The sequence below is a fragment of the Neophocaena asiaeorientalis genome, unplaced genomic scaffold (assembly GCF_003031525.2).
Source record: "Neophocaena asiaeorientalis asiaeorientalis breed wild unplaced genomic scaffold, Neophocaena_asiaeorientalis_V1.1 scaffold225, whole genome shotgun sequence".
NCBI lineage: Eukaryota > Metazoa > Chordata > Mammalia > Artiodactyla > Phocoenidae > Neophocaena > Neophocaena asiaeorientalis.
In genome coordinates, this window is record NW_020172364.1 from 3,114,958 (window position 1) to 3,187,046 (window position 72,089).

Sequence of the window (72,089 nt, forward strand, 5' to 3'; positions counted from 1 at the left end):
CTGGGCCATCTTGCATTTGATGGCCTGTTTCTGCCAACAGCTCCTCACCGCCCACTCACCTGCACTGCTACCCTTTGGTTCTTGCACACATTTTTGTTCACTTTCTTTTTCTCTAAACCATTATAAGCAGTACTTCTCCACATTCTCTACATATTTTTTTGGTTCCATATTAACACAGCATTAAAGTGTATTATCTCATTATTGTCTTTGCCTCTCTCTCCTCTTCCTGAAGACCCATTCTAGGATATGAAGTCACGGAATTCATTTCAAGCCTATCCTTTTCCTCCTCTCCAGTTTATGATTCTCCCTTTGATAAACTCTCTTATTTAATCATCGGCTGGCACTGGTCCTTCTATATAGCAGGGAAAAAACTAGCATAGTATAGAGACTTTGGGATCTGGCAGCCCTAATTTGATTCCATTACTTGTACAAGTGACTTAACCTTACAAGTTTAAATGTCTTCATTTATGAAATGGAGCCAATAACACAGATTAAATTGTTTTTTTATTATTTATTTATTTATTTATTTTTAGCTGCGTTGGGTCTTCGTTGCTGCACGCAGGCTTTCTCTAGTTGCGGCAAGTGGGGGCTACTCTTTGTTGCGGTGTGCAGGCTTCTCATTGCAGTGGCTTCTCTTGTTTTGGAGCACGGACTCTGGGCATGCGGGCTTCAGTAGTTGTGGCACATGAGCTCAGTAGTTGTGGCTCGCAGGCTCTAGAGTGCAGGCTCAATACTTGTGGCGCACAGGCTTAGTTGCTCCGTGGCATGTGAAATCTTCCTGGACCAGGGCTCGAACCCGTGTCCCCTGCATTAGCAGGTGGGTTCTTAACCACTGCACCACCAGGGAAGTCCCAGATTAAATTATTTTTAAAACATGAATTTAAAAAACCCTTTATAGGCTTATAGAAACTAGAAAGCCCAATGTGATACTATAGAGAGCATCTTTTCATCATGCAGACTGACACCTAGAGTGCAAAATTGACATCTAGGTGGGAGGCACTAGACATAAAGAATTACAGACTTTCTAGCACAACCCCCTCATTTTTTAGATGAGAAGAATGAAGTGGAGAAAAGTGAAGTGATAGGTATGAGGTTGTCACACTTCAAGAGAATTCAAGCCCATTAAAGTGGCAGCCACAGCTGAGTGATTGTCTTAGTCTCTCTTCCCAGGTGCCGCTGAGGAGTCCCAGGACCCTCCCTCTTTCTGTTCCAGGCACCATAGCCAACCTGACTTCAGCTAGTGACTCACCCTGCAGTTTGGATGTTTTGGCTGCCTCCATGCTCCTGGATCCTTAGCCCTGGCCAATGCCCTCTGTATGTGATTGCCATTCATCAGGGCTGCAAGAGAACGGCCTTCACTTACCCTCCCTCCTCTACCAGCTAATTCTGCCCTTGCCAGGTTACAGCTATATTCCCAAATCTGATCCCTCATGATTCCAGACGAATGGGGCCACCAGAGGGCCATGTAGTGTGATCTCCTTTGGAATATAAGCTAAGGTGAAAGGTGCTGGTATCTGACTTGCAAAACTACAGCTCCTGTCCCTACTGTTTACCTTTGGAGCCAAACGTTGTCTAGGCCAAAGGATTTCATTTGTGGAAACCTAGGGGCCTAATAATCTAGTCCACAAGACTCCCCAGCTACAGAGTAATGAAAAGAGCAAGGAAAGAACAATGGAACTAGACTGGCCTGGGTTTGAATCTAGATTCTACCAATATCCACCTGGATGGGCACTGAGCAAGATTTAGATTTTTTTCACCTCTCTATACCTCAGTTTTCTAATCTGTAAAATTGGGAGTAATAGTGCTGACCTCTCAAAGCAGTTGTGAGGATATGAACACTGTACGTAAAGTACATAACACAGTATAGAGCACATGGCACAAACTCAATAAATGGTAGCAAAGCAATCTACAGGTTCAATGCAATCCCTATCAAATTACCAATGACATTTTTCACAGAACTAGAACAAGAATTTTACAATTTGTATGGAAACACAAAAGACCCCGAATAGCCAAAGCAATCTTGAGGAAGAAAAACGGAGCTGGAGGAATCAGGTTCCCTGACTTCAGACTGTACTACAAAGCTACAGTAATCAAAACAGTATGGTAATGGCACAAAAAAATTTTAGATCAATGGAACAGGATAGAAAGCCCAGAGATAAACCCATGCACATAAGGTCACCTTATCTTTGACAAAGGAGGCAAGAATATACAATGGAGAAAAGACAGCCTATTCAATAAGTGGTGCTGAGAAAACTGGACAGCTACATGTAAAAGAATGAAGTTAGAATAGTCCCTAACACCATAAACAAAAATAAACTCAAAATGGATTAAAGACCTAAATGTAAGGCCAGACACTATAAAACTCTTAGAAGAAAACATAGGAAGAACAGTCTGACATAAATCACAGCAAGATCTTTTTTGACCCACCTCCTAGAGTAATGGAAATAAAAACAAAAATAAACAGATGGGACCTAATGAAACTTAAAAGCTTTTGCAAAGCAAAGGAAACTACAAACAAGATGAAAAGACAACCCTCAGAATGGGAGAAAATATTTGCAAATGAATCAACAGAAAAAGGATTAATATCCAAAATATATAAACAGCTCATGCAGCTCAATATTAAAAAAAAAAAAAACCCAATCCAAAAATGGGCAAAAGACCTAAATAGACATTTCTCCAAAGAAGACATACAGATGGCCAAGAGCACATGAAAAGCTGCTCAACATCACTAATTATTAAAGAAATGCAAATCAAAACTACAATGAGGTATCACCTCACACGAGGTGGAATGGGTATCATCAGAAAATCTACAAACAACAAATGCTGGAGAGGGTGTGGAGAAAAGGGAACCCTCTTGCACTGTTGGTGGGAATGTAAATTGATACAGCCACTATGGAGAACAGTATGGAGGTTCCTTAAAAAACTAAAAATAGAACTACCATATGACCCAGCAATCCTACTTCTGCCCATATGCCCTGAGAAAACCATAATTCAAAAAGAGACATGTACCCCAATGTTCACTGCAGCACTATTTACAATAGCCAGGACATGGAAGCAACCTAAATGTCCATCAACCGATGAATGGATAAAGAAGGTGTGTCACATATATACAGTGGAATATTAGCCATAAAAAGGAACAAAATTAAGTTTTTTGTAGTGAGGTGGATGCACCCAGAGTCTGTCATACAGAGTGAAGAAGTAAGTCAGAAAGAGTAAAACAAATACCGTATGCTAACACGTATATACGGAATCTAAAAAGCAGTACTGATGAACCCAGTGGCAGGGCAGGAATAAAGATGCAGACGTAGAGAACACATTTGAGGTCACGGGGAGTGGGGGGGAAGGGGAAGCTGGGATGAAGTGAGAGAGTAGCATTGACATATATACACTACCAAATGTAAAATGGATAGCTAGTGGGAAGCAGCTGCTCAGCACAGGGAAATCATCTTGGTGCTTTGTGACCACCTAGAGGGGTGGGATAGGGAGGGTGGGAGGGAGGCTCAAGAGGGAGGGGATATGCGGATATATGTATACATATAGCTGATTCACTTTGTTATACAGCAGAAACTAACACAACATTGTAAAGCAATTATACTCCAATAAAGATGTGAAAAAAATAATGAATAAAAGCAATAAGCAAAAATAAATAAATAAATGGTAGCTCCAGTTAGGCCATTCTGAGCATGGTCTTCACTGGATACTTAGAGGGGACAGTCAGAAATAAAAGGCTGGGCCCTGGCTCCAGCTCTCTGGAGGCTGCTGTGCCTCTGCCAAACCCCAGCTCCACCAAACTGCACCCAAGGCGGAGGCCCACACCTCAGCCACACCAGAGGAACAGCAGGTAACTTCTCTGATGTGGCCTCAGGACTCCCATGAGGATCCCAATCACCTTTCTTACATCTGCAAAGGTGCCTTCATCTCTCTCCCCATCCATGGTAAACTGACAGGCCAGATATTTAACTAAAATTTATTGAGCATCTTTTCATGCCTGCTGGGCATCTGTATATCTTCTCTGGAACAATGTCTATTCAGATCTTCCGTCCATTTTTAATTGGGTTGTCTGGGTTTTTTGATATTGAGTTGTATGTGTTGTTTATATATTTTGGATATTAAACCCTTATCGCTAATCATCAGAGAAATGCAGATCAAAACCACAATGAAATATCACCTCCCACTGTCAGAAGGGCTATCATCAAAAAGTCTACAAATAACAGATGTTGGTGAGGATATAGAGAAAAGGGAATCCTAGTACACCATTGGTAGGAATGTAAATTGGTGCAGCCACTATGGAAAACAGTATGGAGATTCCTCAAAAAATTAAGAATAGAACTACCGTATGATCCAGAAATTCTACTCCTGGGTATACATCAGAAGAAAATGAAAACATTAATTTGAAATGATTCATGAACCCAATGTTCACTGCAGCATTACTTACAACAGCCAAGACATGGAAGCAACCTAAGTGTCTATCAGCAGAGGAATGGATAAAGAAGATGGGAGATAGATATAAAGATATAGATATAGAGGTATGATGGAATATGACTATAATACTATATATAATATATATGTAATGGAATACTACTCAGCCACAAAAAAGAATGAAATTCTGCCATTTGCAACAACATGGATGGACCTAGAGGGTATTATATTTAGTGAAATAAGTCAGACAAAGACAAATATTGTATGTTATCATTTACATGTGAAATCTAAAAAAACAAACAAATGAATGTAACAAAACAGAAACAGACTCACAGATATAGAGAACAAACTAGTGGTTACCAGTGGGGAGAGGGAAGTGGGGAGGGGTAAGATAGGGATAGGGGATTAAGAGGTATAAACTATTATGTATAAAATAAATAAGCTACAAGGATGTATTGGAAATATAGCCAATAATTTATAGTGTTTTAAATGGAGTATAATCTATCAAAATATTTAATTACTATGTTGTACACCTGAAACTAATATTGTAATATTGTAAATCAACTACATTTCAATTGAAAAGCATTTATTGACTACTTACTGCTGTATGCCACACACTGGGGGACCAAAAAAAAAAAAATGTTTCCGTCTCTCCCTGAAATTACAGAGCAGGAGGACAGACACACATGTAAAGAGATGTTTCCAGTGTAAGGGTCACAACAGCATTCAGCAGCACAAGCATGCACACGCAAGTGTGCATGTGTGTGTGTGTGTTTGTATAAGAGACAGAAAGAGAGGAGAGAGAGAGAGATTGAGGAAGGCTTCACAGAAGACTAGATGCTTGAGTTGAGCTGAATCTTTAAGAATTTATTAGTGGGACAAGAGATCAATGGTAGAATGTGTATTTTAGGTCGAGGGAATATGGAGAAATAAAATCACATACTGGATGTTGAGGTGCTACTTAGTATGTAGTGTTTCTCCCTGTGTAGTCCAGGATCCACGTGCATTAGAATCAGCTGTGGATCTAGTTGAAAATGTAAATTCCTGAGCACTGTTGCCTGCAATTCTGATTTGGGGCTAAGATTCAGATTTAGGGCCAGAGTGGTGAGGGTAAGGCACATTAGGTAATTCTGATACATACTAAAGATAAGAACAACTCTTTTATAATGTAAAATCAAAAGTGGGACTTCCCTGGTGGTCCAGTGTTTAAGACTCTGTGCTCCCCATGCAGGGGGCCCAGATTGGATCCCTGGTCAGGGAACTAGATCCCGCATGTTGCAACTAAAAAAGATCCCGCATGCCGCAACTAAAGATCCCAAATGCTGCAACTAAGACCCGGAGCAACCAGATAAATAAATAAATATTAAAAAATAAAATAAAATCCAAAGCAAAATTATGGAGAGATAGGTGGGACTTAAGTCAGAGAGTACTTTACATCATGCTAAGGAGTGAGATTTCATCCTATAAACCAGCGGTTCTCTAAGTGTGGTCCCAGGATGAGTAGCTGCAGCAGCACCTGCAAAACTTGTTGAAAATACAAATTCTCCGATTCAGCAATCTTAACGTAACTGCTATAAACGACGGGAGCCAGTGAAAGATTTCAGGTATAAGAAGGACATGGTCAGCTCTGCATTTCAAATTACACAGCCTACACAGTGGAGGATAAGTTAGAAAAAGCCAGACTAGGAGTGAGACCATTAAGGAGGTGACCGGATGTGAACCCCGGGGACTTCGATGGTACTATACAGTCTCCAGAGAGATTCTTTACCGTCTAGTGTCTGCATAGGGCTTAAGAATCAGGATGAAGGTGACACCTGCCCTCATCTTGGGGGAGAGCAGGCTCTCAAGGCTATTCACACAGACCCTGCTGACTGGCCTGGGTGCTGGAGCCTCTGAGCCTCAGACACTGTTTCTCACCTGGGCTCCTAAATCCAGTGTCTGTGCCTCTGGCCTTGATATCCAAAGCAATAGGCCCAACCTGCCTACTCCTGATTCCCCAGAGTACAGCCATGGAGACACCAGACACCAATACTAAGAAGCCCGAAAAGGATGTGCAAGTGTCGGCTCACTGTACATGCTGGGAGTTCCATGAAGAGAGGCCAGAAATCGCCCAGCCAGTCAGGACAAGGCATGAGAGGAGAGGACACAGTGACCATCCTATAATCATTTGGGATTTTTTTTTTTTTTAAGTGTTGGGAATTCCCTTGCAGTCCAGTGGTTAGGACTCGGTGCTTTCACTGCCAGAGCCCAGGTTTGATTCCTGGTCAGGGAACTAAAAAAAAAGAAAAAGAAAAGTTAAATCTCTAGGAATCCAAGTTGCCAGTGCTCAGGCTGTGGGATATTTTACCCCCAAATGGACCTTTGGCAATGTCTGCAGACGTTATTAAGGTTATGACTGGGGTGGGGAATCGAACTGGCATCTAGTGGGCCAGAGATGATGCTAAATATCTTACAGTGCACAGGACAGTCCTCCAAACAAAGGATTATCCAGCACCCAATGCCAACAGTACTGAGGTTGAGAAACTCTGCTCTAGGCAATCCCAGGTTCACAGGAGTCCTAACTGGCCCCATATTTGACTAAGGAGGCAGCTAAAGCCCAAGTTCAGAGCTGCTGTTTTTTAGGTGCCATGACTGAGTGCCCAAGAATCCTAAAGATATATGAACCCAAGATGGAGGCTCCAAAGATGCCCAGAGAAAGCTGAGAGTGGAGGAAGTCCCTGACCCTTCCACGATGACCCCTGAATCAGCTAAGAGTTTCTGAACCATCTCCTAGTTCTGAGTCACCATGAAAGCCCACAGCTTGGCTTAGGAGAGACATGCATCTGGAGCTAAAATGGGAGTCTTAGAGACTCCCCAGGATAGTCCAGAGAATGTTGAGGACAACTATTCCTAATGGGCTCAGAAAATGATAATCCAGCTACTGCAGCTCTGTCTAAATATAGTTAACTTCCCCTATCTGAGAGCCTAGTGGAGAAGAGAAGGAGGAGGCAGGCATACCCAGGAGGGATGCCCAAACCACATTTGTAACAAGGAACTCTGTCCTGGCATTAACTCTAAGCGAGAGCTAGCCTAAGCTAGTATGCCTCCTAAACAAGCATTCCAGGCGCTTACTAATTTGTCTGAGATGCAGGACTGGCCAATGTGAAAAGTACCCTGTACATGTAAAGAATTCTGAAGGTAGAAAGAGTCCCAATATTCATGCTGAAAAACTATGTGATTCTTATATGGCTTGTTAAAAAGCCACAAGCATTGGAAAACCTGCAACCCTGGTTATTTTAAGTACTATCATTTTTATTGTTTTACTTGAAAATGGTCCCTAATTCATCATTTTAGGTATTTTTATATAAGATGATCAATAGGGGGGACCTTCAAGATAGCGGAGGAGTAAGACATGGAAATCACCTTCCTCCCCACAGATACATCAGAAACACATCTACATGTGGAACAACTCCTACAGAACACCTACTGAATGCTGGCAGAAGACCTCAGACTTCCCAGAAGGCAAGAAACTCCCCACGTACCTGGGTAGGGCAAAAGAAAAAAGAAAAAACAGAGACAAAAGAATAGGGACGGCACCTGTACCTCTAGGAGGAAGCTGTGAAGGAGGAAAGGTTTCCACACACTAGGAAGCCCCTTCACTGGCGGATGGCAGGTGGGGGTGGGGGAAGCTTCAGAGCCACGGAGGAGAGCACAGCAACAGGGGTGCAGACAGCAAAGCAGAGAGGTTCCCGCACAGAGGATCAGTGCCAACCGGCACTCACTAGCCTGAGAGGCTTGTCTGCTCACCCACCGGGGTGGGCAGGGGCTGGGAGCTGAGGCTCGGGCTTCAGAGGTCAGATCCCAGGGAGAGGACTGGGGTTGGCTGTGTGATCACAGCTTGAGGGGGCTAGTGCGCCACGGCTAGCCAGGAGGGAGTCTGGGAAAAAGTCTGGAGCTGCCGAAGAGGCAAGAGACCATTGTTTCGGGTTATGCAAGGAGAGGGGATTCCTTCCCCATGTGCCCACAGAAGGCAGAGCACCACCTAAGCACACTCCAGAGACAGGCGCGAGCTGTGGCCACCAGCTTGCACCCCAGAGACAGGCAAGAAACGCTAAGTCTGCTGCCGCTGCCACCAAGAAGCCTGTGTGCAAGCACAGGTCACTATCCACACCCCACCCCCGGCAGCCTGTGCAGCCCACCACTGCCAGGGTCCCAAGATCCAGGGACAACTTCCCCGGGAGAACACACGGTGCGCCGCGGGCTGTTGCAACTTCATGCCGGCCTCTGCCACTGCAGGCTCACCCCGCATTCCAATTATGACTACTGTATCCCTCCCTCTCCCCAGCCTGAGAGAGCAAGAGAGACCTACTCATCCGCTGCTTTAACCCCCTCCCGTCTGGGCAGGAAACAGATGCCTGAGGGCGACCTACACGCAGAGGCAGGGCCAAAACCAAAGTTGACGCCAGGAGTTGTGCAAACAAAGAAGAGAAAGGGAAATTTCTCCCAGCAGCCTCAGGAGCAACGGATTAAATCCCCACAATCAACCTGATGAACCCTGCATCTGTGGAACACCTGAATAGACAATGAATGTTCCCAAAATGGAGGGAGTGGACTTTGGGAGCAACTGTAGACTTGGGGTTTGCTGTCTGCAATTGATTTGTTTCTGATTTGTATGTTTATCTTAGTTTAGCTTTTAGTGCTTATTATCATTGGTAGATTTGTTTATTGGTTTGGTTGCTCTCTTTTTTTTAAATTTTATTAATTTTATATTTTATTATTATTATTATTTTAATCTGATTTGATTTGATTTTTTTCTTCCTTTTCTTCTGAGCTGTGTGGCTGACAGGGTCTTGGTGCTCCGGCCTGGTGTCAAGCCTGAGCCTCCAAGGTGGGAGAGCTGAGTCCAGGATATTGGACCCACGTAATATCAATCAGCGAGAGCTCTCCCAGAGATCTCCGTCTCAACACTAAGACCCAGCTCCACCCAACAGCCAACAAGCTCCAGTGCTGGACACCCTATGCCAAACAACTACCAAGACAGGAACACAACTCCACCCATTAGCAGAGAGGTGGCCTAAAATCATACTAAGTTCACAGACACCCCAAAACACACCACAAGACGTGGCCCTGCCCACCGGAAAGAAAAGATCCAGTCCCAGCCACCAGAACACAGGCACCAGTCTCCTCCACCAGAAAGCCTACACAAGCCACTGAACCAACCTCACCCACTGGGGGCAGACATCAAAAACAATGGGAACTACAAACCTGCAGCCTGCAAAAAGGAGACCCCAAACACAGTAGTTAAACAAAATGAGAAGACAAAGAAATATGCAGCAGATGAAGGAGCAAGGTAAAAACCCACCAGACCAAACAAATGAAGAGGAAATAGGCAGTCTACCTGAAAAAGTATTCAGAATAATGATAGTAAAGATTATCCAAAATCTTAGAAATAGAATGGAGAAAATATAAGAAATGTTTAACAAGGGCCTAGAAGAACTAAAGAGCAAACAAACAATGATGAACAACACAATAAATGAAATTAAAAATTCTCTAGAAGAAATCAATAGCAGAATAACTGAGGCAGAAAAACGGATAAGAGACCTGGAAGATAAAATAGTGGAAATAACTACTGCAGAGCAAAATAAAGAAAAAATTGGAAAGAATTGAGGACAGTCTCAGAGACTTCTGGGACAACATTAAATGCACCAACATTCGAATTATAGGGGTCCCAGAAGAAGAAGAGAAAAAGAAAGGGACTGAGAAAATATTTGAAAAGATTATAGTTGAAAACTTCCCTAGTATAGGAAAGGAAATAGTCAATCAAGTCCAGGAAACACAGAGAGTCCCATACAGGATAAATCCAAGGAGAAACACGCCAAGACACATATTAATCAATCTATCAAAAATTAAATACAAAGCAAAAATATTAAAAGCAGCAAGGGAAAAGCAACAAATAACATACAAGGGAATCCCCATAAGGTTAACAGTTGATCTTTCAGCAGAAACTCTGCAAGCCAGAAGGGAATGGCAGGACATATTTAAAGTGATGAAAAAAAACAATAGAATACACTTTCTTCTCAAGTGCTCATGGAACATTCTCCAGGATAGATCATATCTTGGGTCACAAATCAAGCCTCGGAAAATTTAAGAAAATTAAAATCGTATCAAGTATCTTTTCCAACCACAATGCTATGAGACTAGATATCAATTACAGGGAAAAAACTAAAAAATGCAAACACATGGAGGCTAAACAATACACTACTAAATAAGAGATCACTGAAGAAATCAAAAAGTACCTAGAAACAAATGACAATGAAAACATGATGACCCAAAATGTATGGGATGCAGCAAAAGCAGTTCTAAGAGGGAATTTTATAGCAATACAATCCTACCTCAAGGAACAAGAAAAATCTCAAATATACAACCTAACCTTACACCTAAAGCAATTAGAGACAGAAGAACAACAACAACAAAAAAACCAAACCCAAGTTAGCAGAAGGAAAAAAATCATAAAGATCAGATCAGAAATAAATGAAAAAGAAATGAAGGAAACAATGGCAAAGATCAATAAAACTAAAAGCTGGTTCCTTGAGAAGATAAACGAAATTGATAAACCATTAGCTAGACTCATCAAGAATAAAAGGGAGAAGACTCAAATCAACAGAATTAGAAATGAAAGAGGAGAAGTAACAACTGACACTGCAGAAATACAAAGGATCATGAGAGACTACTACAAGCAACCATATGCCAATAAAATGGAAAACCTGGAAGAAATGGACAAATTCTTAGAATACCACACCCTTCCAAGACTGAACAAGGAAGAAATAGAAAATATGAACAGACCAATCACAAGCACTGAAACTGGGATTAAAAATGTTCCAACAGGGACTTCCCTGGTGGTGCAGTGGTTAGGTCTCTGCCCTCCCAATGCAGAGGGCCCGGGGTTCATTCCCTGGTCAGGGAGCTGGATCCCACATGCATGCCACAACTAGGAGTTCGCATGCCACAACTAAGAAGCCTGGAAGCTGCAACTAAGGAGACCACCTGCCTCAACTAAGACCCAGCACAACCAAATACATATTTTAAAAATAAATAAATATTTTTTGTAAAAGGATAAAAAAAAAATCTTCCAGCAAACAAAAGCCCAACACCAGATGGCTTCACAGGTGAATTCCATCAAACAGTTAGAGAAGAGCTAACACCTATCCTTCTCAAACTCTTCCCAAATATAGCAGAGGGAGGAACACTCCCAAACGCATTCTACGAGGCCACCATCACCCTGATACCAAAACCAGACAAAGATGTCACAAAGAAAGAAAACTACAGGCCAATATCACTGATGAACATAGACGTGAAAATCCTCAACAAAATACTAGCAACCAGATTCCAGCAGCACATTAAAAGGATTATATACCATGATCAACGGCGGTTTATCCCAGGAATGCAAGGATTCTTCAATATACACAAATCAGTCAATGTGATACACCATATTAACAAACTGAAGGATAAAAACCATATGATAATCTCAATAGATGCAGAAAGATGAAATTAGAACACTTCCTTACTCCATACAAAAAAATAAACTCAAGATGGATTAAAGACCTAAATGTAAGGCCAGACACCATAAAACTCTTAGAGGAAAACATAGGCAGAAGACTCTATGACATAAATCACAGCAAGATCCTTTCTGACCCACCTCTAGAGAAATGGAAACAAAAATAAACAAATGGGACCTAATGAAACTTAAAAGCTTTTTCATAGCAAAGGAAAACATAACAAGACGAAAAGACAACCCTCAGAATAGGAGAAAATATTTGCAAATGAAGCAACTGACAAAGGATTAATCTCCAAAATATACAAACAGCTCATGCAGCTCAATATCAAAAAAACGAACAACCCAATCCAAGAATGGGCAGAAGACCTAAATAGATATTTCTCCAAAGAAGATATACAGGTTGCCAGCAAACACACGAAAGGATGCTCATCACTAATCATTAGAGAAATGCAAATCAAAACCACAATGAGGTATCACCTCACACTGGCCAGAATGGTCATCATCAAAAAATCTACAAACAATAAATGCTCGAGAGGGTGTTGAGAAAAGGGAACCTTCTTGCACTGTTGGTGGGAATGTAAATTAATACAGCCACTATGGAGAACAGTATGGTGGTTCCTTAAAAAACTGAAAAGAGAACTACCATATGACCCAGCAATCCCACTACTGGGCATATACCCTGGGAAAACCATAATTCAAAGAGACATGTACCCCAATGTTCATTGCAGCACTATTTACAATAGCCAGGACATGGAAACAACCTAAGTGTCTATCGACAGATGAATGGATAAAGAAGATGTGGCACATATATACAATGGAATATTACTCAGCTCTAAAAAGAAACAAAATTGAGTTATTTGTAGTGAGGTGGATGGACCTAGTGTCTGTCATACAGAGTGAAGTAAGTCAGAAAGAGAAAAAGAAATACCATATGCTAACACATATATATGGGATCTAAAAAAAAACAGAAATGGTTCTGATGAACCTAGGGGCAGGACAGGAATAAGACGCACATGTAGAGAATGGACTTGAGGACACAGGGAGGGGGAAGGGTAAGCTGGGACGAAGTGAGAGAGTAGCACTGACATATATACTCTACCAGATGTAAAATAGACAGCTAGTGGGAAGCAGCTGTATAGCACAGGGAGATCAGCTTGGTGCTTTGTGACCACCTAGAGGGGTGGGATAGGGTGGGTGGGAGGGAGGTGCAAGAGGGAGGGGCTATGGGGATATATGTATACATATAGCTGATTCACTTCGTTATACAGCAGAAACTAATACAACATTGTAAAGCAATTATACTCCAATAAAGATGTTTTAAAAAAAAAAGATGATCAATAGATTGTGGGTGTTTGTGATTCTTGCAGTTAATGACAAAATTTATTTTGCCTTAAATTTATTATGTTCTAAATTATGATCAGAAAATACAAGGTCCAATTGCCATCTCTCTATTTACTTGGCTCTATTTCTTTTTTCTACATACTCCTATCCAATACCTGCATTGTAGGACTGTTGGGGAACTACATAAAATGAAGTATACAACGCCTGGCATACAGTAAAGTACTCAATATGTTAGTTACCACCTGCAGCAGCAGCAGCAGGAGCAATAGCTTCTGAGATTTCCAGATCCCAGAGTTGAAGCTCTGACTCCCCAGGTCGGAAGAAACCTGTGCCTTACTGCTTTATTTCTCCTGCCTCTATCACCTCCACTTCCTCGCAGCTATATCTACTTCTAAGTCCAATTGGGACTTAGGTCCCGTTTTTCAGCCAACTTTGATAAAAACAAGATATATGTCAACTGTCTTCAGCCACTTTCAGCAGGGTTTGAAGTTAACCCTCCTTTCCTAGATCCAAGGTCTGGGAGCCTAGCCTACCCGTGGAACTCAAGTGTCCCTTGAAAGCCCTTCACTCTTGGCCAGTCCAAGAGTCCGGTGCCCCATGAGTGTGTCCATGTGGACACAGTAGTACTTTGGTCCTACATGACATTATGGCCCAATCCTTTGGTCAAGTTTCCAAAGAAGGGAAGAAATGACTTACAGAGCTGGTGGGGCTGAAGGACTGCAGACATTTCAAACTTTAAACAAAAGATATTTCAGCCTTCTGTCCTATACTTTCCCACTTTGGGCCCCTAAGTCATTCCTGCCTACCTTAGCAGTTTCTATTTTGGGCTGTCATGATCGTCCATTCTAAACAAAGTTTCTTTTGTACTCTAGGTCTTACTCTTCACCCTTTCTGCAAGGAAAAAATTTCTAACTTTCTGGAAATGTAGCTAAGATACTTGATATAACAATGCCCCAATTCACTCATTTGGTCCGATTGTGTTTTTCTACAGAGATGTGACATAAGACATAACATTGACACAGGCCATTAATATTTATGCTAGCTGAGATGACTAGTTTATGATAATGTATAACACTATTGACAACACAAAGATGTTAAAAACAGATCTGCTGTCTGTTTTGTGACATCTAATTATCATGTAATCAATGCATAGAGTAAAAAATTGTATGGAGAACATTAGTCTGGGGGAGAATGAATTAGGGAGGCAGAAAGACTGGAGAGAGGAAATCTAGCTGTGGAATGTTGGAAAAATATGAACAGTAGATAATGAAGCTATGAATCAAGATTTATAATTTGGTATTTGCAATTATTCTGAATGAATACATAACCAAATCACTACATATTGTCACCTTTCCAAATCTGAAGATTCCTTGGCCTTAGAAAAATAATAATTCATATTTCCCCAGCCCATGCTCTATTATTAGAGCGAGTTATTTTGTTATTGATCTCAGCACAGAGCTGCCAAACAGGATGCTTCTCCCTTAATCTTGGCCCAACTTTCTCCCTTCCTGGAGCCCAGAAAGCATACCTGGACAGGGGCAAAGCAGGACACTCTGCTGTGACCTCTCTGGCCACAGCCTCTCACCAGGGTGTGGTCACTTGTCATGAGCAGTATTCAAAACCAGGAACCAAGGGGTGGTTCGAGCTCCTTTAAGCCCCAGGGTTTAGGGGCTCCTGGTGAGTCCCCAGAGAAGAGTCCAGAAGAGGAGGATGGAAGGGGGGTGGCCTGCTAGGAGGGGAATCGTCTTGTGCTTCACTATCAGCCTCCTGCTTCAAGGTAAGATGGGGCAAGAACCGGGAAGACCAGAGTGTGGTTCTGAAGGATATCTAGGAACTTCCTTCTGGCACTTGAAGGACATTAGAATTAACATGTTAAATAGTTCTTCCATAATGTCAGTGTTTTGATTTCCTTTTGGTGACAAACAGAAAGACATTCCACTGCTCAGGACACACAGACCTCCTCTCTCCCTGAATGCATAGAGATCTACCAAACTGTCCCATTACACCACCTCTCCAATTCTACGTTTTCACTGTCCTCCAGTGCCTCCTCTACCACACCCTCAACCTACCCTCCCTGTCTTTTTCCTTTGATATGGCGTCTATGAAAAGAGTAGCCCTGAAGGAGTAGGTAAAATACTAACAGAGGGTGGCAATCCATCTGAGGGATTGCCTCCATGAGGGAATATTTGTTCCCAGGCTGGGTACATACCTTAAATGTTATGGAAAGAGATGAAGATCACACAAAAGATCACATAAAAATGATACACACTGTATCAGCTGAGAACCTGTGGCTCCCAGACATCATCATCATGGAATCGTGCGTATCTGGGTGGGGGAAAGCCAGCATGAAGCCCATCTGCAAAGAACAGCTGAGGGTCAGTGCACGGCATGGGGACACCAACAGATTCAGACTGGGGCACAGTCTCTGTTAGGTGGCTCCCACAAAACACTATGAGCAGAAGAGATGAGAGAGTGACCTTAGAGAAAGAGCCCAAAAGGAGCACAGTAGGGGAAGACCTGGGATGGAAGGGAGTCAAAAGCTGATGAAGGCACCCACAGCACCCACCTCTCCCTGACTCTCACAAGCAGCGTGGATGTGGATCAGGGACCTCCAGATCTCACCGCCTATGTCAGCAGCGAAGGTCAAATACAGTACGACAGGCCAATGAAGGTAACCAGCACCTGTAATCTGGACATCTTCCACTTTCCTTTTGACCAATAGAACTTCACGTTCACCTTCAGTTCCCTCCTCTACACAGGTGAGCGAGACACATTTTGGTAACCATTTAAGGTTCAAGGGGAAGATATTTAAATGATGTAGGTGTTACTTAGGAAGGTTTTACATTAGTGTTTCTCGACTCTGGCTACCCACTGAAGCTTTTTAAAAATACCAATAACTATGCATTACCTCAGAAATTCCAATTTAATTGTTCCAGGTGGGGCTCAGTTACTGTGATTTTTTATATCTCCCCAGGTGGTGCTAATGTGCAGAGAGGGTTAAGAACTACTGCTTTAATTCCTCAATAAAGTAAATAAATAAAATAAATAAATAAATAAATACTACTACTTTAGATCTTAGATGGCCCTTGCACCAAAGAGGCCCACCTGACCCTGAGTTGCTGCACATCTATAATTTTTAGTTCAAACCTTTTAACATTAATAGCTAACACACTTAAACTGGTAATTAACGTAACTGAATGCCACCAGGTATCCTGTGGCAGAATTGGATAAATTAATCATTATAATAGGCCTGTGTGTAATTATAAAAATATTGAGCTGTTCAAGACTGAGTCCACTAAAACAACATCATAGAATTGGGAAATTGAGAAGAAAAACAGGAAAGTTCTTGACTCATGTTTGAGTCATATCTAATCTTCCCATAACTTTGACTTCAACAACAACAAAGAAACTCCCAATGCTGCAGCCCACACATATGTGAATTGCTGGTCCTGTGACCCATCTGAGACACCCTGGATGCCCTGCTTTAAAGGACAGAGAAGAGAATTTGTTGAAGAAGCTCAGTGAAGGAGGAATTGAATCTTGTGTACAGGAGACTTGAGGAGACTTCTGGACTGAGCGGCCCCAGCCTCCCTTGCAGTGGACAGCATGCTCCTGGGCATGGATAAGGAATTGTGGGTGATAACAGACACGTCTCATAACATCATTCTGACCTGGGGGAGTGGTAGCTCCTGAATATCGACAAGGCCACCCCAGAGACGTTGGTGGACAGCAACCTATATGACCAGATCATGTTCTTTGTAAGTCCAGGGGCCCCTGTTTGACTTCGGAGCCCAGTTGCTCTGTGATTTTCCTCTTGATCTAAGGCCCTTTGGGATGTAAAAATAGTTCCAGGGGGTTAAGCTGGTAGTATGGAACTACCCCCTACCATAACTGCCCTCAAGAAGGATCCCCAAGGCCTCTGCCCTGCAGAGAGGAAGAGCAGCTGGGCTGTTGTAAGAATGGGCGGTCCTGTCCAATGCTCCAAAGTGCCCCACTTGCCCCTAAAATTCTACAGTTGTGTTCCCAGCAGGTGGAACATAAGGGAAAATTAGACAACAAAATTGGGGGCACTTTAGAAGAGGTCACAATTAAATGCATCTGTTACCCAACGAGGTCATCCCATGGCCAGCCTAACTGGACATCAGCAAGGATTGGATAATCAAATATAGAGTTGAGGGACTTTCCTGGTGGTGCAGGGGTTAAGAATCCACCCACCAATGCAGGGGACACGGGTTCAAGCCCTAATCCGGGAAGATCCCACATGCCGTGGAGCAACTAAGCCAGGGCGCCACAACTCCTGAGCCTGCGTTCCACAACTACTGAAGCCCGCACGCCTAGAGCCCGTGGTCCACAACAAGAGAAGCCACTGAAATGAGAAGCCCGTACACCACAACGAAGACCCAACACAGCCAAAAATAAATAAATAAAATAAATTTAAAATATATATATACAGAGAGAGAGAGAGAGAGAGAGAGAGAGAAAGAGTTGAGCCCTCTGGCATCGGTTATTTGCCACATCCTCCACACTCCTCCCCACCAGGTGGCCGTCAGGCGCAGGCCCAGTCTCTATGTCATAAGCCCCCTGGTGCCCAGGAGCTTTCTGATAGCCACCGACGCCCTCAGCTTCTTCCTGCCAGCAGAAAGTGAGAACCCCGCCCCATTCAAGATGACACTCCTGCTGGGCTACAACGTCTTCCTGCTCATGACGTTGAATGACTTACTCCCTGCCAGTGGCGCCCCCTCTCATCAGTATGGTCCCTCCCACTTTCCGGGGAAGCAAAGGCAGCAGGGGACATGGTGGGAGGCAGGTAGCAGGAGAACCGCTGCCTCTCCACTTAAGGAGGGAATGGATTCTGAGGAAAGATTGGATTTGGGGGAAAAAAAATTGTAGTGAGGAATCTGCCCAGATTTATTTATAGTTTGCTTTGCCTTCAGGTGTCTATTTTGCCCAGTGTCTGTCACTGATGGTGATCCGCCTGCTGGAGACCATCTTCATCACCTACCTGCTGCATCTGGCCACCACCCAGCCCCCACCCAGGCCTCGCTGGCCCCATTCCCTGCTTCTACACTGTACCAGCCCAAGGAAACGCTGCCCCGCTGCGCCCCAGAAGGGAACACAGGCCTGGGTCTCAGCCCTGCCCACCTGCCTGGTGAGCGAAATCAGCACGGCCCACGCGTCCTCTCATCACCTTCCCTTCTCTGCTCCTGCCTCCTTCCTGCCCCCACAACCCCCCAGCTGACCTTGGCAGCCCACAGCTGAGTCTCTGTCTCTCCGTAGGTGTGAAGGAGCCCGTGGAGTTGGTGGGGAAGGCGCCAGGTCCCAGGGAGGCAGAGCTAAATGGGTGCCCTGGGTCAGCGAGGGCCCAGCAGGAGGACGAGGCTCAGAAGCAGCACTCGGTCAGCCTGTGGATGCGGTTCAGCCACATGATGGATACCCTGCTCTTCAGCCTCTACCTGCTCTTCCTGGCCCCCTCCATCGTCACAGTCATCATCCTCTGGAACACCTAGGCAGACATCCACACCCACCTCTCCCTGCAAACCACAGCTTGAAGTTTCTCTTGGTCTTAGCGCCAGCCAGACACAGGCCCTTTCCTAATCTTAAACACCCCCAGTGACTACCATGTCCCCTCTATATTCCAAAAACTCCAACAGGGCCCTACCGAGCAGGTTTAGAACAGCCCTAGACAATCTCCTGACTTCTCATATGCACAGTCCTCAATCCTGCACACTTTCGGTGTTCCTTAGCCACACCTAACCTCTGACTCCCTTACCACTGAAGATCGGGGTCAGTGGAGTCTCTCCCTGATTGACTGTCCCAATAAACGACTTTCCAGGGCTTCCCTGGTGGCACAGTGGTTAAGAATCCACCTGCCAACGCAGGAGACACGGGTTCAAGCCCTGGTCCGGGAAGATCCCACATGCCGTGGAGCAAATAAGCCCATGCACCACAACTATGAGCCTGTGCTCTACAGCCCGCAAGCCACAACTACTGAGCCTGCGTTCCACAACTACTGAAGCCCGCATGCCTAGAGCCCGTGCTCCACAACAAGAGAAGCCACCGCAATGAGAAGCCCGCACACAGCAACAAAGAGTAGCCTCCGCTTGCTTCAACTAGAGAAAGCCCAGGCACAGCAACGAAGACCAAATACAGCCAAAAATAAATTAATTAATTAAATAAGTTAAAGAAGACAAAAACAAAAATGACTTTCCAGGAAGCACTGGCTCCTCAGTACATTTATTATAGCTCCACAAACACTGAGGTAAAGAGTTCTCTTGCAGAAGCTTTGATACTTCACCCTAAACAGGTGTAATCTAATTTGATTTTAAGTCTCTCAGGCACTTTCAGAGATTCAAAGGAATGAAAAGGTCAATCTCATTTGCAAGAAATTACTATAAAATACTTATAATTGCAAAATGTCCCTTTCATCAACCATTTCCATTTCATTTTCTTTTGTGTCATTTTTTACTCTGACAGTTCTTCTGATTTCACAAAATCAAATAGAGAGGGCCTTCTGAATATACATGCCTGGAGGAGGGCCAGGAAGACTAGTTAAGGGCCTCAATTAAAGGGTTCAGGTTACATAGTTGTACAGCCACACAATGGAATGCTTTGTAGCCACTTAAAGTGAGAATACAGATCTCTGTTAAAACCATGGAAACAGGTCCATGATATATAAAGTGGAGAAAACAAGTTACAAAACACTATGTATACATAATTTCTCTTTTAAAAAATAGAGTGCTAGATAGAAATGCAGAGAAAAAGGTATGGGTGGCTAGACACCAAAAAAAAAAATAGAGCAAATTTTGTCCTGCATAATAGGATTATCAGTGATTGCTATCTTCTTTTATATCCTTGTCTGTGTTTTCAATGAGCATGTATTATTTTTACAAAAAAAACCCAAAAAACCAACAACAACCTATTTTTTAAAAAAGAGTTCCGTATTAACAGTACTTCACACCGCCACCAGCAGATATCCTACGGAGGACTCTTAACAGCTAGCTGGGAGCAAGGGCCTGAGGAGAGAGAGAAATTGAAAGGGAAATGAAAGAATATGAAGGATGAATATCTGGATTATGTTTTAATTATATTCAGTTAGATGAATAGATTTCAGGGATTTATTTATATTTCTGCCTCCACTTGGAGAGTGTGCCTTCCTAAAGGTCAGGTACAATGTCTCATCCATTTTTACAGTTCAGTATATGGTACCATGATCATGATGCCTGACACATCATAAGTGCTTAATAGACTTGTTGAACTATTAAATGCATGAATGAACACCAGCCAGCCAAGAATCAGTGTCTATTAGCTCTAGGTGTAGTCCCTTTATCCCATCTTGGCATTCCATCTTTCATGTATTATTTAAGCCAGTCTGAGACATTTAGTCACCCAAAGTAGTTTCTTATTTCAGTATTCAATAATTCTTAAGCAATATCTTGAATCTTTAACTCAGCCTTTTAACATATTAAGTGCAACACACAGCTGGCATGCCGAAACCTTACATAATAAAGAAGGTTTTTCTTCCTTCACATAACTTTTTAAATTAAACTTTGTATTGCGATACAACATACATACAGAAAAGTGTATGCATCTATGTGTACCACTCAATGAATTTTTAAAATTGATCACACCTGCATAACCACCACCCCAGTGAAGAAATAGAACAACTTTAGGAAAAACACTCCTTGGGGCCCCTCCCAATCATTACTCCCATTTATTCTCTCTGAAGATAATCACTAACCAGACTTCTAGACTCGTTTAGCGTGTTTTAGGATTTTAGATTAATGGAATTACAGTATGTATTCTTTTATGTCTGGCTTTTTTTCCTCAATATTATGTTTGTGAGATTTAGCTATGTTGTGTGAATAGCGATAGTTTGTTCATATTCATTGCTGTATAGGTTTTCATTTAACTACTTTTAGGTTAGTAATTGTAGTCTTATTTAGGAGTTAACAGACTCAAACTTACATTAGTTAAAATCACTGCTCACTTACTGATATTAAAAGAACATTGGGGGACCTCCCTGGCAGTCCAGTGGTTAAGACTCCATGCTTCCAATGCAGGGGTGTGGGTTCTATCCCTGGTCAGGGAACTAAGATCTCACATGCTGCAGGGCACAGCCAAAAAAAAGTTTAAAAAATAATAAAATAAAAATAAAAGAACATCAGCAGATTGCCTTCAATCATGCATTAAACTAGATAATTTAACAGTACTTGCTTATCTCCCTTTATACCCTCAGTTAAAGGGTATAATATTTTAAATCCTTCTTGTAACAAGGAAGGGGATGAAAAAAAGTTGGGATGCTAGATGCATGGTCCAAAGCCTTCTCTCTTCAGGAGAGGGTTCACTCAAGAGTTGAGGGTTCCCTCTTGACCATATGATATTGTGCTGGGAGGAGGAACTGGTTTACAGTGAGAGTATGTCTCCATCTTTCCTACCCATTTCCATGTGGGTATTTTCTCATTTGCCTGATATGTAAGAGTCACTCAGCTAGCATAAATATAAAATTATAACTATAAAACTTCTGGAAGAAACTAGAGCGAAACATACTGCAACACTGTGATAAGCAAAGATTTTGTACACTGAACAAGGGACTATAAAAATAACCAGGTGTATTAGAAGAAGCAAATATAATTTCTAAAAACAAAAAATATAATTATTGAAAACTTCAGTGGATAAGTTAAAGCAAATTAGAGACAGATAAAAAGGAATTGGTGACTTAGAAGACAAGGCTGAAAATATTTCTCTGCCAGAAAGTGGCAGAGAGAGACAAAGGAATGGAGAAGGAAAAATGAAATGGGGAAAGAAAATTCTAAATGAAACCAAAAGTCAAAAAGGAGGAAAAAAGAAACAAAGTGTGAAATAAGATGGAAGAAATAAATCCAAATATTTTAGTAATAAAAATAAATCTAAATGTACTAAACTCAACAATGTAGTTAGTATTTGTTTAGTTGGATTTTTAAAAGACACACCTAAAATCTAAGGACACAGAAAAGCTAAAGGTAAAAGATAGGAAAAGTTATGTAAAGCAAATACTAATTAAAAGCAAGCTGGGAGGTGGAGTCAAGATGGCGGTGTGGGAAGACACGGACTTACCGTCTCCCCACAACTAGGACGCCTGCCAGCCGCTGGTGGGGGACTCTGTTGCCCAAGGAGATGGGAGGAACCCCAAAGTGAACTGGTAGGAAGCAGAGGGACTGAGGGGGAGGAGAAGTGGAGGCCAGACAGGATCAGCGCCCCTGAGGCCAGGGAGATCAGGACCGGCAGGTGGGAGGGACTCTCCAGGAAGAGCGGGAGAGGAGCAGAGGGCGATCGCCTGGCCCACTGGGGCTGGGGAGCCTGCTGAGCTCCCAAGCTGGTACCCCAACTCCAAGGCCCCCTCCAGGCCATGTGGGTCCCTGGGGGCATAGGAGGGAGGCCTGGTGAGATCAGGACAGGCAGGCAGGAGGAGCCATCTGGGAGGAACGAGAGAGGAGCAGAGGGCAATTGCCCTGCCCACTTGAGCCCAGGAAGCCTGCTGGGCTCCCAGGCGAGGTCCCCTGCCCTCTGAGACCAGGGGTGGGGGGCACACCTGGGCCTCTTCTGTTCCTTGAGCCTAAGCCTCAACCCCTATAGCCCCCAGGGCCTCTTCCAGCCCTGTGGGTCCTAAGCACAGGCCCAACCCACCACCCAAACCTCACCCTTGCTTAGGCCCCGCCCTCCACAGCCAAGGCCTTCCCCCTCCCCCCTTATTTTTTTCTTTACCCTCCTCTTTTTTAATACTGTGGTTCTGATGTACCTTCTGGTTGTTGATTTATCTATATTTTTATTTTTATATTTTTCCTAACATATCTGTTAGTTTCCTAGCCTAATTTATTTTTTACTTTGTTATTGTTTTGTTTTGTTTTGTTTTGCCACCACACGTGGCTTGTGGGATCTTGGCTTATGAGCCAGGGGTCGGGCTGAAGCTCCTGTGGTGGGAGCTCTGAATCCAAACCACTGGACTGACAGAGAACCTCAGACCCCAGGGAATATTCATCAGAGTGAGGTCTCACGGAGTTCGTCATATCAGCACCAAGATCCAGCTCTACCCAATAGCCTACAAACTCCAGTGTTGGAAGCCTCAGGCCAAACAACAAGTAAGACAGGAACACAATCCCACTCATAAAAGAAAAAAACTGAGATGGCAAAAAAATATGTCACAGATGAAGCAGCAAGGTAAAAACCTACAAGACCGAATAAGTGAAGAGGAAATAGGCAATCTACCTGAAAAAGAATTCAGAGTAATGATAGTAAAGATGATCCAGAATCTCAGAAATAGAATGGAGGCAGACTGAGAAAATACAAGAAATGTTCAACAGAGATCTAGAAGAACTAAAGAACAAACAGACAGAGATGAACAACACAATATTGAAATGAAAAATACACTCGAAGGAATCAATAACAGAATAACTGAGGCAGAAGAACGAATAAGTGAGCTGAAAGACAAAATGGTGGAAATACCTGCCAAGAAGCAGAATAAAGAAAAAAGAATGACAAGAATTGAAGACAATATCAGAGACCTCTGGGACAACACTAAATGCACCAACATTCAAATTATAGGGGTCCCAGAAGAAGAGAAAAAGAAAGGGTCTGAGAAAATATTTGAAGAGATTATAGTTGAAAACCTCCATAACATGGGAAAGGAAATAGTCAATAGTCAATCTACCCAGAAAGGATCTCATTCAGATTCAATGGAGAAGTCAAAAGCTTTTCAGACAAGCAAAAGCTAAGAGAATTCAGCACCACCAAACCAGGGTTACAACAAATGCTAAAGAAACTTCTCTAGGTGGGAAACACAAGAGAAGAAAAAGACCCACAAAGACAAACCCAAAACAATTAAGAAAATGGTAATAGAAACATACATATCAATAATAACTTTGAAGTAAATGGATTAAATGCCTCAACCAAAAGACACAGACTGGCTGAATGGATACAAAAACAAGACCCATATATATGCTATCTACAAGAGACACACTCCAGGTCTAGGGACACATACAGACGGAAAGTGAAGGGATGGAAAAAGGTATTCCATGCAAATGGAAATCAAAAGAAAGCTGGAGTAGCAATACTTGTATCAGATAAAATAGACTTTAAAATAAAGACTGTTACAAGAGATGAGGAGGGACACTACAAAATGATCAAAGAATCAATCCAAGAAGAAGATATAATAATTATGTTTATACACCCAACATAGGAGCACGTCAATACATAAGGCAAATGCTAACAACCATGAAAGAAGAAATTGACAGTAACACAATAATAGTAGGAAACTTTAACACCCCACTTACACCAATGGACAGATCATCCAAACAGGAAATAAATAAGGAAACACAAGCTTTAAATGACATAAGAGACCAGATAGATCTAATTGATATTTATAGAACATTCCACCCCAAAGTGGCAGAATACACTTTCTTCTCAAGTGCACATGGAACATTCTACAGGATAGATCACATCTTGGGTCACAAATCAAGCCTTGGAAAATTTAAGAAATTGAAATCAGGGGCTCCTCTGGTGGCACAGTGGTTGGGAGTCCGCCTGCCGACGCAGGGGACGCGGGTTCGTGCCCCGGTCCGGGAGGATCCCACGTGCCGCGGAGCGGCTGGGCCCGTGAGCCACGGCCGCTGGGCCTGCGCATCCGGAGCCTGCGCTCCGCAACGGGAGAGGCCACGGCAGTGAGAGGCCCGCGTACCAAAAACAAAACAAAAAAAAAAAAAAAAGAAATTGAAATCATATCCAGCATCTTTTCTGACCACAACGCTCTGAGATTGAAAGTCAATTACAGGAAAAAAACTGTAAAACACACAAATATGTGGAGGCTAAACAGTGCGCTACTAAATAACCAAGAGATCACCAAAGAAATCAAAGAAGAAATAAAAAATACATAGAAACAAATGACAATGAAAACATGAGAACCCAACCTATGGGATGCAGCAAAAGAAGTTCTAAGAGGGAAGTTTATAGCAACTCAATCTCACCTCAAGAAACAAGAAAAATATCAAATAAACAATCTAACCCTAAACATAAAACAGCTAGAGAAAGAAGAACAAAGAAAACGCAAAGTCAGTAGAAGAAAAGAAATCATAAAGATCAGAGCAGAAATAAGTGAAATAGAAACGAAGAAAACAATAGCAAAGATCAATAAAACTAAAAGCTGGTTATTTGGGAAGATAAACAAAATGGATAAACCCTTAGCCAGACTCATCAAGAAAAAAAGGGAGAGGACTCAAATCAAAAAAATTAGAAATGGAAAAGAAGAAATCACAACTGACACTGCAGAAATACAAAGGATTATAAGAGACTACTACAAATAACTATATGCCAATAAAATGGACAACCATGAAGAAATGGACAAATTCTTGGAAAGGTACAATTTTCCAAGACTGAAACAGCAAGAATTAGAAAATACAAATAGACCTATCACAAGTAATGAAATTGAAACCATAATTAAAAATCTTCCAACAAACAAAAGTCGAGGACCAGATGGCTTCACAGGCGAAATTCTATCAAACATTTAGAGAAGAGCTAATACCTATCCAGCTCAAACTCTTCCAAAATATTACAGAGGGAGAAACACTCCCAAATTCATTCTATGAAGCCACCATCACCCTGATACCAAAACCAGAAAAAGATATCACAAAAAAAGAAAATTATAGACCAACATCACTGACGAACATAGATGCAAAAATCCTCAGCAAAATACTAGCAAACAGAATCTAACAGCACATTAAAAGGATCATACACCATGAACAAGTGGGGATTTATCCCAGGGATGCAAGAATTCTTCAATATATGCAAAACAATCAATGTGATACACCACATCAACAAATTAAGAAATAAAAACCATATGATCATCTCAGTATATGCAGAAAAAGCTTTTGACAAAATTCAACACTAATTTATTATAAAAACTCTCCAGAAAAATGGGCATAGAGGGAACCTACCTCAACATAATAAAGGCCATATATGACAAACCCACAGCAAGCATCATACTCAATGGTGAAAAACTGAAAGCTTTTCCACTAAGATCAGGAACAAGACAAGGATGTCCACTCTCACCACTCTTATTCAACATAGTTTTGAAGTCCTAGCCACAGCAATTAGAGAAGAAAAAGAAATAAAAGGAATAAAAATTGGAAAAGAAGAAGTAAAACTGTCACTTTTTGCTGATGACATGATACTATACATAGAAAATCCTAAACATGCCACCAGAAAACTACTAGAACTAAAAAAATGGTACTGATGAACCTAGTTGCAGGGCAGGAATAAAGAAGTAGACATAGAGAATGGACTTGAATACTTGGGGTGGGAGGGGGATGCTGGGGCGAAGTGAGAGTAGCATCAACGTATATATACTACCGAATGTAAAATAGTTGGCTGGTGGGAAGAAGCAGCATAGCACAGGGAGATCGGGCTCGGTGCTTTGCGATGACTTAGAGGGGTGGGATAGGGAGAATGGGAGGGAGGCTCATGAGGGAGGGGATATGGGGACATGTGTATGCATATGGCTGATTTGCTTTGTTGTGCAACAGAAACTAACACAGTACTGTGAAGCAATTATACTCCAATAAAGATCTATTAAAAAAAAAAAAGCAAGCTGGAATGGTTCTATCAACATCAGACAAAATTGTCATTAAGACAAAAATAATTATTCAGAATAAAGAGAATCTCAACATAACGATAAAATGTTTAATCACTTGGAGAATATAAACATTATAAAGTTGAATGCATCTAATAAAATAGTCTCAAATATATATAAAGCAAAAATAGAAAGAATTAAAAAGATAAAGTGACAGTTCTGTAATTATAATAGATTTCAACACATCTCAAGGTGATAACACATTATTGAAAAAATAATATACTTTAACCACAGAGTTAAGTTAGATTTAATGAGAATATATAGAACTCTACAGTTAACAATTGGAAAATACATTCTTTGCAAGCACATTTGGAATATTTACAAAAATTAACTATATATAGACTATAAAGCATGTCTCAAAATTTAGTAGCAGTCAGACTGTATTCTCTGAAATTATTGCTATTATTATTAACACTTAAATAGTACTAATTATGTACCAGCACTGTTCTAAGCATTTTATAATTATGACCTTATTTAATCCTTATAACAACATGATGAGATAAGAGCTATTACTATCATCCATTTTATAGATGAAGAAACTGAGGCAAAGAGGTGAAGTAACTTAAGTAACTTACACCCAAGATCACACAGCTTGTAAATGGTGGACCTGGGATTCACACTGAGGGAGTCCAGCTTTAAAGTTCATGCTCTTAACCACTTTTCTATGCTGCCTCTTTAGTCACAAGCTAGAAACAAAAAACTTTTCCACATTTGTAGACTAAAACGTATGTTTCTAAATAACTCATAGATCAAAAAATAATTGATTTTTTTAATCCCTTAGAATTGAAACTAGTACATAACAACACTTGAGGGAGATAAATATTTCAAAGGAAATGTGTAACTTTAAGTAAATATATAGGGACTTCCCTGGTGGCGAAGTGGTTAAGAATCCGCCTGCCAATGCAGGGGACACAGGTTCGAGCCCTGGTCCGGGAAGATCCCATATGCCGCGGAGCAACTAAGCCCGTGCACCACAACTACTGAGCCTGTGCTCTAGAGCCCATGAGCCACAACTACTGAGCCCGTGCACCACAACTACTGAAGCCCACGTGCCTAGAGCCCGTGCTCCACAGCAAGAGAAGCCACCGAAATGAGAAGCCTGCGCACCACAATGAGGAGTAGCCCCCACTCGCCGCAACTAGAGAAAGCCTGCACGCAGCAATGAAGACCCAACACAGCCTAAAATAAATTTATAAATAAATATATATGAAAAGAAGAAAGGATGCCACAATTCTCGGAAATATGAAAGTAATGTGTAGTAACAGATCAGTGGTTACCTGGGGTCAGAATGGAGTGGGGAAGGGCAGGAGGGAGTGGTTGCAAAGGTTATAACCACTCCTTGGTTGTGATGATGGTTTCACAGGTGCATATATATATGTCAAAACTCGTCAAAGTGGAGTCTTTGAACAGTTTATTTTATGCCAATTATACCTCAATAAAACAATTTTATAAATGTACCATAGGGAAAAAAACTTAAACGTTATATGAGGGTGTAAAGTGAAAAGTCCTTCTGCATTCCCCACCTGCCACTACTAATGTCTTTGAAGTCTCCCATAAGAACTTTCCCAAGCATATCCATCTCCCTTTCCTCCAAGGAGGTAATAACTCTTCTAAATTTTGTATTTATTATTCTCTTACTTTTTGTTTTAGTTTTACTGCATAAGCATATTTCAAACAATCTGTTGTTTAAATATGTATATTTTGGAATACACATATGTTAGATAATATCATACTGTATATATTATGCAACTTGTTTTTTATTATTCAACATTGTACTTTTTTTTTCCCAACATTATACTTTTGAGATTTAACCATGTTGATAGAGGAAGTGAAGTTAATTCAGCTCTTTGCTGCATAGTATTATAGTATTCCATTACATAATTATCTGCACTAATATTATAGCCGCTAACCACATGTGGCTACTGAGCACTTAAAATGCAGCTGTTATGACCGGGAGACTGAATTTTTAATTTTAGTTAATTTAAATTTTAATAGCCACATGTGACTAATAGCTACATACTAAACAGTGCGCTGCTAGAGTGTGCACCTAGAAGTAGAACTGCTGGTTCTTACAATACACACATCTTCACAGCATATTGTTTTCCAAAGTGCTTTTCCTCCCACCCACAGTGCACCCACAGTGCATAGGAGTTTCTGTGGCTCTACAGCCTCACCAACACTTCTATTATCAGACTTTTAAAGTTTTGCCATCTATTGAGTGTGAAATTATATTTTCTTGTGATTTTAAGTTAATTTGCTTTCCATAATTGCAAATGAGATTGAGTTTCTTTTTATTGTTTAGTGACTGTGTTTCCCCTTCTGTAAAATGCCAACTCAGTACATGTCTTCAGTACATTTTTATAATACATGGGGGAGGTAGTTGTTGTTACTCATTTATAGGCATGTCATATTTTTCTATTATTATTTTGTTAGTTATATATGTGTTGCAAACATATTTTCTCAGTTTGTGACCTGACTTTTCATATTTAGTGTCCTTTAATGAACAAAAGTTTTAAATTTTCAACATTGCTGAAGTTATGTTTATCACTTTAGGGTCCCATGTTAATAAATCCTTGCTTATCCAAAATCTGAAATTTCTAAAAATGCAGAAAAACTGGATCACTCACCCTTCATTGGTGATAATGTAGAATGGTATTGCCACTCTGGGGAAGAGTATCCCAGTTTCTTTAAAAACTGTATATGCAGGGAGTTCCCTGGTGGCCTAGTGGTTAGGATTCCAGACTTTCACTACCATGGACCACGCGGGGCAGCCAAAAACAAACAAACAAACAAACAAAAAAATTGTACATGAGAATACCATACAATCCAGCAATTACACTTCTGGGTATTTATTCCAGAAGACTTATGTGCACACAAAAACCAGAACACAAATGTCTCTAGCAGCTTTATGCATAATAGACAAAAACTACAAACAACTCTGTGAAGAAAAACATATTTGACCCCTGCTCCCAGTTCCTGACACAGAGTTCCTAAAACCCTGTAATTTCCTGAGTGATAGGGGTGTTAGGAACATCTTTTGTTCTGATATTTGGTCTTTGATCCTGTTCCTGACACAGACCTCCTAAATCCCTTGAATTTCCTGGATGATAGGAGCACTTTTTGCTCTCCTGAGGTGACTTTTGGTGGACTCCTGGATAGCTTCAGGATGGGGACTGTTCACTAGAAAGACCAAGCCATGATTAGAAGCTCCAACCCCCAGCCTCTGAAAAGAGGAGAGGAGCTGGAGATTGAGTTAATAATCAATCATGCCCATGTAATGAAGCTTCCATAAGAAATCCTGAGCTATGGAGTTTGGAGAGCTTCTGGATGGACGAATACATCCACGTGCTGGGAGGGTGGCACACCCCAACGCCACAGGGACAGAAGTTCTTGTGCTCAGGACCCTTCCAGACCTTGCCCTGTATGTCTTTTCATCTGGCTATTTATCTGTATTCTTTATTATGTACTTTATAATAAACCAGTAAACACAAGTGTTGCCATGAGTTCTATGAGCCATTATAGTAAACTATCAAACCTGAGGATGGGGCTGTGGGAACCCCTAATTTATAGTCAGTTGTTCGGAAGTACGGGAGGTCTGGGTTTGTGACTGGCATCTGAAGAAGGGGGCAGTCTTGTGGGAATGAGACTTTTACCCGTGGGATCTGCACTAACTCTGGGTAGTTAATGTCAAAATTGCTTGGTATGAGGGGGGAAAAAAACCCACACATTTGGTGTCCAAAGTGTTGTGAGTAAAACAGAGGAAATAAGTGTTTTCCCTTAAAACTCAGAAGTCCTTCACCAGGTGAAAAACAAACTGTGGTACATCCATACCATGGACTACTACTCAGCAATGTAAAAGGGGTGAGTACTTAAACAGGCAGCAATCTGGATGGATCTCCAGAGAATTTTGTTGAATGAAAAAAGCCAATCCCAAAAGGTTACATCTGCATGATTTGATCTATATAACATTCTTGAAATGACAAAATTATAGAAATGGAGAACAAATGAATGGTTGCCAGGTGGTGGAAGAATGGGGAGGGAGGTAGTTGTAGCTATAAAAGGGTGACGTGAAAGAATCCTGGTGTTAATGTTCTGTACCGTGAGTGTAGCAATAGCAATAGCAATAGCAATATCCTGATTGTGGTCTCTCAATATAGCCCATCCCACAGGTTTTCAATAATGTGTGAACCAGAACCATCCAGGGAGCTTTCGGACATACACACACAAACCTCCAAATGATTTTTCTACTCACACACATTACCTGACAGCGCCAGGGCTCTAGGCCTTTATAGACATTAGATAAGGAAGGGTAAGTGGGAGAGTTCTGTTTTAGGAGAATGGCAAAATAAAGGATTAGGTTGGGGGAAACTAGATACAGGAAACCTTATGAAGAAACTATTCCAACAGTACATACAAGGGATGACGCAATTCTGTACTGTGGTGCTAGCTGCGGGGACAGAGTTCTGAGAGGTTTATGTCTCAGAAAAGGAGCTTAGGGCTTCCCTGGTGGTGCAGTGGTTAAGAATCCGCCTGCCAATGCAGGGGACACGGGTTCGAGCCCTGGTCCTGGAAGATCCCACATGCTGCGAAGCAACTAAGCCCGTGTGCCACAGCTACTGAATCCCATGCACCTAGAGCCTGTGCTCCACAGCAAGAGAAGCCACCGCGATGAGAGGCCCGCACACCGCAACAAAGAGTAGCTCCTGCTCACCGCAACTAGAGAAAGCCCACGCACAGCAATGAAGACTCAATGCAGCCAAAATAAATTAAATAAAATAAATTAATTTTTAAAAAAGGAGCTTAACCTCTCAAGCAAGCTTCTTAACTAAGTATTGACAGTAATCCCTAATGTCCACAGTTGGATAGAGGATAAACTTTTAGGTCTGCAACAAAATAATTACATGTTCTTGCCTTGTGAAATCAGCAAGTGTCCCCGCCACAAGACAGCATACCCATCCCCTCCTGGTGGTCCTGCACTTTCTCTGAGGCACAGTTAGTTCCAGAAGGACCTGAGGCGACCTTTATCAATGGCCTCACCTGCCCCATCTCCCAAGTCCCCCAGTTTTCCTGAAAGGTCCTTGTTACTCAACTTTAAACCACTTATCTAGACAAGGCGGCTAAACAGGCACTTCTCCCCTAGTCTTGGCCTAACTTCCTCCCTGCCTGGAGCCCAGAAGGCATACCTGGACAGGGGCAAAGCAGGACACTCTGCTGTGATCTCTCTGGCCACAGCCTCTCACCAGGGAGTGGTTACCTGTCATGAGCAGTATTCAAAACCAGGAACCAAGGTGTGGTCTGGGCTCCTTTAAGCTCCAGAGTTTGGGGGTTCCTGGTGAGTCCCCAGAGAAGAGTCCAGAAGAGGAGGATGGAAGGGGGGTGGCCCACGACAGGGGAATTCCTCCTCTGCCTCCCTGTCAGCCTTCTGCTTCAAGGTAAGACAGGGCAAGAATAGGGAAAGAGGGGAATACTGTTCTGGGAAAATTCCAGAAACCCCCTCATTCCCCAGAACTAGAAAGCATCTAAAATAACTGGGTTATACATTGCTTTTTTCTGTAGTACCTATATTTTGGTTTCCTTTGGGAAACAGATGAAACGCCCATTTCACTGATCAGTACGCATAGTGCCCATCTCATTTGCCTGCATAGATATCTACCAAATTGTCTGTCCTTCCATTTTACCACCTTTCTGATTCCACCCCTTTATAATGTTCAACTCTTCCTTTATACCAAGATTAGTAACTATGAACAGGGCCGTTTGGGTCCTGTTAATAATAACATAACTCCTTTCCCACCTCACTTGGGAAGATCTTGTAGAGGAGGTAATGTGGAGGGGAAAGGACAATGTTTGCTTCCCCCCAGATATGCTTCTCCTTAGTCTGGAGATGTACCTTATGAGTTAACTGGTATGGGGAGACAGTAGAAGAGGCATGGGAAAGAACTTGCTGGGCTCAGCTACAGGAATAACCGGAGTCACCTACGGTTGGCGTGTGGGTGAGGTGGGCAGAAGGGCTTTTACGTTTCGTCACATAGCTCCACCAGTCACATGGTAGATGATCAATGAGATCTTTTCAAGATGGTGATGATGAAAATGGCTCCCACAGATCTCAGAGGAAGTCATTGGGTTTGAGAAGGGCATAGAGCACAGAACAGTGTAGGCAGTCAATAAATTTACATTGACTGCAACGTTCCTTAAGTTCCCACATGTTTTACATCACACTCATGTTTACTTCTCTCCAAACTTTTCCTTTCAGGAAATGAGAAAACATGAAAGTGGGAAGGGACCACTGAGAAACAAAATTTTAGGGGAGTTTTGTTCAGTGTCTCTGAGGAAGAATCACAATAGAGCTAGAGAGAAAAAAGTATGGTCAGACAAAGGCCAAAACTTTAGGGTTATGACTATGGAAGGAATAGGCCTCCCCAGAGAGGCAGTCTGCATACAGATTTGGGTAGGATTTATATGGGAGCAAAACCACAGGAAGAAAGGGCTGAGCCCTGACTCAGCTCACCACATCAACTTCCATCATTTGCCTACCAGACCAGACCAGCCCCCCGCACCGCCCTGGCAGGAAGAACTTGGCATTCGGGAATCTTGGCCTAGGAAGGAGGGGTTCACATGCCCACCCCATGTCCACATTTTCTTTCTCTGCAGAGAGGCTTTAGAGTCCCAGCCCTGGCACTCCTCTCACTTAGGAAACAGAAAAGCCCTATTCCCATCTCACAGGGTCTCTACTCTCTACAGGAGGGACAAACACTTTCAGCATCAATTGTTCAGTCTTTGACCAGCGCAGCATAGACCCTGCTGTCTTCCAGGCTATATTTAACCAGAAGGACTTCCGTCCAGTAATCAACTACAGCATCCCCACTCATATCAGCATCTCCTTCACCCTGTCTGCCATCCTTAAAGTGGTGAGTTTTGACTGATAACATTCTTTCCATAGCCTGCTAATAGGAAACAAGAACTCTTTATCCTGTCAATCCAACACTGCACCTGTCCAGTAGTGAGCAAAGAGTCCCCTGAATGAATTCTGTACAAGTTAAATGTTCATCCTATGGGGTGGAGAGACATGAAGGGGAACACAGCTGTGACATTTCTGCAGGTAACGTTTGTCCTTGAGTCCTGCCCTTATAGGAAAATTATACTAAGAAAACATTCCCAATGGGCCCCCATGCTGTTTTTTCCCCTATATTTTCCATGCAACCTGCATTTTTCTGAACTACTTTCTTTTGAGACTTGTAATTGAAAAGCTGAACTGTCACATGGGACCACTTAGGAAACAAAGGAAGGAGGTAGACTAGGACCTGATTTCATGTCATTAATGATCCTGGACGGGGATCTTTTGGTCAAGATGCACAACTTCAGCTGATGTCATTTCTGTGGTTAAAGTTGGTATGTAAGCTCAGCTTTCTTCTCTTTTTCTCCTTGCCTGATTTTCTGGCTTTGTTTGCAAAAATCACAATTGTTGAAATTGACAGTGCCCAAGGAAATACTCAAAGCCAACCAGAATGGGGCCAGTGCTGGTGACAAATAGCTTTCTGGGCTGCCAATCAACTTTGAAATTCAGATGGAAAAAACAGAAAGATGGAGCGCAGCACAGTTGGAAGCCCCTAAGTAAGCTTCAAGGTCCAAATGTATCCAGCACCCAGCTTAAGATTTCCCTTGAGCAGGAAGTGAAAGGCCAGTAAGACTTTGTTAGCTAGAGAAGAGGGACATTATCACCAGAAAGAGAAGAGGAATCAGAGTTTAAAAGGAAATGTGGTTTAAAAAAAAAAAAAAAAAAAACCCACAGGGAATTCTCTGGTGGTCCAGTGGTTAGGACTCCGCACTGCCACTGCAGGGGGCACAGGTTCCATCCCTGGTCGGGGAACTAAGATCCCTCATGCCGTGCAGTGTGGCCAAAAAAAAAAAAAGATCAAAACAAAACAAAAAAGCAAGATGCATAACAATGGGCACAGTATCATTCTCTCTGTGTAAATAAAGATGAATGCTGGAATATATATTTTTCTAGAATGATATATAAAAAACTGTTAATAAGGGACCTGAGTTGGGGATATGAACTGAGTTGGACTAAATTAAGGAGGGAAAAAATTATTCTTTATATTATACCTTTCTGGAATTGTTGAAATTTTATCATATGCCCATAGTACATACATTTAGAAAAAAAATACATACATATGTATATATTTTTAAGGGACTGGAAGGGCAGGAGGTGCTGACATAAACTAGCTCCAGGTTTCAGCCATAACCATCCCTCTGGGCCCTATGCCCTAGATCTGGAGTCACCCATTCATCAGCTGGGACCCAGAAGAATGTGGTGATATCAATAAACTCACTGTGACAGCTGAGAACCTGTGGCTCCGAGACATCTTCATTGTGGAATCGTGGGTATCAGGGCTGGGAAAAGCCAGGGGAAGACCCTTCTGCAAGGAGCAGGCGAGGGCACTGCAGGGCAAACCCATTCAGCGGGCCAACTGAAAACTTATTTCAGAGAGGAGCACAATCACAGCTCATCAACTTCTCCACTAGAAATGAGAAAGCAGTAGGGAGAAAAGATGGCGGAGTGGCAGCGTTGGGAAGCCCTGCCTTAAGAGCAAAACGTAAACTGATGTGAAACCCAGAGCTTTTGCGCCCCCTCCCCTTCCACCACTTAGCAACGATGTGGATCACACTCTGGATGGCCTCTCCGCCTGTGTGACTAATGAAGGTCATGTTGTGTACAACAAACCGATGCAGGTGACCAGCATCTGTAGCCTGGACATCTACTTCTCTTTTGACCAGAAGAACTGCACCCTCACTTTTAGCTCTTTCCTCTACGCAGGTGAGTTGCAGTGGCGGTTCTGGCACGGGGTAAACTGAGATCAACCGTGGGGCAACAAAAAACACTCAGAAGCAAAGTCATTTTTTTATTTTTAATTTTTATTTTTTGCGGTACGCGGGCTTCTCACTACCGTGGCCTCTCGCATTGCGGAGCACCGGCTCCGGACGCGCAGGCTCAGCGGCCATGGCTCACGGGCCCAGCCGCTCCACGGCATGTGGGATCTTCCCAGACCAGGGCACGAACCCATGTCCCCTGCATCGGCAGGCGGACTCTCAACCACTGCGCCACCAGGGAAGCCCACAGTCATTTTTTTTAATGCATAAAAAGGGACAGTGGAGTATTTGCTAATTGGGGGTGTGTGGATGGTGGGGTAGGGGAAGTTGAACTTAAGAGAGAACAAGACTTCCTGAGAAAGCCCAGAATTGAAAGAAGGCAATTGGGCAGCAAGGAAGTCACATTACAGGACTGTCTGAAAGAGGTAGCTAAAGCAGTTGTTGAATCACCTCTCTGAGCCCCACACAGAGTAGGTGCTGAGCAGATGTGTGCTGAGTGAGTGTCTGTCTCCCCTGCAGTGGAAAACATGTTGCTGGGCATGGACAAGGAAGTGTGGGACATAACAGACACCTCGCGTGACATTGGCCACACACAAGGGGAGTGGGAGCTCCTGGGCATCAACAAGGCCACCCCGAAGAGAGCTGTGGGCTTCAGCCTTTTTGACCAGATCATGTTCTATGTAAGGCCAGAGATTCTGGCATGGCTGTCCAACCCCCATATCTTTCTCATCGTACGCTTCTAAATCTCAGAGCCTCTCACCTCTTGCCCTAAGACCAGACCCTGGGCACCATAACCCTCATAGCGTTCCTCTCTCCCAAGTCCCCCAAAGAAGTCCCCCTCTCTGAACCTGCCAGCTCTGGCCTAGGTTTTCTTTGGTGGGTATGGGGGAGTCCTATTAGTCATATGAAAGCTGCTCCTCATCCAGTCCCAGAAAGAGCCCCTGCTGGAGTGAGGACATCAAGAAAGGAAGAGTCTGGAATCATCTCTTGGTTTCCCTTCAGTTCTAGCTTCACCTGGTTCTCTGCTCTCTCCTCCCCACCAGGTGGCCATCAGGCACAGGCCCACCCTCTACGTCATAAGTCCCCTGATGCCCAGTAGCTTTCTGATCACCATCGATGCCCTCAGCTTCTTCCTGCCAGTAGAAAGCGAGAACCACGCCCCATTCAAGATGACACTCCTGCTGGGCTACAACGTCTTCCTGCTTATGACATTGAATGACTTACTCCCTGCCAGTGGCACCTCCCTCATCAGTATGGCCCCCACCCCACTGTTGAAAAATGAAAAAAGAAAAAATAAAGAGGCAGGGTAAGCTGGTGAACTGGCTAGATCTGCTGAGGCAGCAGAGGGAGACAGTGGTCATCTTAGAAAGGGCTCAATGTGTGAGACAGAAAAAAGGGGGGCTTGGTGGTTCCTCTGGACCTGACTCACTCAGGTGTGCTCCTTCCCGCCACCCAGGTGTCTACTTCGCCCTGTGTCTGTCACTGATGGTGGTCAGCCTGCTGAAGACCATCTTCATCACCTACCTGCTGCACCTGGCCACCACCCAGCCCCCACCCAGGCCTCGCTGCCTCCGTTCCCTGCTTCTACACTGCACCAGCCCAAGGAAATGCTGCCCTGCTGCTCTCTGGAAGGAGGATGTGGGCCTGGGCCTCACACCCACCCACCTGTCTGGTAAGAGAAGTCTGCACTGCCCACACTCTCTGCACTGGGCCCAACTTCCCATTTCTCTAATCCTGTCTCCTTCCCACTTCACAGCTGAGTCTCTGCCCTCTCGACAGGACAGGAGCCAGGGGAATTGGGAGGGAAGGAGCTGGGACCCAGAGAGGCAGAACTGAGTGGTGCCTCAGGATGGACAAGGGCCCGGCTAGCTGACCTGTGGGTGCATTTCAGCCACATGATGGACACCCTGCTCTTCCGCATCTACCTGCTTTTCTTGGCCACCTCCATCACCACGGTCATCATCCTCTGGAACACCTAGGAGTAGTGTTCTAACGGTGCAAGAATACCTGGTGTTCAGGTTTCCTTGGCTTCAACTAACCATCCCAGGCCCTGTTCCCCTGCTCCAGTTCACATACAACAGTCCCAGAAATGTGCCCATGATCCCTGCTCCAGCCTTCCCAGGGCTTAAACAGAACTACTGCCGACTCTCTCAGAACTGACAGTATATTTCCAAAACACAATGAATTCAGAATATACATGTTTATGTTAGAAATATCATTTTTACTGGAAAAGGAAGGCTTTATAATAAAGGCTACAAATATTTACCAAAAAGTAATTCATGTTGCTGGAATAGAGGACAGGGACTAAACCTCTTGAAAAATAGGCTGAAATATTTATTTATTGTTTTAATAAATATTTATTGAGCATCTACTACCTGCTAGGCACTGTTCTGAATTGTGAAGATACAGCAGTGAACTAAACTGGCAAAAATCTCTATCCACACGGAGCTTACCTTGGCGGTGGGTGGAGACTGACAGTAAAAAAGATAAGTGAGAGAAACATAGAGTATGTGCTAAGTACCAAGGAGAAAACGCAAATCAGGGAAGGCAGAATGGGAAATGTGCGGAGCGGCTGAAAGTTTAGGAGGGTGGCCAAGTTAGACCTCATGATAACCTCCTGCCGGGCTGGGTCCTGTGCATTGTTCCACAATAATGCCAGCTGGAGACTGCTGTAACCCAGTCTTTTAGGAGAGGCTCAGAGGTTATGTAACTTGCCCAAAGTCATGCAGTTCTTGCTATTTTTAGTTCATTTTTTCAGGGATAGATTTCGGGTGTGTGCTTAATGAATGTTTATTGAGCCCAGGTGAGGGGAAAAACAAATGTCCTTGGGTAACCCTGTGGGAGACTTGAGGAATCAAATACAATGTCTGTCCTCAAAGAGCTTGTGGCACAGCTGGAGAACTAAAATACATATGTAAATAATTTCAATGAAATGTAGAACATGTTTTTAAAGCTTTGTTGAGCACCATTAAAGAGAAACTGCAGGAATTCCCTGGTGGTCCAGTGGTGGTCCAGTGGTTAGGACTTGGTGCTCTCACTGCCAGGGCCCTAGGTTCGACCCCTGGTCAGTGAACTAGGATCCTACAAGAGCGCCACATGGCCAAAAAAAAGAGAGAGAGAGAGAAACTGCTATAGAGTTCAAAGGAGAAAGGATTCCTCTAGCTGGAGCAATGGTTCTCAATCCTGGCTGCACGTTAGAATCATCTGAGGAGATTTTCAAATAATCCTGATACCCAGGCTTTACCCCAGACCAATTAAATCAGAACCTTTGGCATGGGCCACGGCTTCAGTACATTTGAAAGCTCCCCATGAGATGCTAATGTGCAGCCAGAGTTGAAACTACTGGGCTAGAGGTTAGGAGAGCTTCATGTGGAGAAGGCAGTGAACAAAATGTATGAACAGATGGAGGGACATGAGGCCTGAGAGGACTCACTGGTCACAATACACCTCTGGGGTTACATATAGGTAAAATCATAGCAAATGGGCCTCATGGGATCCAGGGGTTTGTGCAGCAATAGTTAAATAGTGGGATCCAAGCAGAATCCCAACACACTCATTCTCGTGGTACTCAGGGGACTCAAGTGTCCAGAACAAACTCATAAAACCATCTGCCAGAAATAGCCCCCAGTAGAATGCAAATGGTGCAGACTTTAGCAAACAGTTTGGCAGTTCCTCAAAGTGTTGAACACAGAATTACTATATGATCTAGCAATTCCATTCCTAGATATATACCCAGGAGAAATGAAAACATATGTTCACACAAAAACTTGTATTCAAATGTTCATAGTGACATTGTTCATAATAGCCAAAAAGTGGAAACAACCCAAATGTCTATCAACTGATGAATGAATACATAAGATGTTACATATTTATACAATGGGATATTATTTGACCATAAAAAGAAATGAAGCACATGATATAGGCTACAACATAGATGAACATTAAAAACATGCTAAGTAAAAGAAAAACCAGTCACAAAAGACCACATATTATGGGGCTTCCCTGGTGGCGCAGTGGTTGAGAGTCCGCCTGCTGATGCACGGGACCGCTGAGCCTGCGCGTCCGGAGCCTGCTGCTCCGCAACAGGAGAGGCCACAGCAGTGAGAGGCCCGCGTACCGCAAAAAAAAAAAAAAAAAAAGAACCAGTGATAATACAGAATTGAAAAGGAACAAAATTAAAAGTTGCAGCAAACTTGTTGCTATAATTACATGTGAATTTGTTTACTATGTACTATATAAAAGAATATGAGTTTACCTGAGTCTTTTTAATCAGAAAACAATGCTCTATAAACTTTAAAATAGGCAATATTTTTATTATACTTGTCCTGATATCATAAGTTATTTAACTAGCTTACACTCTCTGAAAGTACATCACCAATGTAGTGTCACTACACAAGTAGATTTAAAATTTGTATACGTCCACTTTAACAATAAGGCATAGATACCTGAACCAGAAAGCAAAACTACTTTTTTCTTAATAGCAAAGCTACTTTTGATGCAAATATGCATTGCAATACCCTGAAGGGGGGAATCAAACAATTTACATGACACTGAATAGATGATGACGAAACAAAGCTACCAGTTCATTATTAAAAAACAGTAATAGCAGCTCAACCACCTCAGGTCAATGCTGCTAATGCACTGATTAAAATAAGCCCTGGAAACTGAGAGAATTCCAACATGGGGGTGTCTGCTTGCAGGCAGGAGACTTTTAACTTTCCCAGAGAATACAGGATCTTAGTAGAATGAATCAATAGTTGAATCCTGATGACGCTTGAGTAGTGCGCAAATTTTAGTTTACAAATGCCTCATTTTAGCAATCCTGAATTAGCAGGTCCTTAGTGATACATAAAGCTGAAAGAAAGACCTGAAGAAAGGACGTGGATTTGTCAGCCCTTCAGGAGTCCCTCACCACCCTATAGTGGGGACGCTACTCAGACCCCTCTGAGATCATTAGCGGACCTAGGATATGTCAGAAGAGCATACTATGCACAGATGCCCACATTACCCATATTTTCCTGACTAGAATTTGGACATATTGTCAGATTTTTTTTTCTGATTTGTAAAATCATTTATATGAACAGCCTTATAAATCCTTTCTTACATGAAAAGAAATATAAAAGTTGCAAAGAAAACAAAGAACAGGTATCAACTAACATGCACCTGTGCTTTTCATCACTGACCTATTGTTGAGGTTGATGATTTGATGAACTATTATTCCATTTGTCCTTGTTGAGAAAGAACCCTGCTTGTTTGAGTATTAATGGATCTAGAGTAAAATAAAGACATGGTGGCTTCTGCAGTTTTCTATGTCTAAACCAAGGCCTTTTCTTGGTTTAAACATAGAAAGTTGTTTTAATAATAATAGCTATCATTTACTGAGTACAGTTGACCCTTGAACAACATGGGTTCGAACTGAGCAGGTCCACTTTCACACAGATTCTTTTCAATAGTAAATTCTGCAGTACTACACAATACGAGGTTGGTTGAATCTGGGGTTGGTTGAATCTGCAGATGCAGAATCACAGATATGGAGGAACCATGGATATGGAGGGTCCACTATAAGTTACAAGTAGATTTTCAAGTACTCAGAGGGTGGGTGCCCCTAATTCCTGTGTTGTTCAAAGGTCAACTGTACTTTCTATATGCCAAACCCATTACAGTCTTTATCTCATTTGATCCTCACAACAATTCTAGGAGGCAGATATCAGCATTAGACATCTAGGTAGAAAGAGAATAAGATCCTTCCCCAGGATCATATAGCAAGTAAGTGGTAGAACCATTTTTAATCCAATTTTGTCTATCTCTTAATCCTATGTTTTAACACATCCAGGTTATGGCCAAGGAATGCAGAAATAATAATTCTTGAAAAAGAAAAACTAAGTATTAGACTCTATATCCAGAATGATCCCCACCAAAAGATTTATCCTATTTCACTCTGATAACCCTTAACCTCAGGGTGTCAGTCTTCACCGTGGCCAACATCAGCCTTTGGACTTTCCAAAGTTCTCATGATTTCATTGCCTCTCACTGGAACCGTCCAAAACTGGCTTGTTCACACACACAAATGAATGTGTGTATAACTGGTGAAATCTGAATAAACTCTAGGGATTATACTGTTTAAAGACAATTTTCAGAAAAAAGGCAAAATCATGACTCTCGTACAAATAGAAAAAGGAATACGTATTGAAGAATTGACTGGGTGATGTCAGCAACATGGCAGAGTCAAAGCTCCCTTTGCCTCTCCCATTCAATCTACAATGAGTAAGACATCCAAAATTCAACAAAGGTGCCTCTGCCCAACACACCAGGACACCAGAGAATTCCAAATATCTGTACATCTAAAGGTGGTAGACTGGAACACATACAAGAGGCAGAACTGAGGGAACAGCAGAGTCAGTGGCTGCAATCCTGGCCCTCCGGCCATGGCAGTTGAGTCCACAGCCCCAGAGAACTTGGTAGCAGCAGGGGAGGCAACACACGACTCCAGCAGCCCCGAAAGCCACAGGTAACTGGGCAGCAGCAGCAGTGGGGCCTGGGACCCTGTCCCTCCAGCTGCTGAGGCACCCATGCTCCTGGTCCTTGCCCCCAGACTCGCAGTGGCAGAGCCCGTGAACCTTAAAACACCAGCCAGGACAGAGGTGCCTGAGTGATCTGGGCTCCCCCCTCTCCCTAGGCCTCCCCTGACAGGGCAGATCCTGTGACTCAGGGGAAACTAGTGGCAAGGGAAGAGCCCATCATCCCAGTGTACCAGGAAGCAACGACAGCAGCACTGACAGAAGCAAAGCAGCAACGAACCCAGAGGCATAAGAAGCTATAATGAAGGCACAGAGCCACACCTATTACAGAGACGGTGAAAGCATTGACTCCTAAATAAAACCAAAGGCAGTCCAGGTAACAGAAACCAAAAACTTGTACTATAGCACCACCTACTAGAAAAAGAGAAGGGCCTCTAACTTCTAACCTGTCACTACTTCAAAGGCACAGACAGAGGAATAGTTCATCAAGTACTATGAAAAGCCACAGTTCACATTATACCAACAAAAGAAAATGACAATTCTCCAGAAATTAAACTTAAAATCACAGAATACTAATCTAACTGATAGAGAATTCAAAATAGCTGTCATGAAGAAACTCAATGAGCTACAAGAAAACTCAGAAAGGTAGTTTAATGAGCTCAGGAATAAAACTAACAAACAAGGAATAGTTTACCAGAGACTGAAACTCTAAAAAAGAACCAAACAGAAATGCTGGAGGTAAAGAACTCAATAAACAAGATGAGGATGCATAAGAAAGCAATGGAAATAGAGCAGACCATATGAAAGAGATAATTATTGAGCTCAAAGATAGAAACCTAGAAATGAAAAAAGTGGAAGAGGAAAGAGAAATAAGATATTTTTAAAATGAGGGGAATTCTACAAGAGCAATCTGACTCTTTTAGGAAGGGCAACATTAGGGTAATGAGTATCCCAGAAGGAGAAGAGAGGGAAAAGGGAGCAGAGAGTTTATTTAAAGAAATAATAGCTGAGAACCTGCCAAACCTAGGGAAAGAACTGGACACACAAGTCCATGAAGCTAAGAGAACACCTAATTACCTCAATGCCAAGAGACCTTCTCCAAGACACATTGTATTTAAATTGTCAGATGTCAATGACAAAGAATGTTTTTTAAAGACAGCCAGGGAAAAAAGAACCCCCATTAGTCTATCAGCATATTTGTCAGCAAAAACTCCACAGGCCAAGAGGGAGTGGAAAGACATTTTTTAAATTCTGAAGGATAAAAACTGTCACCCAAGAATACTCTGTCCAGAAAAGTTATCATTCAGATATGAAGGAGAAATAAATACTTTCCCAGACAAACAAAAGCTGAGGGAATTCATAAACATTAGACCTGCCTTACAAAAAATTTTGAAAGGAGCTCTTCTACCAGAAACAAAAAGGCAAAAGAACACAAAAGAACACAGAACAGAGTTTTGAGCAAGGTGATAAACAGAATTAGAAAATTGCAAATCTTTATCAGAATAGGTTTGCAAGCACTTTTTATAGGATAAATGTTAAAGGGGGGAAAGCATAAAAATAACTCTAGCTATTTCAATTTGGTAACAAACTCACAACATAAAAAGAGATAGTTTGAGGAAAAAACAAAACACATAAAAGTGGGAGAGGAAAAGGATGCAACCTGTATAGGCAAGTGAAGATAAGATGCTATCTGCAGAAAAAGGACCATTTCATCTATGAGACATTTTATACAAACCTCAACGTAACCACAAATCATAATATAGAGCAGAGACACAAAACATAAAAAAGAGGAAACTGAGAAAACCACCAAACCAAAATGGCAGACAGAAATACAAGGAAGAAAGAAACAATGGAGATACAGAGCAACCAGAGAACAAAAGAGAGAATGGCATTACTAAGGCCTCATCTATCAATAATCCCCCTAGAGGTAAGTGGATTGAATTCACCAATCAAAAGACACAGAGTGGGACTTCCCTAGTGGTACAGTGGTTAAGAATCCACCTGCCAATGCAGGGTACATGGGTTCGAGCCCTAGTCCGGGAAGATCCCATACGCTGCGGAGCAGCTAAGCCCGTGCACCACAACTACTGAGCCTGCTCTCTAGGACCCGTGAGCCACAACTACTGAGCCTGCGTGCCACATCTACTGAAGCCCGTGCACCTAGAACCCATGCTCTACAACAAGAGAAGCCACCGCAATGAGAAGTCCGCGCACTGCAACGAAGAGCAGCCCCCGCTCGCCGCAACTAGAGAAAGCCCGCGCGCAGCAACGAAGACCCAACGCAGCCAAAAATAAATTAATTAATTAATTTTAAAAAAATTCAGAGTGGCTAGATGGATTAAAAAACAAGACCCAACTATATGCTGCACCCAGGAGACTCACCTCAGCACTAAAGACAAATATAGGCTAAAAGCGAAGGGATGGAAGATGATACTCCAAGCTAATGGCAGCCAAAAGAAAATGAGTGTAGCCATACTCATATCAGAGAAAATAGATTTCAAGCCAAAAAGGTAACAAAAGACAAAAATGGACAATATATAATGATAAAGGGGACAATTCATCAAGAAGACATACAGTGATTAATATACATGCACCTAACATGGGAACATAGAAGTATATAAAACAATTATTAACAGACCTAAAGGAAGAAACTGACAACAACACAATAACAGTAGAGGATTTTAACACCCCACTGACATCAATGGATAGGTCATCGAGACAGAAAGTCAACAAGGAAATAATGACCTTAAGTGAAACACTAGACCAAATGGATTTAATAAGATTTGTATAGAATTCCATCCAAATACAACAGAACACACATTCTTCTCAAGTACACATGGAACTTTCTCAAGGACAGACCATATGTTGAGACACAAAACAAGTCTCAATAAATTTAAGAAGGCTGAAATCATATCAAGCATATTTTCCAATCACAATGGTATGAAACTAGAAATCAACCACAGGATTTTTAAATGTATTTATTATTTATTTTTGGCTGTGTTGGGTCTTCGTTGCTGCGGGTGGGCTTTCTCTGGTTGTGGAGAGTGGGGGTTACTCTTCGTTGTGGTGCATGGGCTTCGCATCGCGGTGGCTTCTCTTGTTGCAGAGCACAAGCTCTAGGCACACGAGCTTCAGTAACTGTGGCATGTGGGCTCAGTAGTTGTGGCTCTCGGGCTCTAGAGTGCAAGCTCAGTAGTTGTAGCGCATGGACTTAGTTGCTCCACAGCATATGGGATCTTCCCGGACCAGGGCTCAAACCCATGTCCCCTGCATTGGCAGGCAGATTCTTTTTTTTTTTTTTTCGATACACGGGCCTCTCACTGTTGTGGCCTCTCCCATTGCGGAGCACAGGCTCTGGACACGCAGGCTCAGCGGCCATGGCTCACAGGCCCAGCCGCTCCGCAGCATGTGGGATCCTCTTGGACCAGGGCACGAACCCGTGTCCCCTGCATCGGCAGGGCAGACACATTCTTAACTACTGCACCACCAGGGATTTTTTGGAAAAAATCCCAAATACGTGAAGACTGAACAACATGATACTGAACTATGGGTCAATGAAGAAATCAAAGGAGAAATAAAAAATTACCAGAAGACCAATGAAAATGAAAATTTGACACACCAAAATCTATGGGATACAGGGGACTTCCTTGGTGGCACAGTGGTTAAGAATTTTCCTGCCAATGCAGGGGACACAGGTTCGAACCCTGGTCTGGGAAGATCCCACATGCTGCAGAGCAACTAAGCCTGTGCGCCACAACTACTGAGCCTGCGCTCTAGAGCACATGAGCCACAACTACTGAGCCCATAGGCTGCAACTACTGAAGCCCGCCCACCTAGAGCACATGCTCTGCAACAAGAGCCACTGCAATGAGAAGCCCGCGCACCGCAACGCAGAGTAGCCCCATTCGCTGCAACTAGAGAAAGCCTGCATGCAGCAACGAAGACCCAACACAGCCAAAAATTAATTAATTAATTAATTTTTTAAAAATCTATGGGATACAGCAAAAGCAGTACTAAGAGGGAAGTTTATAGCAATACAAGCCTATCTCAAGAAACAAGAAAACTCTCAATAAGCAATCTAATCTTACACCTAAAGGAACAAGAAAAAGAAGAACAAATGAAGCCCAAAGTCAGTGGAATGAAGAAAATAATAAAGATCAGAGCAGAAATAAATGAAATAGAGATTTAAAAGACAACAGAAAAGACCAATGAAACTAAGAGCTGGTTCTTTGAAAAGATAAACACAACTGAGAAACCTTTTGCTAAGACTCACTAAGAGAAAAAGAGAGACGGTTCTGATAAATAAAATCATAAATGAAAGAGGAGAAATAACAGATACCACAAAAATACAAAGGATTATAAGAGAATATTATGAATAGCTATATGACAACAAATTGGACAACCTAGAAGAAACAGACAAATTCTTAGAATTGTACAACCTTCCAAGACTGAATCATGAAGAAATGGAAAATCTGAAGAGACTGATCACAAGTACAGAGATTGAAACAGTAATCAAAAAGCTCTCAAAAAACAAAAAACCAGGACCAGACAGCTTCACAGGTGAATTCTACCAAACATTAAAAGATTTAATACCTACCCTTTCCAAACTCTTCCAAAAAAATTTAAGAGGAGGGAATGCTTCCTAAGTCCTTTTACAAGGCCAACATCACCCTGATACCAAAACCAGACAAAGACAACACAAAAAGAGAAAATTATAGGCCAATGTATCTTATGAACATAGGTGCAAAAATCTTCAACAACATATTTGCAAACCAAATAAAACAATACATTAAAAGGATCACACACCATGATCAAGTTGGATTTATTCCAGGGATGTAAGGATGGTTTAACATCCACAAAGTGAACAACGTGATACACCACATTAATAAAAGGAAGGATAAAAGCCATATGATCATCTCAATAAACGCAGGAAAAGCATTTGACAAGATTAAACACCCATTTATGCTTAAAAACTCTCAATAAAATGCATATAGAAGGAATGTACCTCAACATAATAAAGCCCATATATTACAAACTCACAGCTGATATCAAACTCAATGGTGAAAAATTGAAAGCTATCCCTCTAACATCAGGAACAAGGCAAGGTTGCCCACTCTTGCCACTCATTCAACATAGTATTGGAAGTCTTAGCCAGAGCAATTAGGCAAGAAAAAGAAATAAAAGGTATCATAATTGGAAAGGAAGAAGTAAAACTGTCACTATTTTCAGATGACATGATTTTATATACAGAAAACCCTAAAGACTCCATCAAAAACACTATTAGAAATAATAAACAAATACAGTAAAGTTGCAGGATACAAAACCAATATACAAAAATCTATTGAATTTCTATACACTAACAATGAGCTAGTAGAAAGAGAAATTAAGAAAACAATCTCATTTACAATTGCAACAAAAAGAATAAAATACCTAGGAATAAGTTTAACCAGAGATGAAAGACCTAAACACTGAACTATAAGATATTGTGTTGAAAGAAATGAAAGGAGACACAAAGAAATGGAAAGATATTCCATGCTCATGGATTGGAAAAACTAACATTGTCAAAATGTTCATATTACCTAAAGCAATCTACAGATTCAATGCAATCTCTATCAAAATCCCAAGGACATTTTTCACAGAAATAAAATTAAAATTTCTAAAATTTTTATGGAGCTACAAAAGACCCCAAATAGGCAAACTAATCCTGAAAAAAAAAAACAATGCTGGAGATATCACACTCCTTGATTTCAGACTATATTACAAAATATAGTAATGGTATTGGCAACATGGTATTGGCAAAACAGCATGGTATTGGCAAAAAAAAAAAAAAAAAAGAAACGTAGATCAATGGAACAGAATTGAGAGCCCAGAAATAAACCCACACATATGTGGACAATTAATTTGCAACAAAGGAACAAAGAACATACAATTGATAAAGGATAGTCTCTTCAATAACTGGTGCTGGGAAAATTAGACAGTCACATGCAAAAAAAAGTGAAACTAGACCACTATCTCACACTATACCCAAAAAATAACTCAAAATACATTAAACACTTGAATGAAAGACCTGAAACCATAAAACTCCTAGAAGAAAACCTAGCCGCTAAGCTCTTTGACATCAGTGTTAGCAATATCTTTCTAGATATGTCTCCTCAGGCAAGGAGAAAAAAAGCAAAAAATAAACAAATGGGACTACATCAAATTAGAAAGATTCTGCACAGCAAAGGAAACCATCAATAAAACGAAAGACAACCTACTGAATGGGAGAAGATATTTGCAAATGATATATCCAATAAGGACTCATACAACTCAACACAAAAAAACCAAACAGCCCAATTTAAAAATGGGCAGAGGAGCTAAATAGACACTTTTTCAAGGAAGACATATGGATGGCCAACAGGCATATGAAAAGATGTTCAACATTACTAATTATTAGGGAACTGCAAATCAAAAACACAATGAGATATCACCTCATGCCTGCTCGACTGGCTCTTATCAAAAAGACAAGAAACAACACATGTTGGAGAGGATGTGGAGAAGAAAACCTTGTACACTGTTGGTGGGAATGTAAATTTGTGCAGCTACTATGGAAGACAGCATGGAGATTTCTCAAAAAATTAATAATAGAACTACAATATGATCCAGCTATCCCACTTCTGGGTATGTATCCAAGGAATACAAAAATAACAATTTGAAAAGATATATGCTCCTCTATGTTTATCACAGCATTATTTACAATAGCCAAGATATGGAAGCAACCTAAGATGATTTCACTCATATTTGGAATATAAAAAACTAATAACCAAAATAAATGAAGAAAGCAAAACAAACAAAAACAAACATGTAGATATAGAGAACGGAGTAGTGGTTACCAGGGGGGAAGGTGCGGGGGGGAAAGGGAGGGCAAAATGGGTAAAGGGGATCAACTTTACAGTGACAGATGGAAGCTAAACTTTTGGTGGTGAGCACAATGTAGAGTATACAGAATTAGAAATATAATGTTGTATACATGAAACATGTTATAAATCAGTTACCTCAATAAAAATAAATAAATAAAAATAAATTTTAAAAAAAGAATTGATTGAACTCATAAGATATGAGAGAACCAGGCAGATGTTTTAACTGGTTCAAAAGTCAAGAAGCACAAATCTATATGGAGAAAAGATACTGAATTGCAAATAAGGGCAATTTTTCAACAAGAGGAAGAAAGAAGTCCACTGGAACTCTGTAGGAAGAGATTGAGTTTGCATTTTGACAATATTGAACTTTACCTGAGCCCTGTGCTCCCAGAAAACAACAATGGTTAAGAAGCCTACCTCCCACTCTTTTGCTTTCTGAAATCCCCTTTTGTGTTCCGGGAAATGACTGACTGCAAAGAACCACTCTTCCCCCAGGACTTAGATAAGATGCACTATCCACTGTTTCTCACCTCTCCTTTGTTTACCTGTAACAAGGCCAGTCACGAACTTTTCCCCTTTGGTCCAGACCCCAACAACAAGGCCAGGCACACAGTCTCCAACTACCAGCTCTTTGTCACATAGATGATTAACTGAGATTAGCACTGTTTATCCCCTGAAACTAGCTAGACACAGAGGTAAACATTTCCTGCTCAACTGACTGAGACTTTCCCTGATTACAAAACAATCTCAACTGTAAATCATTCCACCTATAATTTGTCTGCTTCTCTCTATAAAAAAGTCTAAGTAAAACCACCCTGCCGAGGATCTGGGTGATCTCCCTATTGCAATAGCCTGAATAAAGCCAACCTTCTTAATCGTTTGATTTTGTCTTTGACAATATTCCTCAGTTACCTGCAATTTTAAAAGAGCTGCAAAATAATTCAAAGGCAATGAACAGGGCTAGAATCAGACAGCTGAGAACACTTACTCAAGACAATGCATAGTTTCGCATTGAAGTACAATTTTTTTTTCTATAATCTCCTCCCTTTTAATCAAAGATAATCTCAGTGGAAGATTATTCTTGATCACAAAATAAGGCTGGTCTCATAACATTTGTCTTCACTGTTGACACTGGTGCAAAAAGAGTGATAATCTGCCATTTAGGCATTCTTAAGTTTGCTTAAGTTTGCTTTGCTGTAGGTTTTCCAAAAATCTCAAATTTGACTTTTTTTTTTTTTTCTTTGCGGTACGCGGGCCTCTCACTGTTGTGGCCTCTCCCGTTGCGCAGCACAGGCTCCGGATACGCAGGCTCAGCGGCCATGGCTCACGGACCTAGCCGCTCCGCGGCATGTGGGATCTTCCCAGACCGGGGCACGAACCCGTGTCCCCTGCATCGGCAGGCAGACTCTCAACCACTGCGCCACCAGGGAAGCCCTCAAATTTGACTTTTAAAAGCCTCTTGAGGCTAGATAGCTGCACCAAGAACTCACCACAAGTTTTCACCTGTAGTACCCATTGGGTGAATTCCTCTGTTCTTGAAGACCTAAGATTCCTGTGTCTGGCAGAAGGTGGCCTTACCTACCTAGAAGCTGGTAACGCTGTAAGCCAGGTAGCAGCCAGTTTTCCTAGAAGGGTTTGTAAGCATTGGCTCCATAAAGTCAACCTTAGTTCCTTAGAAGTGTCTGACCACATTTGATTGAATGAGCATCATTCTCAAACATAACATTCCAGGCATAGCCTTGGTTGTATAATCAATATTTCCAATTATGTCTTGGTAAAAAGGAAACAGATTCTTACTAAATCTATGCCAGTAACCATATTGTTATGAAAATATGATCATTATATGTCATGAAATTAAGAATATTCAACAAGAGTTTCCAAATTCTGAAGGGGTCAGGCAAGGAGAAAGGTATCGTTTACAAATATTTCATTTCAGTTTACAAAAGCAGAGTCAAAAAAACAGTTATAATTACTAAATTATGAGATATAGCTAGCTTAACAGGAGAGAAAAAGGTCTTCCTCAAATATCCAGAAAATAGAACATTACAAAAAATATCAACAATAGTTCAAACAAAAACTGTAATCATCCTTCATGAGTTCATTCAGTCTTATGTAATTAATTCTTGTTTCACTGTATCTCAGGCTAGCAGTCTCATGAACCCATGGGCCTCTGGACTACAGTTCTAGAAATCCTGCTCAGTCCACTACATGGCCTCAAAGTTGTTTAAGTGGTACCATCAGAAGCCTGTACCCCAAAGTATATGGCATAGTCCTTTTCCACAGGACACTGAGGCATTCCTTTGTTGAAGACAAAGTACTCTGGCCTGCAGTAGATCATCAAGCTTTCAGGGAAGCATCATATAAAACACTGTCTGCAGATGACTTTAAATGGCTGTAGTTAGCTTTTTAGCTTATTACTAATAATTTTCAAAAGTGAAAGGTCTGATAAGAATGCATTACTGGGCTTCCCTGGTGGCGCAGTGGTTAAGTGCCAAAGCAGGGGACACGGGATCGAGCCCTGGTCTGGGAAGATCCCACATGCCACGGAGCAACTAAGCCCGCACGCCACAACTACTGAGCCTGCGCTCTAGAGCCCGGGAGCCACAGCTACTGAGCCCGCGTGCCGCAACTATTGAAGCCAGCACCTAGAGCCCGTGCTCTGAAACAAGAGAAGCCACCGCAATGAGAAGCCCGTGCACTGCAACAAAGAGTAGCCCCCGCTCGCCACAACTAGAGAAAGCCCGGGTGCAGCAACGAAGACCCAACACAGCCAAAAATAAAAATAAAATAAATTTATAAAAACAAAAAATGCATTACTGTACAAGAATTACACAGATGACAAGGAAATTTAGTTGTTTTGTGGCATGCAAAACAAGATAAAGTCAATCCAAAAAGAAGTTTTAGACAAAATAATTATAAGCATAACAATTAATTCTATTTTCAAAGACAGTATACATTACATCTAATTTATAAAAAGAGACGAATATAAGCTTTACAAATAAAAAATATTAAGACACAACATATAATAATCCTGACTTTATATACCATGAATATACAAGCTTACTGTAAGAAAATATCAAGAATATATCAAGAATATCAAGTAAAGATTCACTAAGTCTTGGACTTCCCTGGTGGTGCAGTGGTTAAGAATCCGCCTGCCAATGCAGGAGACACAGGTTCGAGCCCTGGTCCCAGAAGATCCCACATGCTGCAGAGCAACTAAGACCGTGTGCCACAACTACTGAGCCTGCGCTCTAGAGCCCACAAGCCACAACTACTGAGCCCACGTGCCACAACTACTGAAGCCTGTGCGCCTAGAGTCTGTGCTCTGCAACAAAGAGAAGCCACCTCAATGAGAAGTACGTGCGCCGCAACGAAGAGTAGCCCCTGCGTGCTGCAACTAGAGAAAGCCCGTGCGCAGCAACGAAGATCTAACACAGCCCAAAATAAATAAATTTATTAAAAAAAAAAAGATTCACTAAGTCTTAACTCCTAGACATCCGTATATTAATTAAATTATATAGATCGGTTATATGAATCCCCAGCTGAAGCCAAGAAGATGCTAGATTCAAATTAAAGAAGTAAAAATGTGACCATGTAAACATTAAAAAGAAATAATAACTGAGATTATGACCAAAGGCTACAACCACACCACCACGAGATCTGCTGCCCTCTCCTGGAGGTTGATACCCCATGATTCAACTCTGGCTCCAAGGAAAGAGAGGATGCATGCAGAACCTCCAGATTACTTAGCTTTTTCTTCCTTCCTTCCTATGTTTCTTTTTTCCTATAAAAAAAATGATTTAGAATTCACATCAAGTTGCAAAAATAGTACAAAGAGCTCTTGTGCACATTTCACCCAGATTCCCCAACTGTAAATATTTCTAAATCATTGAGAATAAGTTGCAGAATTGATGACCCATTAACCCTGAATACTTCAGGGTGTATTTCATAAAAACAAGGGCACTCTGGGAATTCCCTGGCAGTCTAGTGGTTAGGACTCGGCGCTTTCACTGCCAGGGCCCGGGTTCAATCTTTGGTCGGGGAACTACTAAGATCCCACAAGCCACGCAGCGCAGGCAAAAAAAACCCCAAAAACCTAGGACACTCTCCTATATAACCACAGTACAACCATCAAAATGAGACAATTAGCATCAGTCCAATATTACCATCTAATCTATAAGCTCTATTCAAATTTTGCCTCTTGTCCCAATAATGTCTCTTACCAGTACAGGATCCAATCCTGCATTTAGCTGTTATACCTCTTCAGTCTCCTTCAGTTAGGAATAGTTCCTCAGGCTCCTTGTCTTTCTTGAAGAGTACAGGCTATTTATTTGTAAAATGCCCCTCAATTTGGATTTGTCTAATATTTACTCATAGTTTATGCATTTTTTGCAGGAATACCCAAGAAGTGATGCTGGGTTCTTCTCAGCATATCATAGGAAGTGCACAATGTCAATTTGTCCCTTTACTGGGGATATTAACTGTTATCACTTGTTAAAATGATGTCTGCCAGGTTTCTCCACTGTAAAGATAATTGGTAAGTATGCCATACTTACTACTTAATAAGTAACTTATAAGTGTTTTGTGGAGAGATACTTTAGACTATGTAATTATCCCATTTCTCATCATGAATTATTTCTCAATATGATTTACTTGTTATGAATTACTTATTCTATGATCTTTTCAAAATTGTGATTTTCTAATTCTATCATTTCTTCTACACTCATTCATTGGCATTCTAATGTAAAGTAGAGCTTTCCCTCTTCTTTTTTTTTTCCATTAATATTTTCATATTTATTACAAGTTGAAATGATATTTTCGGCATCTTGTTCAAATTAATTTCACTTGTTTCTTTTTACTTTAAAAAATTATGGGGCTTCCCTGGTGGCGCAGTGGTTGAGAGTCCGCCTGACCATGCAGGGGACACGGGTTCGTGCCCCAGTCCGGGAAGATCCCACATGCCGCGGAGCGGCTGGGCCCGTGAGCCATGGCCGCTGGGCCCGCGCGTCTGGAGACTAAAATTATGGCTGCTAGAAAATTTAAGATTATATGTGTGGCTGGCTTATATAAAATTTACTTTTAATAATTTTCTCCAAAATAACCTCTTAAAATTAGCATATTTCACAGAGACTATTTTAAAGTTTACATTTTATTTCTATCAGACAGTGCCAGTACAGCTAACGTAGATGCTTCTCTCCCCTGCATCTGTCTTCCCCCATACCTGGCTTTGTCACCTTTGATTTGCTCTCTGCCTTTATCCAATCCCCCTCCCATCTCTCAGCCTGAAAACCACCTCCTCCCTCCAAGAAACAGCATTTCTTTCTTCAAGGGGAGTTTTTTCCCTCTTGGTTCCTTCCCATGTTCTGGAGTACCTAGGAGTCTACCCAAATAAGCACAGATGTTCTTCTCTGTTCAGTATCACAGGTTGGAAGGATGGGCTCTAGTCATGCAAATTGGAGTTTTAGGTTCTTTGGGGTCTTGTTCATGTTCCTCATCAGAAAGGGCCTCAGGCTGGCACCAAGTCCAAGCTTGCTCTGCTCGCCACACGACAGGCCAATGAATCGGAGACAGGTGCTGAGGCAAGGAATACAACTTTATTCGGAAAGCCAGCAGACCGAGAAGATGGCAGTCTAGTGTCTCCGATAAACCATCTTATCTAGGTCTGCTTTCCCTCTTCTTTTACTCATTGATTGATTTACATCAGTATGGATTCATGAATCCCTGCTGTATTCAAAGAGTTACAATCTATTACTATGAATATTTATTTTGATGCTCAAGTTGCTTGGACTTAGTATAGACCAACAAAGAAGAAAGCAGTAGTTGGTGATACGGCAATGACAGGAACTGGGGGAAAGTGACCATTTCATCTGTCAATGCCCTCTGCCAAAGAACACCAGGACTACACATAGAGTTAAACAAGTTGGCTTTACTATTCATTGCAACAAGGGAGGACACACACCATAGGTAACCGTGGGTGTCTCAGTAAGAGTGTATTAGAGAGAACCTGTTATAGGTTTGGGCTTCCATCGAGTGATTTGGGGAGAGCATAAAGAAGCAGGGATTTGTTCAAGATTGAATACTATCAGAAATCAGGGGTATGAGTGGATAAAGAAGTATAAGTCATTCATTTAGCAAGTGGAGAGCATGTTTGGTATTTCGTGGGGTTGCACAGTTATCTTGTTTTTGTGTGTGCTTAGACAGACGTATGAAATGGCCCTGTTTTGTCTCCTTCTATCATGTTCCCGGGGTAATCATGTCTGAGGTTTGTATTCCTCAGACTGTTTGAGATTGTTTGCCTCCAACAGGAGAAAAAAATGACCAGTTCTGGACATCAGGGTATTATTTCTTTCTCACAATGTAGCTTTCAGAACTTCAAAATTGAGATAAAACTGGGCAGAATCAAACATGGACAACGTACATTAGGGGAGAAGATTTCAAAACATTTGGAAAAAAGATAGGCCTCCGATCAGCATGTGCAGGCCCTGTAGGTCCTCTAAATTCTCTTGTCTCCATGGTGATGTCCCTTATCTCTTGGTCACTAGGCGCTCTGCTGGCCCCTGCTGTTTAAAGTCTGCCACTGGTAAATCCTTGGTCTGACTCTTAGCTCTGACAGAGCTTTCACTCACTGGCTTGTCCCACCCCAGCAATCGCACCTGCTGCAGACCCCTCTGAGCCTCACCCAGGGCCTCTGTCTGGCCTTGGCAGTCAACCCCACAGGCTCCACTGCAGGGCTACTTCGTCCATCCCTGACTCCACGGCAGCTCCGTGGGCTCTCGTGCAGCCTTCATCCACCTTCCACGCAGGGCACAGAGGAATTTCTGGTGCCCTTACATCTCCTGGGCACAGAGGGTGATGCAGGAACACTACCTCAGGCCCTCTCTCTGCCTAACCATTCTGTACTCCAACAGTTTCCACATGTCCTTTTGGGCCACAAGGAATGGCAGTCCCTTTCCAGGATCCCAGAGGAGTGGTGGGACATAAGCCCCCTCTGCTTCTGTCTTGTCTCTCAACCTACCTAACACCCTCCCAATACACATACACACACACACACACTCAGATTTCAGCACAGAGAGTCAGAGAGAGAGAGACAGAGAGAGTGTGTGTGTGTATTGGGAGAGGGCTTCTCTCCCTCTTTCTCTTCTCTCCTTTGTCCTGTATTCAATAAAGCCAGACAGACAGGATTTAGTCCCCATCTACTGCAGCAGACATTTTGCATAAGTCACATTCTTCTGGGAGTAGCATTTGCCCTCCCCTATGTCTATGATAGCAGAAGGGCTACAGAGGGAACTGATTTATGGGGCTGCAGGGAGACAGATATATGTGTGTTGGGAGGGAACAGTGAGGACTGAAAATTTCATAAGGACCATTAATGTTTTTGGACATTTCTCCATTATACATGATAATTGTCTTGAAATATTTGAAAGGCATGATGCTGAAGACAGAAATAACTTATTCTTTATTCTCTATTAGGCAAAAATTACACCAGTGGTGTAAGTTACAAGAATGCAAATTTGGATTAAAAAAAAAAACTTTTAAGTAACCAGATATTTTGTTCAAAGATAAAATAGGATAATCTAAGAAGTAATGGGCAGTGCCACTGGAAGCATTAATATTAAACCACATGAGGTTAGATGACCATTGATCAAAGATTCATAGGGAAAAACTACATTGGATGAAAGATTGTAATAGATGACCTCAAAATTACCAAAATATACAGATTCTCATTTTTTTTCAGAATGAGATTTTTATCATACATTTTCTGACATCATTAGCACCCAGACTGCAGACTGATACGTCTCTGAGCTGGCCATCTGTGATGAGAAAACAGTCATTTTGAGTTGTTGCCTAGGCATTTTACAGTATGATAACCCTGCTTACACCCAGGGTCTGGACATTTAGATAAGGACCCAAGTTTAGGATTCCCACCATGCTTTTCCCCAGGCACCTTTAAGAATGACCACTCGGGGACTTCCCTGGTGGTCCAGTGGTTAAGAATCCGCCTTCCAATGCAGGGGACACAGGTTCGATCCCTGCTTGGGGAACTAAGATCCCACATGCTGCGGGGCAACTAAGCCAGCATGCCACAACTACTGAGCCCAGGTGGCACAACTAGAGAGAAGCCCGCGTGCCGCAACGAAGAACCCCTGTGCCGCAAGGAAAGATCCTGCATGCCGTAACTAAGACCCAATGCAGCCAAAATTAAATAAATAAATATTTTTTTTAAAAAAGACCACTCTGAGTTGAGCCTGTGGACCCACTTTCAAAATTAGTGACTTCTGCCTCAACCATCTCATGAGTAATAGGTGCTTGCTACCCTGCTCTTATCTCCTGCTCACTTGTGACCTCGGAGGAAGGACTGCCCTTCCCCAGCTCACTGCACCCTTGTTCTGGGATTTGTAAGAAATAAACCTTGCAGATTTACTTCCTTTATGTGACTGCACTGAAACCAAGCCTTCAATCAAAATGGCCCCAGGGGTTTTCACTTCCCTAAAGTGGGATCTCAGATGCAAAGGGAGCAGCTACCTGCTGACCAGTGTGGGTGGTTTGTTCCTCCTTATTCAGCAGGTCATAATCTACATGTTCTTAACATACCAGCTCTGGGTTTTCCAACATGCCATCCACTACTCACCCAATCTCAGAATCTAAAATGCAGCCAAGGACTTGGGGCCAGAGGTGGCAAGGAAAAGTCATATGCAAGGAATTGAGACACCAAAGCTGTTTCACATATTGGTATGGAGTCTGAATTTACATTAATCATATGATGCAGAATTCTTAAAAATTCACACACACACACACACACACACACACACACAAATGGCTTAGACCTGGTAAAACCTTCAAGGCCATGACAGAGGCAAATGAAAACTTTCTCTGTAGGGAAGCTTCACAACCCAAGGCACATGAAACACCCACTGAAATAATCTAATGAAGATGAGTTTACAATCAAGAATTACAAATCACACGAGGAAACAAACCACAATGAGACAAAGTTAGCAAAACTCTTAGCATACCAAGAACTAGTTGTAATAAAACAATCTGAAATTGTAAAATAAATATGTTCTGTCAAAAGAAAATTCAGAGAACTTTACTTGATGTGAATATTTCATTGAGCAAGAAACTAACTGAGAATACGAAGACTTCCAACCGAAAGTGGTTAGGAAGCTTGGCCCTCAGCAGTTACAGCTCAGTTTACAAAGCATGAATAGTACATTGTTTTCTATTGTGATTGGTTACTAGAAACTTACATTCTTTGTCACTGCATAAGCTTGCAGTGTTTATAGCTGATTAGCTAGGAAACTGTAAGGTCACATTGACATGAAGAAAGCTTACGTTTCATTTAACGTCAAAGTAGGCATCTCAGAGAAATCATAACAGTTTTAAATTTTGATTACATGACTATGAGTGTTTGGTCTAGGGGTATATTCAAACTGTGGCCTCTGCTTTGGTTTTTCTTTAACAGTTCCAATAATAAAAGATTAAAAAGGATTAAAAACCAAAATGAAAGACAAAAGAAAGGAAGAAAGAAAAAATAAGAAATTGATTTTTTAAAGAACCAAATAGAACTTTCAGAAATGAAAACCATAATCGTCGAAATTGAAAACTCAGTAAACAAATTAGGTGGTAGTTTAACACAGCTAAGAAGAGAATTTGTTACCCGGAAGCTAGATCTGAGGAAATCAGGAGGGACACAGATATAGAGGTGGAAAGTAGGAAAGAGGTGTGGTAAGCAGAATAATGGTTCCCCCAAGATGTCCACATCCTAATTTCTAAAACTTATAAATATGTTAGGGTACATGGAAAGGGGGGAATTAAGGTTGCAGATGGCATTAGGTTGTTAATACTGGCCTTGAGATGAGATTAGCCTGGATTATCCAGGTGGACCCAATATAACAACAAGGGTTCTTATAAGTGGAAGAGCATTAGAATGAGAGAAGTGGCCCAATGTTGGTGGCTCTAAAGACAGAGAAATGGGACCCTGAACTAAGAATGCAGGTAGACTCTAAAACCTGGAAAAGACAAGGAAATGGATTTGCTCCTGGAGCCTCCAGAAAGAATGCAGCCACACCAAAACACTGATTTTGGCCCCGGGAGACTAATTTCAGACTTCTGGCCTACAGAACTGTAAAATAATAAATATGGGGTTTTTCTCAGCCAGTAAGTCTGTGATCTGTTACAAAAGAAATAGGAAACTAATACAAGAGGTTAAGAGGCATGGTGAGATAGAAGGAATGATATGTCTAATTAGAGAAATAATAGAAGAAATACAATGTTTTTTAATAACTGAGAAATTTCCAGAATTAAGGAGATGAAACTTCACACTGAGAGATCACACCAAGATCTGAATATAGTAAATATCAGCTAATCCACAACCACACACATTGTAGTGAAACAGCTGAGAGAGAAAGTCTTAAAAGCAAACTGAACCTCAAGCTCACAGAATGATTCAAGGATTTGCCTGGAGAGTACTGTCACTTTGGAAAAGGATAAGGCTTGATGTCCTTGGCACAGAGATCATCAACCATCTTTCTCATTCCAGGTTGTTACTCCTGTAATGAATTTCCACCAGTAGAAAATTAGAATCTCTATTAGTCAGAACAAAGGGGAAGGCAACACCTCAAAAGCTCAAACTAGAAAGCTGATATAAGGTTGAGTGGCAAAATAGGGAGAAGGCAGGTTCGGGCAGTTAAGGTAAAATAGATGTGCTCTCTTTGGGGCTCCAGGAATGTAATCCTATCTGATGGCTATCACTGCCCCAGGGCTCAATTTGCATATAGATTTGGGCATGCTTTGCATGGAGACAGAAACATTAGCAAGGAGGCTGGAGCCCTAACTCAGCTTACCACATTAGCTTCCATCATTTGCCTTCCACCCAACCCATTCTCCCTGGCCTTGATGGGAAATGCCCAGCATCTGGATCACGGTGATCCTCTTCCCCCATTCTCCATCTCATCCCTGGGGGGTGTAGGGTACAGAAGCAGCAGACAAACCCAAGGCTTAAATCAAGTCCAGTTTCTGCCTCTTATTATCTATTTGACCTCAGAAATTTACTTCCTCTTATTGCACCTCAGTTAACTCATCTATTATAGGAGGTTAAAAATAGTTTCTACCTGATAGAAGCTTGGGAGGATTAAATGAGGTAATCCATTTAAGGGGCTTAGATTATACCTGGCACATTTCAATGCTCAATAAATATTAGGTATCATTAATATCACAGGCTACCCTCAAGCTCCTGCCCTGGGACCCCTCTCATATAGAGAACACAAGAGTTCTCTCCCAATTCTCACACATTCCGTGTTGACTACAGGAAGGAGCCGTACTTTCATAATGGATTGCTCAGGGTTTGGCCAGCATGGGGTGTATACCATTGCCCTGGATTCAGTGTTTGACAGGAAGGCCTTCCGTCCAGCCACCAACTTCAGCATCCCCACCCATCTCCTTCACTATGTCCGCCATCCTAGATGTGGTGAGTACTGACCCCTCTAGCCCTCCTTAGTATCCTTAATCTTTTCCCAGCCCCTGGCAAGGCAGACCCCAAAGCCCTTAACCACATTGCAGCCTCCTCCATCGTTCCTATATGGCATTTGCCTCATGGGGATCTCAAAGAAGCTCTGTCCGGTTCAGCAGGATGAGGTATTAGAGCACAAGGAAGATAATTTCTTTTCTTCTCACCCAGTGATTCTCTCTCCTGGCTGTACACCAGTGTCCAGGCTCCAGTTCCAGAGGTTCTGACGGGACAGAACCCAAGCATCAGTATTTTTTAAGCTCCTCAAGTGATTCTAAGATAGAGCCAGGGTTGAGAAGCACTACTCTAATCCAATCCTGCCGTGAACTCACCTGCCCATGGCCTAACACTTCTGTTTTGATCAAGATTTTGTCCTTGACCTATAATGTTGGACTTGATCACAGTACAACTTTTATATACCTTGGGGGTTGATAAACAAAAATGGGTAGTGGGTGGGATGGACAGTCTTTGTACCAGCAACATGCTGGAAACAGGAAATTCTTTTGGCAGGATGAACAGCTACAGCTCTTGTCATTTCTGTGGCTGGAAACACTGTTTATTCCCTGCCTTCATTTACAGTCAGACTGGATTTTAAACAAAGATATAATGATTATGACCCTTTATGTACCCAAGAACATAACTTTGAAATGCACGAGGGAAAAATTTAAAAATCCACAATCATGGTGAAAGGCATCAATAAACTGCTTTCAAAAATCAAGTCAAGGGCTTCCCTGATGGCGCAGTGGTTGGCAGTCCGCCTGCCGATGCAGGGGACACGGGTTCGTGCCCTGGTCCGGGAGGATCCCGCATGCCGCGGAGCGGCTGGGCCCGTGGACCATGGCCGCTGAGCTTGCGCATCCGGAGCCTGTGCTCCGCAACGGGAGAGGCCACAACAGTGAGAGGCCTGCGTACCGAAAAAAAAAAAAAAAAATCAAGTCAAAAAGAATAAACATATAGTGATTTTTAAGAAACTTGATTTAATAAACATATCAAACTTTGTACCAATGAACATGCATTGGTATTTCCTGACACAAATGGAATATTCCCCCAAACTGACCATACTTTTGGCCACAAAGAAGGAAAGGAAGGAAAGCAAAAATTATCTAGACCACAATCTCTTACTATAATACAAGAAAATAGAAACTACAAAAGATAGCCCCCACCCCCCAAAACCTTATTTCTTAGAAATTTAAAATTAAACTTCTAAATATGTTGGACTAAAGAGAAAATAAAACAACTAAGTAGAAACTAGAATGAAGAGCACTACATACAAAGGTCTATGAAATGTAGCCAAAGTATCAATATAACTCAGTGGAAAATTTCTATCTTAGGTTCTTTAATTAGAAAATGAAGGGAAAAAAAAAAAAAAAGAAAATGAAGGGAAAAATAAAAGTAAATGAATTAAGTTTCCAACTTGAAAGGCCTGGTTGAAAGGAAGGAGAGTGGAGCGGAAGAATAGTCATGATCATCTAACCTTGCTCTCAAAGTGTAGTTCCCAGATGGGCAGCACTGGCTGACTGCACCACCTGGAAGCTTAGAAATGCACTTGATCTTGGGCCCCTCCTAGCGTGACTAACAATCCCAGCGTGCCCAAGACTGCGGAATTCTCAGAACATGGAACTTCGCTAAATCCAAGAAAGTCTCGGGCAAAGCAGGATGAGTTAGTCACCCTACCTGGTGAATCAGAATCTGCATTTCAACACAATGCCCAGATGTTTTGTATGCACAGTGAGATTTGAGAAGTGCTGATCTAGCACAAATGTTCATTTAATGTGCATAGAGCTCTCTGTTCTGGCTGTGGTTCCACAAACTGCAGCTGCTGCCGTTGTAAACGCCCTGAGACTAGACAAGCCCCCCAGCCCACGGAATTGGATAATCCTTGAAAACAGTTTCCAGAGAAGGTTGCCAGCTTTGGAAAGGAGAGCTTGGAAGGGTCATCCCAGAGACAAGAAAGGATGGTGCATGGCACCTGCCAAGGAGAGGACGACCACTAAGTCTCTCGGTTTCACCCAAGGGCTTGTTCAAGGTGTCCTTTCAGTAGAGACTGGTGAAAGGGGCCTGAAGACAGTTGAAACCACGCTAGAGACTAATACATAACACCTATAAACAGCATTACAGTCCATAGAATCTTTTCACATGCCTTATTTTATTAAATCCCACTACTACCCTTATTTCACACTAAGGAAATTCTAGTTCAGAGTTGATCTTTCTTCTACAGAAGAAAGATCCTTCTATAGGATCCTTCTACTGAAAGGATTCCTTCTACAGAAATGAGAGGATTTCTCTGATCACCGGTAATTTCACACAGAAGTGGGAAAGCAGAAGGATCAAAGTTTATGAAGAAATGGACACAAGGAACTTCAAGTCTATCTCTTACAGCATGGATGTGGATAAGACCCCAAAAGACCTCCAGGCATATATAAATAATGAAGGTCGCATCAGGTATAAGAAACCCACGAAGGTGGTGAGGATCTGTAGCCTGGACATCTTCTACTTCCCCTTTGACCAGCAGAACTGCCCCCCCACCTTCAGCTCATTTCTCTGCACAGGTGAGTTGCAGTAGAGTCTCAGGGGTGGGGGTGAATGAGAGCAACCAATAAAGCAACAGAAAATAAAATATAAAGAAATTATGAGGGGCTTCCCTGGTGGCGCAGTGGTTGAGAATCCTCCTGCCAATGCAGGGGACACAGGTTCAAGCCCTGGTCCCAGAAGATCCCACGTGCCGCGGAGCAACTAAGCCCGTGTGCCACAACTACTGAGCCTGCACTCTAGAGCCTGTGAGCCACAACTACTGAAGCCCATGCGCCTAGAGCCCATGTTCTGCAACAAGAGAAGCCACCGCAATGAGAAGCCCGCGCACTGCAATGAAGAGTAGCCCCCACTCGCCGCAACTAGAGAAAGCCCACGCGCAGCAGTGAAGACCCAACGCCACCAAAAATAAATAAATAAATTTATTTTTTAAAGAAAGAAATTATTAGTATATGGTGACCAACAGCAGCAAAATTTAAGGCTCTTTGTATGCTTAAATATTTTCCGTAAAAGCAGAACCCAAGTCTACCTTGTGCGTTTCCATCCCCAGCTCCTAGAAAATTTCCTGACATATGGTAGGCACTCAAAAATATTTGTTGAATGAAAGGATGGAAGAAGAGAGTGCAGTTGAGTCAACAGGAGATTTTACCCTTGGAAAGTTATTTGGATCTTTCTTTCAGTGGAGAACATGTTGCTGGGCATGGAAAAAGAAGTATGGGAAATAGCAGACACATCCCAGGACGTGGTTCAGACCCATGGAGAATGGGAGCTCCTGGGCATCAACAAGGCCACCCCAAAGATGTCTGTGGGCACCAACCTATATGATCAGATCATCTTCTATGTGAGCTCAGAGGCCCTTGCTTTTTCCTTCCTTGCTTGCTTGTAGAGTTGCCTACAATCTCTACCAAATGGTATCTCCCAAGTTTCAGGGTTTCTCAGTCTTACCACTTCTTCCAGAGGCCAGAACCCTCTTTTCTTGCCTGTCACATTGGATTGTCATCAAAGCTTTATCACAGGCAGAGGGATGCACAGATGATATTTTGAAACTATCAGTCCTGGATAGTTAACTTTTTACCCCAAAACATGACAAAGAGCCAGAGTTCTCTGCAAAATGATTTACCGGGACAAGTTAAGCAGACAGAGGAGGTAGGACTGCTATGCAGAAGACACAAAGGGGAGTCTAGAACCACAGGGGAGGGCTGAGGGAAGAGAATGCAGGAACAAAGAGGAATTCCTGTCTGAGAAGTTTTAATTCTCTTAGGCATTTTTAAATATGTACTTCTTACTTGTAGATCCTTTTATTCATCTTTTTCATTATCTTGTACTAATTTCATCTTAATACTCTCCTAATTTATTTTGTTTCATTTTATTCTTTTATTTTCTTTTTAAAAATTTTTTTTAGATTAATTTGTTTATTTATTTATTTTTGGCTGCTTTGGGTCTTCATTGCTGTGTATGGGCTTTCTCTAGTGGCGGGGAGTGGGGGCTACTCTTCGTTGCAGTGCGTGGGCTTCTCATTGCGGTGGCTTCTCTTGTCGCAGAGCATGGGCTCTAGGTGCGTGGGCTTCAGTAGTTGTGGCATGCAGGCTCTAGAGCGCAGGCTCAGTAGTCGTGGCGCAGGGGATTAGCTGCTCCACAGCATGTGGGATCATCCCAGACCAGGCATCGAACCCGTGTCCCCTGCACTGGCAGGCGGATTCTTAACCACTGCGCCACCAGGGAAGCCCTATTCTTTTATTTTCTAAGTTGAATTCTCAATTAAAATATTCTTAGTCTTTCTATAAATTTTACTCTGACACAGTTTGAGCTGCATTCTATAGGTTTTTTAATGAAGCGTTCTCCTCTTTATTACTTCCTAGATAGTTCATAATTTCAGTTTTTATTTCCTCCTTGATCTAAAAACTATTTAGGAGAGCCTTCCTCCCTTCCTTCCTTCCTTCCTTCCTTCCTTCCTTCCTTCCTTCCTTCCTTCCTTCCTTCCTTCCTTCTTTTCTTTCTTTCTTTCTTTCTTTCTTTCTTTTTGTGGTACGCGGGCCTCTCACTGTTGTGCCTTCTCCCATCGCGGAGCACAGGCTCCGGTCGCGCAGGCTCAGTGGCCATGGCTCACCGGCCCAGCCGCTCCGCGGCATGTGGGATCTTCCCGGAAAGGGGCACGAACCCGTGTCCCCTGCATCGGCAGGCGGACTCTCAACCACTACGCCACCAGGGAAACCCTCTTTCTTTTTTTAAAAAAATATTTATTTATTTTGGCTGCTCTGGGTCTTTGCCGTGGAACACGGGATCTTCATTGTGGAACATGGGATCTTTAGTTGTGGCATAAGGACTTCCGAGTTGTGGCATGCATTTGGGATCTGGTTCCCCGAACAGGGATCGAACCCGTGCCCCCTGCATTGGGAGCATGGAATCTAACCACTGGACCACCAGGGAAGTCCCAGGAGAATGTTTCTTATATCCATGGATAAGCGGGTTTTGTTATTGTTACCTTTTCATTGTTAATTTCCAGTTTCTTGGATTATCATCACAGAGCATGGCCTTTAAATCAGAAACTTTTTGAATTTATAGTTTCTTTCTGGCCAGATTCATGATTGATTTTGCAACTGTTTCAGGACCCGACACAGCCAAATAAATAATTCTTTTCTTTAAAGAAAGTATATATTCCCTATTTATATGTACATCTATAAATAGACCTTACTGATTGGATTATTCAAATCCTCTGTGTGTGTGCTAGAAGTATTTTATTCAAGTTCTCTGAGTACTTGTAGTTTTTCTTTTATATACTTGACTGCTACCTCATATGATGCATAAAAGTGTATGGTTATTCCATCTTCTTCATGAATTGTACCTGATTTTATCCTTAAATGACATCTGTTCAATATGTTCTGTTCAATGTGTTCTGAACTTTATTTCCATTTGTATGACAATAATCTTGCCACTCTTGCTTTGGCCTGGTATCTCTGCATATTTATTTTACTAATTCTTGGTTAATTTTGGAAAGGTATTACACATACAAGGTACAAATATTAAAAGGTACAATAGAGTAAAACGTGTCTCCCTTCTATCTTTGTTTCCAGCCACCTAGTTCCCCATTTTCTTGTGCATATTTCAGAGTACTCATTTCCCATCTTTCCTTGTCACTTTGTTTTTGGTGCATTTTATGCAAACAACATAAAGCTGCATTTTATTTAATTCAATATTGTCTTTTGATAGATGAATTCAGCCTTATTTACATTTAGAAAAAATACAGTTGGTTTTATTCCTTCCATACATTTTATGTTTATGATTTATATTCCTTGGTGTTGTTTTCTCTATTTTCCATTCCCTTACTTTGGCTGGCTTGGTCTAATTTCTATTAATTTTTTTTCCTCCTATAAATTTGAAGTCCTGTAATGCTTTTTAATTATGTTCATGCTGATCTTCCTAACAGTTATAATTAGACCAATATATTTCCATTAATTTCCAAAACTAAATTATTATGCTGATCCCCCATCAAGATGGGTTCTTTTTAATTCTTTTTTTAAAAATATTTTATTTATCTATTTTTTGGCTGTGCTGGGTCTTAGTTGTGGCACGTGGCGTCTTCGCTGAGGCTTGCGGGATCTTTCGTGGCGGCGCAGGCTCTTCGTTGTGGCACGCCGCCTTCTCTCTCGTTGTGGCGCGTGGGCTTAGGCGCCCCACAGCATGTGGGATCCTAGTTCCCCAACTAGCAATTGAACCCGCGTCCCCTGCATTGGAAAGCAGATTCTTTACCACTGGACCACCAGGGAAGTCCCCACCAAGATGTTTTATTTTAGGCAACATTCTTCTCCATCTAGTCTTTTTCTGTTCTAGAGTTTCTCCTATACACAGGTTAGCACACCTGTCCTCCAAACTCTTTTTCTTTATTCCCTTGTTTCTTTGTAGTTTGGCTTTGTGTTATAACCAATCTTCTAGACAACTAATTCAGTTCTCAGTAGTGACCATTTCTACTCTTAGTTCATCTATTGAATGTTTTAATTAAAAACACTTTTCCTGGTGCTTCCTTGGTGGCACAGTGGTTAAGAATCCGCCTGCCAATGCAGGGGACATGGGTTTCAGCCCTGGTCCAGGAAGATCCAACATGCCGCAGAGCAACTAAGCCTGTGCGCCACAACTACAAAGCCTGCGCTCTAGAGCCCGCGAGCCACAACTACTGAACCTGCGTGCCACAAGTCCTGAAGCCCGTGCACCTAGACCCCGTGCTCTGCAACAAGAGAAGCCAGAGCAATGAGAAGTCCGTGTACCACAACGAAGACTAGCCCCCACTAGCCGCAACTAGAGAAAGCCCTCGCACAGCAATGAAGACCCAACACAGCCAAAAAGAAATAAATAATTTTTTAAAAAACAATACTTTTCTTACTTTCATAAAGGCTTCTAAATATTCTGATCGCATACCCTAAACATTACCTTCTCTTTTTTTATCTTTTCTACCTCAGTAGGAGCCTCTGTCCTGAATATCCATCTTGGTCATTGAGATGGTTAATTTTATGTGTCAACTTGCCTAGGCTATGGAACCCAGTTGTCTGGTCAAATAATTGTCTGGATGCTGTTGTGAAGGTATTTTTATATGTGATTAACATTTACAATCAATAGACTTTAAATAAAGCAAATTAACCTCCATAATGTGGGTGGGCCTCATCCAGTCAATTGAAGACCTTAAGAGCAAAGACTGACATTTCTGATGAAGGAATTCTGCCTCAAGAGTGCAACATATTTGTCAATTATACCTCAATAAAGAAGAATTTTTTTTAAGAGTACAACGTAGAAACCCTGACTGAGTTTCCAGTCTCCTGGCCTGCCCTGCAGATTTCAAACTCAAGACTTCGACATCAACTCCTTCCCAAACTTTCAACCTCTCAGGCTGTCCTACAGATTTAGCCCCTAGAATCACAAGAGCCAATTTCTTGGGAATTCCCTGGTGGTCCAGTGGTTAGGACTCCACACTTCCATGGCAGGGTGCACGGGTTCGATCCCTGGTCGGGGAACTAAGATCCCGCATACCACGCAGGGTGGCCAAAAAAAAAAAAAGAGCCAATTTCTTAAAATCTTAAAATCTCTCTCTGTATATGTTTTTTCCTCAGAATATAAATATCCTGTTTCTCTATAATCCCTGACTAATAGAGTCATTCTTCCTGAGACTGAATCCCCTTAAGTAAATTGTCAATTTTCTTTGCCTGTTTATGATTTTGTGTTCCCTCAGCACCTATATTGGTCACATTGTAAGAGTCTTTTGAGCTAGAGCAAACCACCTTAACTGTGGAAGGCCTGGAATAGACTGCTCTTATGAAGCAGTGATGAAACAGTTTTATTCTGCTGAAGCACATGGAGGGTGCTTCTTAATTCCCAGGTCAATCTAGGACCAGGTAGCAATCCCCTTCCATCTGCAGGGACTGGAAATAATTAAACACATTAGTTTAATTATTCTCTCTCTCTCTCTCTCTCTCTCTCTCTCTCTCTCACACACACACACACACACACACACACACACACACACATCAGGCAGGTCTGCCAACGACCATAGCAACAAGCAGTTAGAGGCAGCTCTTCCCCAAGCTTCTACCTCTGGGATCCCCTCAGAGAACTGTAACGTTCTGATCTTCACAGTCAATCAAAGAGAGGCAAGCTTTCTCCTTGCTACTGGTCCATAGCACTCAACTGGGGCCCAGAGAGGGGAAACAAAGGCACACATTTGACCATCTCCCTTCTTGCCACTGTCTCACCTATTTTGACCCTCTTATTTTCCCTACAATCCCCTAGGATCTCAGGGGTTAGGTTTTTCCCTATGTCACATCATCATTCTTTCTAACTCTAGTTTCTTGACAAAATGACAGCATTATCTTCTCTAGACTATGAGAAAAACTCCTGATCTGACCAACTAGGCCTAGTCCTTGATATGCTAAAGAGGGATATAAAAATATATAGAAATTCCTTTCACTCTCAAACTGCCTATTATCTTGCTATATAATCACTTTCGAATGTAAGCCATTAAATGTTGCTTCATTCAAAACTTTTTTTTTCACAAACTACAAACATATATAGAAAGGGAGAAAAGGAATCTGCAAGGTAAAAGAGATTTAAGATGCATAACTTTAATCGTGATAAAATACTAAACAAACCTAAACTGATTTTAATAATTTGAAAAAACTTCCCATAGACCCAGATAGCTTCACTGGGGAATTTTGTCAAATATATAAAGAATAATTAATATCAATTCTACACAATCTCTTCCAGAAATTAAAAGCAGAGGGAATATTTCATAACTATTCTATGAGGCCAGTGTTATGACCCAGATACTAAAATCAGACAAAGACATGGAATTCCCTAGTCATCCAGTGGTTAGGACTCCATGCTTCCACTGCTAGGGGCCTGGTTTCAATCCCTGGTGGGGGAACTAAGATCCCACAAGCCGTGCAGCACAGCCAGAAAAAAAAAAAAAATAGAAATGAAATGAAATGAAATAAAATAAAGTAAAGTCAGACAAAGACATTATAAAAAAGAAAACTACAGATCAATATCCCTTACGAATCTAAAAGCAAAAATTCTCAAACTACTAAAGTACTAACAAACTGAATCCAGCAACGTATCAAGAGGATTATACACCATAAACAAGTGGGATTTATCCCAAGAATACAAGGTTGATTTAACATTGAAAGTACATTAATGCAGGGCTTCCCAGGTGGCGCAGTGGTTAAGAATCCCCCTGCCAATGCAGGAGACACGGGTTCCAGCCCTGGTCCGGAAAGATCCCACATGCCGCGGAGCAACAAAGCCCGTGGGCCACAACTGCTGAGCCTGTGCTCTAGAGCCCGTGAGCCACAACTACCGAAGCCTGCGTGCCTAGAGCCCGTGCTCCGCAACAAGAGAAGACACGTCGCACTGAGAAGCCCGCGCACCGCAACGAAGAGTAGCACCCGCTCACTGCAACTAGAGAAAGCCCGCACACAGCAACGGAGACCCAGTGCAGCCAAAAATAAACAAATAAAAATAAATAAATAAATTTATTTTTTAAAAAAAGAACGAAGGGCAAAACCCACATGATTATTTCAACAGATGCAGACAAAGCATTTGACAAAAATCCAACACCTTTCATTATAAAAGAATCAACAAACTAAAAATAAAAAGGAAATTCCTCAATCATTAGATAAAGGGCATCTATGAAAAACCTGCAGCTTTCATCACACTAAATAGCAAAACACTGAATCTTTCCCCCCTAAAATTGGGAACAAGATAAGGATGCCCATTCTTTCCACTTCTAGTCAACATTGTACTGAATGTTAGCCAGGACAATTGGCAAGAAAAATAAATAAAAGGCATCCAGATTGGAAAGGAAGAAGTAAAACTATATTTGCAGATGACAGGATCTTATAAATAGAAAATCTGAAGGAATCCACTAAAACATCTATCAGAACTAATAAATAAGTTCAACAGGATTATAAGATGCAAGATCAGTATACAAAAAGCATTCTATTTATATACATTAGCAATAAACAACCTGAAAATAAAATTAAGAATTATAAAAAATAAGACATTTAGGTAAACTTAACAAAAGAAGTACAAGATTTGTATCTTGAAAACTATAAAACATTGCTAAAAAAAATTAAAGAGGATCTAAATGAATGAAAATATATACCATGTTCAAGATTTGGAAAAACTTAATATTGTGAAGATGGCAATACTTCCCAGATTGACTCACAGATTCAACGTAATCCCTATCAAAATCCTGCATTTTTTGCAGACATTGAGAAGCTTATTCTAAAATTCATATGGAAATGCAAGAGACTAGCCAAAATAATCATGGAAGAGAAGAACGCAATTGGTAGACTTACACTTTCTGATTTCAAAACTTACTACAGACTACAATAAGATAGTGTCATACTAACACAAGGATAAACATATAGATCAATGAAATAGAACTGGGAGTTCATAAATAAACCCTAACATTTATGATCAATTAATTTTTACAAATGCCCAAGGCAGTTCAATAGGGAAAAGAATCTTTTTTTTTTCAGCAAATGGTGATGGGATAACTAGAGATCAACATGCAAAAGAATGAGCTTGGATCCCTATCTCACACCATACACAAAAATTAACTCAAATCAGATCTCTAGACTTAGATGCAAGAGCTAAAACTCTTAGAAGAAAACATAGGAGTAAATCTTCATGATCTTAGGTTGGGCAATGATTTCTTATACATGACACCAAAAGCACAAATGATAAAAAAGATAGATAAATTGATTTCATCAAAATTGAAAACTTTTGTACTTTAAAATAATCATCAAGAAGCGGGGGAAAAAGAGCCCACAGACTGGAAGAAAATATTTGAGGGTCGTACATCTGATAAGGGACTTGTATCCAGAAAACATAAAGAACTCTTATAACCCAAAAATAAATAGACAAATAACCAATTTAAAAAGGAGAAAATAATAAATAGCAGAGGGAACTCTGCTCAATACTCTATAATAACCTAAGTGGGAAAAGAATTTGAAAAACAGTAGATACATGTATATGTATAACTGAATCACTTTGCTATACACCTGAAATTAACACATTGTTAATCAACTCTACTCCAGTATAAAATAAAAGTTTTTTTTAAATAAAAAATAGGACTTCCCTGGTGGTACAGTGGTTGAGAGTCTGCCTGCCAATGCAGGGGACACGGGTTCAATCCCTGGTCCGGGAGGATCCCACTTGCCATGGAGCAGCTGGACCCAGGCGCCACCAACTACTGAGCCTGTGCTCTAGAGCCCGTGCGCCGCAACTACTGAGCCCACGTGCTGCAACTACTGAAGCCTGCGCGCCTAGA

At 41.8% G+C, this 72,089-nt stretch overlaps 1 protein-coding gene and 1 pseudogene across 1 annotated transcript; both read left to right on the forward strand.

The window, feature by feature from the left end:
- The first annotated feature begins 15,552 nt into the window (after positions 1–15,552).
- LOC112414798 (5-hydroxytryptamine receptor 3C-like) lies at positions 15,553–18,801 on the forward strand (annotated as a pseudogene).
- Positions 18,802–32,316: 13,515 nt separating this feature from the next.
- Positions 32,317–37,798, forward strand: LOC112415335 (5-hydroxytryptamine receptor 3C-like). Its single transcript, XM_024768258.1, has 9 exons — positions 32,317–32,383; positions 33,690–33,860; positions 34,297–34,337; positions 35,220–35,329; positions 35,600–35,766; positions 36,339–36,499; positions 36,863–37,070; positions 37,276–37,491; positions 37,599–37,798. The coding sequence occupies exons 1-9, from the start codon at positions 32,317–32,319 to the stop codon at positions 37,796–37,798; spliced, it is 1,341 nt and encodes a 446-aa protein (XP_024624026.1).
- Positions 37,799–72,089: the final 34,291 nt, after the last annotated feature.

What these genes read in the sequence shown, in the direction of transcription:
- LOC112415335 (XM_024768258.1), top strand. Translation starts at nt 32,317, where the DNA reads ATGGAAGGGGGGTGGCCCACGACAGGGGAATTCCTCCTCTGCCTCCCT. An exon ending in GACATCTTCATTGTGGAATC is followed by an intron (nt 35,330 to 35,599) that starts GTGGGTATCAGG and finishes TCCACCACTTAG; the next exon opens with CAACGATGTGGATCACACTC. An exon ending in CACACCCACCCACCTGTCTG is followed by an intron (nt 37,492 to 37,598) that starts GTAAGAGAAGTC and finishes CCCTCTCGACAG; the next exon opens with GACAGGAGCCAGGGGAATTG.